The 72,089-nt window shown below is 39.4% G+C and overlaps 1 protein-coding gene across 1 annotated transcript; it reads right to left on the bottom strand.

Annotated features, from left to right (window-relative positions):
• Nucleotides 1–29,708: 29,708 nt before the first annotated feature.
• On the bottom strand, nucleotides 29,709–61,215 carry MTPN (myotrophin). Its single transcript, XM_062491512.1, has 4 exons — nucleotides 61,115–61,215; nucleotides 38,636–38,749; nucleotides 37,449–37,532; nucleotides 29,709–32,925 (listed from the first exon to the last, which is right to left on the bottom strand). The coding sequence occupies exons 1-4, from the start codon at nucleotides 61,184–61,186 to the stop codon at nucleotides 32,839–32,841; spliced, it is 357 nt and encodes a 118-aa protein (XP_062347496.1). The 5' UTR covers nucleotides 61,187–61,215; the 3' UTR covers nucleotides 29,709–32,838.
• Between the last annotated feature and the right edge of the window lie 10,874 nt (nucleotides 61,216–72,089).

Here is a 72,089-nt window from a genome sequence, read left to right as displayed (position 1 = left end):
CCAAAACTTGTTTACTTATTCTACTACTATTCTAGTGAAGATGTGAAGAAAGATGACAAAAAATGTAAACTGGTAAACAATTTAGAAAAACACTTCTAGTCTAAGAGATAGAATTTCTATGGTTTAAAGAGAAAAAAGAAAAGTAAAAGCTGTCATAATATAATCTGTTTCCTGCCATCTCTCTCTTCTGTAACAGTTTTTGCTGAGGCTGATACAAGCACATCCTTACAAAAATCTCTGTGCCCTTGACTTTGGTATCTCTGGTTTACAGGGTATCCACTCCAATCAACAGATAAATCATTCCACTGATGAATCATTCCCATGGTTAGAGCGCTCGTCTCATCAAATTCTGGTTTCCACAATGAAATCCTAATCTGTGGTGTGGCAGTTTGGCAGTATTTGGAGATATTTGCAATACTGTCACAATGACATTAGCTGATACTCACTGTGCTCCTGACTGGAAGAAATCTAAGTGAAAATGAGTGAGTAAGCATTTTCTATAAGTCAGTACGAGCCAAAGCTCAAAAAAGTTTCAGGGGGAAAAAAAAGGAAAATGCTGATGATTAACTAAGAAATCAAAGTGACATTCCAGTTTTATCAGAACAAAGTAACTGATGCTGAGAGGCTGCCTGTGACTCTGGGTGCCCACCATCAGTCTAAGAAGAAAGGTACCTTCCATCCTCAGGAGCAGCAGCTCAAAGCCAAAGGCCACAAGTCTCCTTGCCCTGAAGTCTGGCTGTCCAGGGAATATGCCCTACCTTCCTTGGTATGCTGAATATCTGGATAGCTTTCCACTTACAGCACCTGACCTGGGCTAGAGGGAGTAATGAAATAGTTCCTGTTCTGCTTTCAGAAACGGGTGAAACAAAAGAGCATCTGTCTGTTGAAGTACAAGTAAAGGGCTTTGAGCTACAGTAAAAAAGGCTTAAAGGCAACAGAAGTTGGTATATGTTCATCACTTTTCATGTCAGGTAACCTTGTTCTAAATCTCCAAATTTTAGAATAATTAAAAAACCCCAGTAAGTTATGAAGTAGGTAATCTAATGATCATATCATGAACTGTCCCATAACCATCTCATAAATGGAAATCTTAATTAAAACCCAGGCCATTATATTAAACTTCTGTCTATATTGTGTTGGATTTTGCAGTTCAGGATTAAAAAAAAAAAAACAAAACAAAAAAAAAAACAAAACAAAACAAAAAAAAATAACAACAAAGAAAACCAGAAAAAAACATAGTGAGAGGTTGGAACTAGATGATCTTTAAGATGCCTTCCAACCTACACCATTTTGTGATTTGATTCTATGATGATTCTGTAAAAAACAACAGTTGAAAGCATAATCAAAGTGTATATCAAGACTCAGAACATTAGAGGACAAAATAAAGCCTCAACTTACTGTTACAGAATACATGAAAAAAAAAGAAAAGCGACACAATGCCCTGACTCGTGCCCATCAAGGGTGTGACAGAGCAAACAACATCCCAGAGTGACTATATATTTAATGTGTGAGACAGGGCATACTGCTAAGCTACAAAACAACCTCAGAGATATCCAGAAGCATCTAATGGTCCTAAAAGTATCCATGAATTTCTTACAATGGAGACATTCTTCACCAGGAAGTACTGCCACAGCTTAATAAATTAATACTGGATGACTTGGAGCAATTTGAGAAACTGAGCCAGTGAAAAACTACTCAGGTCGGATGATATTTATTCAGGAGCTTAAAAGCACTTGAGCTATGGAGTTGCCATGACATATCATCTTTAGTTCAGCACCAACAAAGTGCTAGAGGAAGGAAAGGTGGCAGTATGGCATCAACCTTAAACAGGGGCACCCTGCCACTGGTGGAAATCACAGAAAAAAATCCCCACCAAAGAAGAGGGTGAATAGTAACTATTAACTGTATGATCTATGTATCCCCATTCACTTTGTCCAGGGAAGACAACCATGTCATCCATCACATGGACACAATCAATGCTCAAGTGAGGAGTTCGACATCTTCCAAAAAACGGTGCTCAGTGCTACAGTGCTCCTTATTGAAAGTCCTTCAGCCCTCTTGGTTTGGGAGGAAGGATTCCCTCAAGGACTGATAATGGTTTAAGAAGTAGGAAAGAACACTGAACTAAACACAGTGGAAAGGCAGTTATCATGATGCTCCCAGGTTCCACGCTGGGATCTTTATTCTTTAACATATCAATAAATTACACAGAATAGGCTAAAATGTCACATAATGGAGGGTTCAGATGCAACAACAATTTCTGGATACTGAGATCATGTGTGGCCTTCAGCTCTGGCTACTTTGAACTGCCGCAGAAGGATTGATTGCATGATGTCCACTGACCAAATAATAAAATAGACAATAAAACTCAAGAACAACGACTGTAAAGTGATGTTCATGTGCAAAAGCTAAAACAACCCCCCACAACTCCCATACAGATGTTTTCATGAATTGTAAATGAGATATTTTCATTCAGGACAGAGCTCTTCCACCCACTGTACATGCTGCTCTGGGAAGACCAGCTGGATTTTCCAGTAGGTGTCAAACAAGCAAAAATAGAAGGTTTAGCCAAATAAACGTCTTACTGCTGACACAACTTGGAAGCCTTACTCCCCCCTAGTCCCTCCTTCTTAGTTCTTTCCTTCATTCCTATCCAGCCTTCCCTGCTCTTTCCTCCCACGTGCCCTGATCCCAAGTGCGTGACCCGTCCGTCTGGCGCTGCCACCCGACGGATCAGGAGGCGAGCCAGCTCCACTCACCACACACAAAAGCACTTCTTTTTGTTATTATTTAAGTGACCTCCCTGCCACTGCAGTAAATTGGCTTAGTGTGTATTTGGAGGAGCACCAGCAATGCACTGGTGATCTGGGATTTATGAAGCCAGGAGGTGGGGGTGCAGAAGCTGAAAAGAAGGGCAGGACCTTTCCCTCTTGGCAGCAGTGAGCTTTTATCTTGGTTTAAGCTGAATTATGAAATTGTAAGCTGGTGCTCATTTTTAAGCATCTGCTCCTGGCCCTGGACAGCAAATTACCTAAATTAATCTTCATTCTATTCCTACACTGGAACAATTACACTCAATGAATCTGTCTTGGAAAGCAATATGGATAGTTACCTTCGAACAGTGTAGATAATTCTGTGAACAATGTCCCAGAAATTCAATAGCCTTCTCCCATTAAGTCATCATTAAGTTCTCCGAGCAATTCTCCCTGTTCAACAAATAATGAGGAAATTTAACTACAGAAGCCTATTATAAACTTTATATATATGCACAGGTATTTTTGACTCTCACAATTTGTTCCTTGCTTTAAGGTGGAATGCATCCATCTTTATTGGATTTTTCTTTTTCTGAGCATAGAAATAAACATGTTGCTATATTCCCAGCAGAAATGTTATAGCTGAACTCATAGAGACATTTTGGAAATGATTTCACGATTATTGTGGAGTCCCATGTGTTGCAGAACTTGTCAAAGAATGAAATGCTTAAGGGATTAATTACAGGCTCTGAGTCATACTTTTATAAAGCTACCACAAAATGGCATCCAAGGAGCACTCTGAGATGAAACCATTTTAAGTTTTGAAATCTTACAGCCTGAGGTGACTCTACCTGCAGACAGCCTTTGTGCCTCTGCCCTGATGTATCAAATCCAAATTTGGAAATATGGGGCCCAATCAGTCAAAAAGATCCTCAACTTGGGATGAAGACAAGGTCATCCAAAGAATATGTCATTCACAGATGTCACCCGCTCTTTCTTCAGCACATACAAATGCAGCAAAAAGCTGCATTAACTTGAATGTTTAAACTGAAGAAAGCCCAAGAAATAAAGATTCTCTGTTCATTTTTCTAAGAATAAAGCATCTTGCACTACTGTCACTGTGATAGTGAAACTCAGGGGGTCCATGCACAAGGCTAAAGAAGCACAAGAAATGTGAACATATACAACACCAAGACTTTTGAGTGTTTGTTTCTTAAATAAAAATTAAATGTTTAGCAGGTGTGCCAGCTCGTCAGTTGCTAATCGACACATCTTAAAGACAATCAAATTTGGCCCACAATAAAAATATGGGCTTTGGTATGTTTGTGCTTGTGTGGGATTCTTTCTTTTTTCCTCTGGAATTGCTGTAACCATACTGTTTAAAACACCTAGAAGCTTTACATGTATTCTTGCTGGCTTAGCCTGGTATAGAACCGGTCCAAACCATCTCAAGTTGTGCCACACCTCCCTTCCAGCAGCAGGTCTGTACCTGGATTAAGTGCAAGTATAGTCAGTATATATACACTGCTTGACTTTTGTGTGAACAGGAGGCCAGTGAAGCCAGGACACCAGCCCACCCTAGATGGGAAGATCCTGGAATTTAAATGAGCATTACAATCCACTGTGGTAACCCTTAGGAAAATAGCCATAGGCATCTAACAGATTGGTTAAACATGCTTCACCTTCCTGGTCTAAGTGGAACTATGGGAGTGCATTAATATAAACATTTGCATTTAATATATTACCTCATCCTGGAAAAAATGGTCATGAATAAATACAAACCCAAGCACAAATTTTATTAATCTACTTTATAGTGGGAAAAACACGTGATCCTGTATTCTGCTTTTCAAATATTCTCAGCCTGCAGGAGCCCAGATAGCCAGCTTGTGAAGCCATGACAAGTTGCTGCTATAAAACATGAGGGAGGGAGGGAGGGAGCTCTGGAACAGCACCTGGTGCACATCCTAGAGCTGAGATGGTGCAGCTCTGCTCTGGCTTCCACCTTCCCTTTGACCCTGGACAAAATGCTGCCTCTCTCCAGCTTCTGTTTTCTCTCCTGATTTCTGTTTCTCTTCAGTATGTTAGGCATATGATCCAAGGTGCAGAAATTTGGCTGAAATATTCCCCTGAAAGTCCATTTGGGAATGGAGCTAAATGGAACTAAAAAGTAAATTTTAGGTCTGAGATTCACAACCAGACACTACCTAGGGTAAACCCAGCATTAAAAAGTCTTGTCAAAAAAACCAGTTTTCCTAGTCATGTAGCACTGTTTAAGAGAGGCAAATGTTTGAAATCTCACTTTGCAGTTAATTCTGTATTTAATGAGACTTCACAAATTCGAACTTTAAAAAAGGACATCTCTGTAATCTGGTAGTTCAGCATATGAGTGCTAGGGAAAGGAAAGCTATTTTGCATGTCTATAAAAGCTGATGCCAAAAGCTGACAGTTATGAAATGTGTTTCTAAACAGAGTAGAAATTGTTGGTCTGGTGGTAAGTTTTGTGGGGAGCAGGGGGAATATCCAGAAGTGAGTAGGAGGACTCAGCCTGGCTTCAGCACTGAGATAATCACAACTGATGTGAAGCAGGAGTGATCAAAGGCCGACACCACACAAGAGCTGGAGAGAAAGTGTTGTCCATTGATATAAAAAACATTTCTTTTTCATTCCTAACATCTTAAGGGACATACAATAATAACATTTTTTTAATGGCCTATGGAAGGCTGGGGTGAAAGAATGATCCTCTGTGTGGTTTTTGACAGTAGCGTTGTTGTAGCTTTGGTGGCCAGAGAAAGTGAAGCTTGGAGCAGAGCTAACATCATTCATCAGAGCAGATACAAAACATTTTACAGCACTGAGTCACCTGCAGAGTCTCAGAACCTGACAGCATATCTGATTTTTCCAAAAACAGCAGCCAGGCTAGTAAAACACGTTGAGTCTCCCTAGAGATTTTGCTTTTCTGAAAATATTGTTCAATACTTTTCTACTACAACAAGTTACAGCACAATTAAATTGTGCCAGAAATGAGGTCTGGGAAGTCCTTGTACCTGACTGAATAGAACAAGGGAAAGAGAATAACTGCTGGTGGACACATCAGCTCTTTGTTTCTTGGCAATGTTTAAGGGACACATCTTCCAGAGTTTAGGTCCCTCATCTATTACTGGATTTAGTGGATGTGACCCAAGTTAGACAGAAAGAATAGTTATGCTTTGTATAAAGCACACATGAATTTCAGAGGGAAATGCATTCTTAAATGAAGTGAGAGGCCCCAGTCAGTGCTAAGTGAAGAAACTGCTCATTTTGGGTGTCAGTGGAGCTATGGCAGTTGGTCAGACAAATATGACTCTTCTCATTTCTCCAGACACTACCTTACAAAACTGACTCAGGAATCCAGTGATTAATAGTAGCAGCACTCATTTAAACTCTTCTGTGACAGCAGCTACACATTTACCATGCTGGATGAATGATTTCCCACTGGGGCAGGGAGCCTAACGAGTGAGATCACAAAGCAAACCTGGGAACACTAGAAAGCCAACAAGGGGAACAAAAATACTGATGAGAAATAAAAAGTAAATAATCACTAAAATCACAATCAAAATCAATTTGCCTGTTTTATTACCTGCTGATTCCACTACTTTCCAATCAATGCAGGAGGCCACATGCCAAGGCAGTGCAGATGTATTGTACTCAGGACTATGTTTATTCCCTTGATCACAGCCCTCTCTCACTGTTGGAATTCATGCTATGAAGCTGGGCCTGACAAACCTATGAAAAACACTTCCCTAGACAAGCACAATGTGACAAGAAACCAAACTCGGTTCTCCTTTAGGACTGATTTTCCTTTAACCTCTGTCATCTTTGAAGGAAGTATCAGAGGAGCAAAAGTCACTAGCTAATGTCAAGCACCTTCTAAAAGTAGACTCTACAAACTGGCTTTCCAAAATAGTCCTAATCTCTGAAAACTGCTTTCAAAAGCAGCAGTGAAACAGCTAGCCATCCATTCCGAGCCTTGTCACAGGAACTCAGGGAGATACAGAGCCATGTTGACGTGTGGAAAGCCAGTCAGATTCCAGAGAAGGCCATCTGCACGCAAAACTTGCTCTGCTTTTGCTGTCACAAGTAAAGCCTACTTCTATTTTCTTCAATTATTTTTGTGTGTGTGCCCATGTGTGGCTTGCAATAGCACTTGCTTGAAACAGGCACAGAAGAAAAGAAGTCTCAAGCACAAGACTGGAAAAATGCCCCTGAGCACACCCACCCTTTTTGCTCCAAAAGGCAAACTTCTTAACAGTGTGGTCATTGCCAGGAAAAGATATTTTAGGACTTGGTACTTTTTGTACCTTAAAATAAAGAGATTTATGAGCTTTTATATCCTGATTTCATCCAGTTTCTGTTCCCTCTCTCCTGGTTGTGCCTTTTCTGCTGTTCTTATGCCTAGACCTCCTCCTCATTTTCATTCCATTTTGTAACTATTTTCTCTGGATCTCTTAAATGATATCTTCTTCTAAAATATTCTGAAAATAATTTATTCTGAGAATACGATATCTAAATTTTTGTGTTCTATGCTTTAGATTAGTTATTCATGATGGCACAGAAGATCTCCAAATCTCTGGTTTAAAGACATGGGGATAGGTGGAAGAGTTGTCAAAAAATAATGGCAAAACAATCCTAGAGTTCTGTGTCAGGAAGGAGAATGCTCCAGAGAAGCTAGAATTGCCATCATTTTAAGGGACAACTCACACTGTATTTTGGTAAGAAAAGGCTCCACAACTGTCATAGCACGACTCGACTAATTTCAAAGCAAGCCAAAAGCAGAATAATTTTAATTTTGCCCCACAAAAAAAAAAAAAAAAAAGCATTTCAGAATCACACTCACTGTGCACAACCCACATGTATTATGTTCCTTCCCTGAAAAAAATACAAGTGGTCTATTATTAGCAAAGGGCAGCAGCAGAGCTGGGAGAGGAGCCCTGGCAGGACTGGAGAAGGCAGTGCCTGTAGCTGAACACATTTGCTTGCTCTTCAGTGAGCCTGGCCAGGACTTGCAGAGCTTTTGGGACTAGCAGCCTGAAGGGACGGGCTCTACAAAGTTGCAACAGCAAAGCTGTTCTGTGCTTATTTAAGCAAAATTCCTCCTCTGAGGCAGAGTCTGAGAGCTCCCCATGGGAAACTTATTTACACATTTGAGTGATACCTCACTCAGTTATGCGAGCACTCCTCAGGACTGTCAATCCTGTAGCTAGTCTATATCTGTGATCTTGCCATGGTTTCTTAGCTTCTTCCCAGTTACAGGCAGAGAAAAATTCCAACCAATGAACCCTTTCAAATGCAACCCTTTTTTTTTTTTTTTTTTTTGACTGCTGAAGTAGAAAGAGGAGCAATATGAGCCTTAAGTTTTCGTCCATCTGGTGGTGAAGTTTGTGACTGTTTTTAGCTCTTGGACCACAGACCATAGGCTTTGAAGACTAGCAGGCCCACACAACTCTCTCTTTGAAAATTAAAGGGAAAAAACATAAGCTCTTCCTCCTAACTAACAAGGCTGTTTTGGGTCATTGAAGCAGGGCAAATCTCTAAGAGCAAAAATATAGTTGAGTTAAGTTTCGGGAGTCAGTAGAGATACTTTTAATATCGAGTGGTATGGAATGGAAAGCCAGCGAATCCTGTAAAGCACAGGACTCAGATGTTGCAGGAAACGTGAACTGGACATCTGTGGCACACGTACCTTAGGGGACTGACACAAAAGTCTGGGATTTATAGGAGAGGAGAAGTGCGGGGCAAGAGAGCAGTCGTGGGAGTTTATCAGCAGCAGCGTCCTGAGAAACGCGCTTCTGGGATAGGCACGGGACCAAGCTCTTCCCCCCGCACACCCTTTGCAGGAGCAAAGTTCTAACAGAATTCTCTTTTCCTTTAGCAGCTAAAACAGAAGCCTGGACAGCTGTGATTCAGGTGCTGGCTCAGACGCGTTTCACACCACGAGTGCTGCGGGCCCTTCGCATGGTCAAGTTATTCTGTTCAAGGCCAAAATTGCAGCTAAGGCAGAGTGTGTCCCAGGGAATCCATTATTATTGGAGAAAAGAGGAGTTGGCACCAGCTACCTGCAAGCACTTCTGTGAGGGAAGCAAGGGCTGGCTGATGACAGACTTCACCTGGTGACCTGGCTGGAGAGGGGGACAGAGAACGCCAGGGATAGTGTGGAGCAAACCTGAAAAAAAAAAAAAAATAAAGAAAAGAACGAGGAGGGCAAAGAGACCAAAAGGGAGGGGTGGGAAAAGGAGAAGAACGACCTCAAAATCCAAAGTGTACGTTCATCCACAACAGGGGTACACTGCCTCCTGCCTGTACATAGCCAGAGAGGTACAGCGACATAAGGCCCAGCCCTGTCCTTGGCAAATCACTTCATTTTGCTGTGTGCCATCTGCTAGCTGGAGATGTCTGCTGGCTGTTCTTTTATCATGGGTCCTGTTTGCCTTATTGGGCTGTAAACTTTGAGATGCTCATGCACCATGTCTGGAAACAATCATGGTCCCTCTGCCTCCAGATGAGCCCCCAGGAGCTGCTGTGACCCATCAGTGCACATGTTGCATTGAATGTTCTGGTGCCCTTTTGCTGCAGCAGCAGCAAGTCCAGCAGCATCCAGTGGGATGCTGCTGAGGCTGAGAATCCTCTGAAGCTGTTAATACCAATGCAGAGAAAACATGTTTAGGAATAAGTGAATAGTGTTTCATCTTCATGAGTTCTTAGCAGGGAGGGGAGGAAGAAGAATGGACAAGTAGATAAACAGCAAGTGATGTGAACAAGGTACTGTGATCTACTGAGGACATGCAGATCTAGGCACAGAAAACTGGAGCACAAAAAAATCAGCTTTTTGATGCTCCCAGAGCAGATCTCTGAAGTAGGTGCCCACATTTCTTGCACAGGCTTTGGTGAGCTCAGTAGCTCTGTATTTCTTTTCTTTAAGGGACTGTAATGAGGTCAGCATCGTTACTCCCAGTTTACAGATGAGGAAACTGAGGCAAAAGGAGGAGAGGTGAGCGAGCCAAATATGCAGCCTGATCCAGCTACAAGCTTGCTCAAGCCCTTTTTATTACGTCTTCCAAAGAAAAGAGAGTATCATGCCATCCAGGAGTACACACAATCCAAACTTATTTTCTTGGTTCAGCAGCAGCAAACACTGCAATGTCATCAGTTACTGCTAATCTTTTCTGAAAGTTATGGTTTGAAGGGATGGGTAAAATGTTTTCCAAAATCAACGGAGTGCACTAAGAAAGGAAAAAAGAAATAAAAGATCTGCTACGTACAAATTTCACATCAGAGACAGAGCTGATGTTTCCATATGAGCTGAGAGGGGGTGGAGCACGATCCGGCTAAGAGGGTGGAGTACAACCCTGCTAAAGAGAAAGTCTTGTTATGATATTTGGTTTAACAGTTTCAAAGAGAAATGGGAGGTGAGGTGTTTTCACTTAGTCTGTGGTTTTATTCTGAAGCAATGCTGTGGATGTGGCAATTCCCAATCTTGTTCTGATCTCTCTGCAGAGCTGTGGCTTAGTGATGGAGATCTGAGGGGTGAAGCACTGCTGTGCAAACTGTTCTTTCACCAGATTCTGGGTGTTGCTGTTCTCTGTTCTACTGGTTGTTTGGTTTCGCCTGCCTCCTATCAGAAGAGCACAATCTACTCTGGCAGACTGCATAAACAGGATCAGAGCCTTCAAAAGTAGTATTTTTTATTTTTTTTTTCTGGTATGCAAGCTGAAAAATACAGACACATTTCTGAATTGTAGCGCAAGCCAGATGATTCAGAACTGGAGACAGACTTTAACTGGAACATTTAACCTTCAAAACACCATTTAATCACTGTCATATCTTGACCTAGGAAATTTTTCAGAATGGCCTGTGTTTTTGAAGATCGATTGATCTATCTAATCTATATCTATCTATCTGTCTGTCTATCTATCTATCTATCTATCTATCCTTTCTTTTTCTTAGAAGAGGTTCACTATCTACACACTGTATGTATGTCAGGAAAAGCATAGTGAAGATGCATATGCTGAAATGTGTTGAAAATAAGGATGTCACTGCTAGGGCTCCAATGCTTAAAGTGAAGCTGGAAGAGAAATAAAATTTGTTTCTGTGTAAAGCTGCTGGAGCAGTAGAGGGAGTCTCATGTGAAAGGACCCTGGGAAGCAGCAGAAATGGGCAGGGTGTTGGAAAGGCAAACTCTTCTGAAACCTCGCACCCTAAACCTCAGTTGCTTTAATGCCTGTGACAAGCCCTGCATCCAGGGCAGGAACAACCTACTCACTGTTCACATGCCCTGAAGGTGCTGGTGCAAACAGCTCATTTCGAAGTGGTTTGCACCTAAAAATATATAACCTTGAATTAGAATGCTACAAACCCTACATAACTCTGCAGAGGGATGCTGTGATATGGACATGCTGATTCTGGTGTCCCACCGGGGAGCTGCTGAATCCATTCTGTAGCAAAACAAAGGGAGAGGTAACTGCACAATATGCAGAGGCTTTTGTAACTCTCATTAAAGGCTGAAGAATCCCCAGGGTTTTATTTTAGCAGAGAAGCAGTGGGCAAAGCCATTTCAGATGCACAGAGGTACCAGTACAGAATGGGAAATGAACTAACAGTAACGACAGGTCAGTGAAGGTTGCAACATTAAAAAAAAAAAAAAAAGAAAAAAAGAAAAGAAACCAGATAATTCTCCTTTCTTTCCTAATTAACCCTTGTTTTCGGTTTCTGCCTAGCTTTCCAGCCCTGAGGGAGAATGTGTTTGCAAGACAGATGCCAGGTGATCCAGTTCAAGGTGTCTCATCACTTCTGAAGCAGAAGCAAATTACCTGAACTTGAGAATAAGCTGGCAACTACAACAAAATCTGCTGTCACTTGTTATTTTTAGATCAAGAAAACGAGATATGTGGCCACAAAGGAAACCCCACCTGCATGCTTCAATTCTAAGGCTGAGGACATGTTTTTTTTCGTCTTAAAGGGCACCACTCCCTGACTTTAGACAATTTTGACAGGTTTTCAGAAAGTCAAGCTGCCTTCTGCAAGCCTCTGCAAATTCTAGTGAGTAATACTGAAACAAGTTTAGAAGCAGCTCTCCCTGGTCTTTATAAAAGAACCTGTAGAACTGTGCTTTTCTATGCTTTTTAACAGATCTATACTTTTTCTCTTTCCTGTAAATGGTTGTATCTAGCAAGGTCATGTTATGTTTTTTTTTTTTTTTCTGTGGGTTTTTTTTATTATTATTATTTATTTACATGGAAAAGAAATTCTTGCTTGTTATTCTCTACAAAGAAAAAAAAAATTGCTGGAGAAAATGTAACAAGCAAATGTGACTCATAATCTTCCAAATCTATATTAGGGAGAAACCACCTATCCTGCAGGAACAGGGGTAGTCACAGGTTGGTCTAATCCCCACTAATTCCTGACAGTGCATAAAATCTTCCAGCACCACCAGAGGTAGATAATGAATCAAGAGAAAGAGGGGCTTATATGTTGCACCCTGCCCCTGACTTCATAGTATGGAAATAATTCTTACTTGTCACAGAAGATCATAAAGAATAGCTTGAACAGGACATGAAGCAATTACTGCTATGAGCTCTTTACAGCTCTCTGCTTCTCAATCTCTTCTCCCAGCCACAGCCTTCTGGAAAAATTTACATTTCTTTCCCATAGCTCAGACACATATTCTACAGAGCAGGAAGAATGATGGGAAAATTGAATGCACACATTAGACTGAAGTGCTTTCCTGCTCAAGGAAGATGTGCTACATCCACAGAAGAAGAAGAACAAGCAATTGATCACTGTGTCACAGGCCAGGATGGAGCTGCTGAATTAGTATTGAGCTGGAGTGTTCCTTCTCTTAGGAAGCCAAACTGCATTTCACAGATGTCATTTATAATGAAAGATAAGGTTTGTATTCATCTGCAGGTTAGGTCTATAATGAGATCCACTTCCCTGGCCTCTGAGTCACAGTGAAGTGACTCCAGCTCTCCAGCAGGCAGTGCATTAGCCCCAGCCATGGACCTCCCAAACAGCAAATACAAAATGCACAGCTAAGGCTCCCCTTGCTGTCCCTTGCCTTGACATACTCACCCGGGGTATCACACCTCCTGTCACCCCCAGAGCCATGAAAAGTGTCACACTGGAGCGTGGCCAAAAGCAGCTGCTGCCTGAGGGTCTGTCTCTTTGAAAAGTTCTTAGTTCACCTGAAACCTCCCCGAGAGAAATAAATGGTGCTACTCAAAATACTGCCCAAGGGAAGGCCTCTCCTACAAGGAGGCCTTTCTTCTTTGCAAATCAGAGTTTGTTGCAAAATAAAATGAGTTAAAAAAAAAAAGGGGGCAAAAAAAGCCCAACTCTGAACTAGATCATGTGTCTGTGGTTGTAGGACCTAATATAGGACTTGGTGGTAGAGAGATGTTAGTTCTGCTAGTGCTCCAGACCAAGAATTTTAGGCAACACTTCAAATTAATGCAATGGGAAGCTTAATCCAAGTTGCACTTTCTCTTTCCTAATTTTTGAGCAATTTGACAATGTTCCTTAACACTGTGTTTAGGGTCTCTGATTGAGTATCTAGATGTGATGCCTATTTGGTGAATCCAAGTACTGTTTCTAACCCATGTTTAGCTTGCCACCACTTTAATAACAGCACCTGAATAATTCACTGTGCACCTGCACAGAGGCTTCACATGATCTGCCTTGGAGGTGTCACCCAGAGTCACACAGCACAACCCACTCCTTTGCAACAGCCCTGGTGCTCGCCAGCAGGAGCCAGCAGAGTTGGCATCATCCTCAAAATTCAGAAGTTTTCACAGGCTCAGATGCTCAGCAGCTTTACAGTCTTCTCCTCAATCTGTCATACAAACACCAAAGGGAGTAGGACCAGACAGCATGGGGCAGGAGAAGAAGCAGAACTACTGGAGCCCTATTTTGAGGTTTCATCTTCAAAATCTCTGTCTCTTTCCATTTCAGTCTTTCATGATGTATCCCAAAGCTCTTAGGTGTGACTCACAGATAAGAGAGCAGTTAGGTTACCCAGAATGATTTGAAAGTGGCTTTTAAGTTCTCAAATATTTAATATTGCAGCTGGTGACAATGGCTGCCTCCAAGGGAATTTGATCCACTAATCCTAAATGCAAAGCAAGGAGACAGCAAAATGAAACAGGTGGCATTTAAAATATATTTTGTCACAGCTGTTTGCTCCACTGCTTCTAATTGCTGGAATTGACTGAAATAAGGAGTGCTGAAACATATACAAAATAAGCTACACTATTGCTAGCCACCCCAAAAATGCTTGGAAACCAAAGTTCAACATGCAACACTAGTTCTCATTAAATGCAGATGAAGATTAAAGTCAGATTCAGTTTTTGGGAGCTCTCACTGATTCCCAAATGACATTTCTAAACTTAATAAGGCTTGCTCATTGTCAGATATTATACTCCAACCATGGCAGTGGTGAAACTTCATGAAAAGGCAACCCAGGATTCGCCCTGCACAGAATACATGGCACTGCAAATAATACAAAATCCTCTCCAGATCAAAACATGCCCCTTCCAACTCAGAGTATTCTGTGATTCCGCAATTCTGAAAGTTACTGACAAAGCCCATATTTTTTTTTTAATTTTTTTTTTGTTTGGTTTTTTTGGGTTTTTTTGGTGTTTTTTTTTCACATCTGTTATGTAACAGACTTGTAGAAATAAAGTAAGATTTTGAAGCCAGCTTTTACTTTCCTGATTTTGCTAATGTTGGGTATGAGAACACTCTGATATTTTGGGATGTAACCAAGAATTCTTTCATGTACAGAATTCATTAAAAAATAAATTAATAATTAATTCCCAAATAGTTAGGGAAATAAATAACAAAACCAACTTCTTTTTTTTTTCTCAACATTGCACCTTTCTAAAAGCAAGAAATCCTAAAGCTGTGAGGTTTTCTAAGGTTTCCTCTAGTCCTCCCCTCCTCCCCACTTGTTTCTTTTTATCTCAGTTATGTAAAAAATGTCCATTTTAGCAGGAAAGTTTACCTTTCCCTAAAGCCTATTAACCAACTGAGCTTTTTATCCTTGAGCTATAGAAGGTTCCTTCTTCAGTTTCAGTGTATCTGATGTGTTTTAGTGCCCCCACAGAGGCCTTCTGCAAAGGCAAACTAAAAGCATCCAAGTCAACAGGAAGCAAAAAACCTGGCATAAAAAAGGTGCCTGCAGTACCTTTGAACTCTTCTCTGTGTATTTTTAAGAGAGCTCTCTAAAAATGAAAAGGGCAAATCTCATAATAGCTGAAACAGAGCTTCAGAGCCTGAAGACATTTAATTTAATAGCATTAACTATTCATTATGAGCCCATATGGATCTGTTCAATAAATGATGAAATAAGTTATTGAGAAGCCAAACTAAGAATACTGGAAAGAAACATTTTCTTATCCAGATCAACCACAGACTTAACACATCTTTTGTTGAAGACCAAAACACTCTTAGCTCACTCAATGCTCTGTGTGTATATCTAGACTCTCATAACCATTTCTCCCAGGTTGTGGGACACAGGTTTCCTATTTTCTCTCTTTTTCATTCCTTTCTCTTGGCCCTTGCTCTGATGATTGATCCTTATCTCCTTTGTCGGCCTCAGAATGACAAAATCTGTACTAAAAATGACACTGAGAGTTAGATGATTGAGATTGTTCACTAATGATTCAGATCAAACCATGTGTGGCATAGAACGTGTACACAAAAAACCCCTGTATTTTATCACATCAAGAGATTACAGTTGTCACAGGTGAGTACAGCACAGCAGATAACTTTCCTAGAAAGGAATATGTTTTAGCAATGATGCTGTTAGGTGTTGAAACAAGTGTTTTATGCATTATCAGCTGAAAAGCAAGGTGAGAAAATCCTTAAAATCAGGTACAGTTAAAAGCCCTGCAGAGTCAAAGCTTTATCCCACTTCCAGATATTCTTAGAGCTGTAATTATTTGTATTTGTCTCTTGCAACTTAATAAAAACCTAGTAAGTAAAGAAAAAGTATGGATTTGTTTGTAGCACAATAAAATTTCGAATTAACTGATATTCCATTGCAAGTACAGTTGAAATCACCTTTCTGATTATTTACAGCTCATCATTTTCTCCCTAATAATGTAGCACTGTCTCAAGGAAGGCACTTTTCTGGTTGATATACTTTTGTGTGTTGGAGTCCGTTGAGGTTATGATATTTATTTGCAAGCAGAGTTGCTTTTCAGGTTTTTCTATTGCCTCAAATATGGTTCCTGTAGACCCTGGGGTTGTTGATGCCTGCTGTGATGACCAGGATTTCCACCATGAGGCTTCTCCCAGTTACCTGAAGATGGCCTCACCCACTTCCACCTGATCAGAGAGGCTGCACAGACCCCCAGCACTACACTGCCCATGTTGGTCTGAGTGCTGACCTGGCACAAGGGCTTTGGGAAGAAATTGTACAACCCCTCAGACAAATCTCTGGTCACTCTGCAGGATGAGGCAGGGAGCTGCTGCCAGTCAGGCCCCCGTGCTTTGCCAAAGCCCCATTCAATGGCTGAGCTACAAAAACTGCCCACGTGCAGTTGAAAAGTGCTATTAAAAGTCATTGCTAGGGATGTTTCACTTGTAAAAAGGACAACCTAGATCAAAACTGGAAGTATGTGTTTGACTTGCTGAGACTTGGGACATGCCAGCCCATTTACAGAGGATTGCTTGTCAGCTTTAGCAAGGTTGTTCTTTAAATATCTGATTTGAACTTGCACTTGACTTGCAAACCTGGAACTACACCATCCTACACTTTCAGAAGAACAGGGACTATGAGGAAGAATCTTCAGAAATATTTATTTTCCGTGTACATGAATTCAAACTATAACTGAATAAAATATTAACACTCATGCAAGGTGCAACATATAATCCTAATTACGGCATGGTTCTAAGGAACCTCAGGAGATCTAGTCCAACCTCCGTGACAAAGTTTCAACTACAACTCATGCAGATGCAGTTTTGCAAGCAGGAGGCGTGTGATATCTGTGGACATATTTGGCCACTGAAGCTGATGAAGCAGATCTTGCCCTACACCAGAACTTTTGCTGTTTTTATGTGGTTTTAATTTTTTTTTTTTTTTTTTTTTTTTTTTTCTCAGGGTGACACCTGGATCGATTAAAAGCATGGTTTTCCTACTGCAGCTGTGTTCAATCCTGAAGCATTTTTCTAGCATAGCACACTAGTGGTCCTGGTAGTGTAGACGTGGCCTGCAGTTAAAATTGTCATCTGGTCAGAAACTTTCAAAGCTCAAAGTCTGCATGCAGACCACGGTGCTTTCCTTTCATTTGCACACCATTCGCTACTAATGAAAAGACAACAATAACATCAGATTTGTACCTTAAGCACAAATGAATAACAGAAGATAAATTATCCTGGAATATTTTTCAAAACTCAGGGAATAGTAGCCTCATAGCAGAACAGAAAAAGTCTTTTACAGCCCCAAGTGTGTTTAATAAGGGGTAAAACAATACCCCAGGCCATGTTATTTCAAATTAACGGGGCCTTTTAACACACATTTCTTGATATATCTTATTTGCATATGCTGAAGTAATATAGAGCTGTGAAGCATGGCCAGAAGTGGTACTCTGCAGAGAAATCTCTGCTGGAGAAGCTGCAGAATTTTTATAATTTCAATTAACTAAAATGAATGGGGGAAATCTCCAAAGGATGTTAGCAAATGTTTTTTTTTTTTTATAAATCCCATTTTCCTGGAAGTAAAGATCCAGAAATCAGCAATGCTACATCATGAAGGAAACTAAACCCATTAAAAAACAAGCAAACAAACAAATCCTGCCTAGACTTGTAGACCTGTACAACTAGAGAAGCTAAACCTTAGCACTGTGGGTGCAGCTGAGTATGGCATGAGTGAAGAGAGGCCAGCGATGGCAGACATCACATCTGAGTGGGAACAGAAATAAATTTACTGCTAGAAGCTGTTTTCACACTAGACTACTAACACAGACAGTGTGAACACATACACTCACAACAATAAAGTATTACACTTTGAAATTAATTAATTAATTACACTAGCACATAGCTTGTGCCTATGTAAGGGATCAGAACTGAACTTTGATCAATTGAAGAGCTTTGTGTTTTTAACACTGTTCAACATCCAGCATGGCTCTCAGAGCCATTTTTAAAATATTTTTCAGGTGGTTTGCAATCTGTTTTTCAGAGACCGAGCTGCCACAGTGACTCAGTAGGATTCTGCAGAGTAGTCAGTGTTAGAATAAATACAAAGAGCTGTAAGGGATGTATCCTTGGAAGAAAGAAGAAAAAAAAAACCCAAGATTTATAATTTTCTTTTTAAAATTCCAAGCCAATTTTCTTTTTCCATATTTAAAATTTATTTTAAAATGTATTAAAATTTTCTAATGCAAAATTCCAGTTTTCTTTTTCCATAAGGTCTACACAGAGGTTACCTTCAACAAGCACAATATCTGAAATCATCTGAAAGTATCTATATAGTACTCTCAATTACTTAGTTTCAGAGGATACCAAATCCAAAGTAAACCTTTAAAAAGCCCAGAAAGGCAGCTGAACTTATAATTTTCTATATGACTTTAAAATATGATAATCCATATAAATTGCATAAATATGCATCCCTTGTATGCATTTTTTGTCGGGCATGTATTTTAATGCTTTTTTTAAAAGTATATTTAGCTGCATTAAATGTATATACATCCCTCAAGAAGATGAAACTTCACAAAATTGCTGGTCTAGGAGGCGTTTGGAAAAAGCACATTGTTGCAAAGGTACACATGAGTAACTCCTTTAAAAAAAAAAAATGATCCCTCCTATCTGTTTTTAAAAGCATTTAGTGGTGGAGACTCCATAGCCTTTCTCAGAAATTCACTATTTCTTGATACCAGTTTCCTCACTGTAGTTTATACCCATTTTTACTTCATCTGCCACAGCCATGGAGAAAGACAGCTTCCCTTCCTCTTTTCAAGAGTGTTTTACATATCACAAGGTCTGTTATTGCACATTTCCAGGACCTTTGATCATTCTTGCTGCTTTCCTCTGTGTGAGGAGCATTCAGAGTTTATCCCACTGAAATGGAGGACTTTTGATCTCGCAGAAGTATTTGAAGTGGCAGCTGATGTCAAACATTGGCTTGCTCTAAGCTGTTTATCTGTGTGCATGGTATCACAGAACAGAGACGCCAGTATTTGGCCAGGACTTCTGGACACCACTATAACGCCCTAAATAGATTTAGTAGCAGCAAGCCCCTGAGGAACTTGACTTGAGAAGTTGGAGACACTGAATTTTCTTTCTATTTCTGTCCTTGGCCATGGTGCTTTTATCTCCAAGTACCTGCTTCCTCTGTCAAACCTCCCACATGCAAATGGTGCGTAAGAATCAGGCATTATTAATTTTATTTTTCATGCCCATTGTAGTGGGGAACTCCAGCAAAGTTGATACACTTCCATTCAAAAAATTTCTTCAAATCATAAAGGATTGTCTTCTGTATTCACAGTCTAATGATAAGTAATTGAAACAGAAAACAGTCTGATGGCTTGTCACAGGCTGTTTGAAATGTCAGCTTGCTGGAAAACCCTGTCTTGGGTTTTCAGATGCAATGCATTTCTGGAAAATATTGCAGAGATACAAGTTCACTCCTTTCCAGGGACTGTGATATTAATGGTCTGTCCAATCTTAGTTTAGATGGAGATGAAGTCGTGCACTGAGGTTGCTTTAACAGCCACTGGTAATTCGTTGTTTGCTAGAAGAGGCAGGGGCAGGGAATCCATTAATTCACTCAGGAAAGGAATCGATTGCTCCCCAAAGCATAAGTTTACCCTTATAAAGAGCAGTTTATGGAGTAGGAGGCTTCTCAAGGACTCTGGGGAAAATGAGAACTTTTAATTGCCTGACCATTTACATGTTTGCAATGAACACAATTTCTTGCTTCCTTTGAATTCAGAGTCCACAGCCTCCAAGGACTGTAAAATTGCAGGGGAATTACTGATTGTTAAGGAAATACGCTTTGTAAAATAATTGTCCATATAATTTCTTCTCTATTGCCCCTCACTCCTGGTAGCCAATTGATTTTAAATAGAAAAACTTCTAGATAGAAAATGTTTAAGTTTTCCAAAGACTTTTGATGAAAAAAAGTCTCCCTTCACAAGAAGCTATTGAAGAAATCTGGCAATCAGCACAGATAAAAACTGAAGCACAGTTTAAAACTGGAGACAGAATGAATTGGACATCAGTAGCTATTTCTCACTGTTGACAGAGGTTAATACTGGAGTGACCTAGGGACCAGCCTCAGGAATGGACTGAAGACATTCAACCCATGAATTAATGAATTAAAAGGGAAGGTGAACAGCAAGGTGACTATGTCCCCTTGATTACTCTAGATTCTTGTGGCCATTACAGATTACAAGAAACTTTAGAAGCACCTAGAGAATGTGCCAGATGCGATGAATCCACAGACAGCTACAATTTTTGTCAGTACTGTAAATTAAGAATGAAAAATTTGCTTTGTCTCCCTAACAGCAGTTAAAATATATTCTCAGGGTTACCATAGTTTTGTTGTTGCTGTTAAGCTGCATTTTCTGCTATTTCAGCTCTCTTTAGGACCAGGTGAGAAGCAGTGCTAACGCAGGAAAAGAGGTTGGGGCTCAAACCACAGAGGGGGGGAGGTGTGGAATTCTGTTTTTTTCTGCAGCATTTGTTATTTTAACTGTTTCATCAAACTGCAGCACAAATGATTTGTCTGAAGATCAAACAAAATAACAAGGAAATCGGCTCTCCTGAAACCAGAGACGGCCACTTAATCATTTGGAACATCATTCTTCTCAGCAGGGAAAAGTATTGAACAGCAATATTCTCCTGGCTGCCCACTGTATTTTTCTGTGGGTATCTGTAACTCTCCCACCACTGCTGCAGTGACAGCAACACATTTGTAGAAGCCAGGACAGCTCATGCCACCGCACTTCACACCAGCTGTGAAAGGATCCTTCCCACCAGACCCCAATATGTTACCCTTTAAACAGATTTTCCTCTCCCTCTGGTGTGGCTCGTGGAAGCTCATCAACCAAGGCCTGCAAGATCATGGGCCAAAAAAAAAAGGTGTTTAGCAGAGCTTAAAGCAACCCTAGGGGTGACAGCTGTGAAAAATGAAGTTATTTGCAGCCACCCTATCCCTGCCAGTGCGAGGCAGGGAGCTGCCTCAAGGACAGGAGAACCCACAGCTCTGCCACAGTGGATGAGCTCACCTTCAGCCAGATAGATTTGTACTTCCCAGCCTCCACCAGGATTGCTTATTCCAGAATGGAAAGAGTTTAGTGCTTGTTTATTTCACTGAAATACGCATTGATCTTTGTTATTTCTGTATTAAGGATTACTGGCTTGAGTGAGTGTTTCTCAAACTTTTCTGTATAATCGAACCTGCAGAAAGTTTCACAACTACAAGCCAGCTGTAGATAAATTAACAGAATGTGGTCATTCTCAAAAAGAGTCTGAAAGTACAGAAAGCCTGTGGAAAGTAGTGCTTGGTAATTATTGTTCACTTATAAACTGCCAATTTTAAATAGGCTTTTGCATTTTAGAAGGGCTGCTTGCCTGTTTCAGGAAGAAACATTACAACTGCTTTCCTGTGCATTTTGCAATACTATATTTCACAATGTGCTTTCAACTCAGCAGAATATAGTGATTTTACCACTCAAGATTAAATAATAGCACCATTTAGAAAGCGAGTATTGAGCCAAAGAACTTCAAAGCTGCAACATTCACTCATTCAGCTTCCATGTATTTAAAACTGTAACTACAATAACAGAAAAAAAGCTGAATGAAAAAGCACAATTACTTGGAAAATATTATAATTAATATCTCAAGTTCAGACTTACTTCTTTTGCTCTCCCCCAAACTGCAGCACAAAAAGTCACCTGAACTTTATCAACTTTTGTCTTACTATACAGAGTCAAAGCCCTCTGCAGCAGAAACTATTGGACTGTGTAAACCTGAAATTTATTAGTGAATGCATTGCAACAGACACTCCTTGCTTTCCTTTCAGGTTAAAACTCTTTCTCTTGCCCCAGCCACAAAGACAACTTTGCTGCAGGAATCATTTTGCCACTTGTATTTTTTACCAAACTTTTGCAATGCACACTCAATTATTTTCCTTTTTATTATGTTACCTGATAATTTTCCAGTTTCCCTAATAACACTAAAAATATCCTGCTTTGCCCATCTTATGTAATACCTCTAGAGATGTTTTCTTTCCAATGCAATTTCCTCCAAAACTCATCAATTCATAATAAAAAGGGACCAATGGCTTGGACCCAGTTGCTTTAGCAGCACAGCCACATGAATTGCACATGACCCTGCACACTTAAGCTTCTTGCTTTGTGTTTATTAAAAAGCCCTCCCCACCACTGTCTCCACCTTTTAACCACATTTTATTTTCCAGCCAAGTGTTATTTCTTGACATGCAAGCAGGACAAATTCTGAGTCCTTCAACTTGGCAGTAATATCCTGGGTAGCTGCACTGCACAGGTTAGCAGTGCTTAAACTCGTGAGGATTTCCTCCTTTTGACCATATCTTTCCAGAGGGAAATCATAACTGGCAAGGTCAAACCAAACCTTTTCAAGGAGGGACTTGCTAAATAACAGTGAAACTAAGGGAGCCACAGATTTGCTGGGGCCTGAGTTTATTTATATATTGGAGAACCAGAAATAAAAAAAAAATCCTTTTTTTCCTCTCCTGACATACTTCTTATGATATATCATACTCATACTATGAGTCTGAATTCCTCTGCTGCAAAAATAACTTGTTGCAGGAACAAAACTCGTAGTTCACCTTTATCTTTGCGAGAGCTAAACATCACAGATTAAAACAGTGAAACTATTTAAAACCCTCCCCTAATATTTTCCCCTAGTACTTCTCAAGTGAGGGAAGCACTACATCTCACAGAAGTAGAAAAGATCAAAGTTTCTGAGAAGAGCTGGCCTCGTGTAGACGCTTGGCCTGGATATCAATGAAAACAACACCACACAGAAACATTTGCCTCCTGACATGGTGGAAAATACAGCAGATTGCTAACACACAAACCTTCGAGGCTGACTGTCTCATATTCCTCTGATGTAGTCATACAGCCTTGGGGAAAACTGCTCTAAGATGCTATCAGTATTGGCACAGATATCAAAACACCAAAAAGAACCACAGAACTTGAGTAAGTGGCAATTTCTCAGGGAGAAACACAGAGTATTTTTTTTTCTGTTGTTTTTGTTTGTTGGTTGGTGTTCCTTTTTTTTCCTATTTTCTCTTTTTCTTAGTAGTTAGGGGTTTTTTGGTTTCTGTTTTTGGTTTGGGTTTTTTTGTTGTTGTTTTTTTCTTTTTTTGAGAGCGAGGGTAGGAGGTTGTTTGTGTGTTTTGCATTTGGAAAGGAAGTGGCAGAATACCAAGGTTAATTTCATATCAGCTTTTCAGATTTCTTACCAGCTGCCTCTCAAACCCAAGTACAACTAATTAAGTCCTCATTACGAAGAAAGTGCTTGGATTAAATAGCTCTAAATTCTTCAGTTCTCAAGAGGAAATTCTTATATGTTAGGTACCAATTGTGATACGAATGATGTCTGATGTGATCCATTTGTGTAGCAGCTGCTACAAAAACTTCATCAGTTCTTATTCTTAAATTAAACCTGCTAAAGATATAAAGGATCAATTTTGAACTCCAAAATTTCATCAATGTCCAGGAATCAGGGAAATTCCTGCCTCTTATTACCTGGTGATCAATGGTCCGTGAGTAAGATGAATTACCCTCTCTCTTTCTTCCTAAAATGAAAGAACAGTAATTAAAGGGGGGGGAAAAATCTGCTTCTGTGCTAGATGCTACTCTGACTGTTTACACATACAGAAGTTTCCCTCAGGCAACAAGGGATTATTCTATTTTAATCAAAGAATATACACAACATAACGTCCAGCTTTCAAAGAGCCAAAGGACACAGAATAATTAATTCATCTACCATTACAGGCAGATGAATTTTTGAATACAAGGGGAAAACCTGAATTCCTCATTATAACAAAAGAAACCCTGAAAAATAATCCCAACTGCTGATAATATATTAAAAAATGACATTTCTTACTATTAATCTGTCAGAAAAGTAGATATAAGTTCAAAGCCTCTGCAAGACAAGGTTTGTATTTCCTCTCAGTCAAATCCTTTCCGAAGTTGAATCCCTGACTAGATATTTGCCTTTATCATTGCTGCACTTAAACTAAATAAAATTTTAAAAGAAATTTGCTACCCACTCAGGGTGCATCCACAGTGATTTCTTAACGGGGCAGCTGGCAGGAGTGACAAAACTTTACACTGGAGATTTTGGCCACAGGCTCCTTAGCAGTGGGACACAGAACCTTTGAACAAACACTGCAAACCCTCAGACAATCACTGAGAAGTGACCCATCCGTAGGTGCATCCTTGCACGTGTACCTACTACCTGGCAAAGGTTTGATCCTTTCCTTGGGAGAGATGCCAGTAGGATGCACTTTTATAGCCACAGGAAGTTTTCAACAGACAGGTCCAACTCACATAAGCTCTTGCAAATCAGTGTTTCCTCGCTTTGCTAGGCTAGCACTGGATAAAAAGAGCAACAATCTGGTCAAAACCTTTTTTTTTTTTTTTTTTTTGAAAGGTAACAGCTTTCTGCCTAGGTGGCCATGCAATCATTGATTAGTTTTCCCAGTTACCAGTGCATTTGGAGGTCTACAGCGTGGGGCAGATGTTCTCCAGAGTGAAAAGTGCTTGTGTGTGCAGCAGGCAGCTCTGCACTGACGTGGTCCTCTGCTTCACAACTCAGCTCCAGAGACAAATGGCTCAGGAGCAAGGGACACCTAAGATCTTCTGGAAAAGAAAAAAGTAATAAAACCCAATTCAGAGAGAACATGTTTCATCTATCATTTTGAAGCAGGAAGGCAATAAAAAATGTGTTCAGCACGAAAACACACAAGTATTACCAACACTTAAACTCCAAACACTGATAAAAAAAGCCTACAATTTTAATTAATTATATCTCACAGATGCACAAAAAAATCTTGTTCGTTAAATTACCAGGTGCTCAGGGAAACAGGCTGATTTGTCAAACACAAAACCTGAATGCAATACAGCTTTCTTTGCCTTACCTCAACATATACTGCCCCCCAACCCCCTAGTGTGCAGCTCAGATTTTTATAAACTTGTCTTTGAAAAGCATTTAGTTTCCAATAGAAACTGTGAAGAAATCAGCCTGAAATAGAAACTGGTCTGTGAAAAACTATCCAGTCGCTATGGGATGTTATTTTTTTTTATCCTTCACTTGCCTGCCTTGTTCATTGGTGCAGTATTTTAAAATCCTGCAAAGCCCAACTCTAGCTCTTCTTGGGCTCCTATGTTTGTCTTTTTACTCTTCTACACTGCAGATGGTCTTTTAAATCCTGATCTTTAATCAAAAATGTCTGCTTCAGAGTCATCCTTCTACCAAAAAAATGCCAAATCTTTGAGGCATGCACTTGCCCAGGTGCATTCTGCATTGAATTATATCAACATGAACAAGGCCAACAGCATAAAGAGCTGCAGGATACTAACATGTGATGTCTTCTATTTCTACCAGCAGTATGATGAATTAACCATTTACAGTTCAGTATGATAAATTCAGTAGCTTGCAGGTTTCAGAAAATTATCTCGCTGCAAAGGTTGAAACAAAATACAGTCATTTTACAGTCAATTATTCCCACCATTACCAACAACTTGGGTTGGAATGAACCTTAGAGATCCTCCAGTTCCAACCCTCTGCCAAGGGCAGAGACACCTTTCACTAGAAATTAGCAGAGAGGCAGTCAAAAGGGCCTCAAGACCTCAAACAACAGGCAAGTTAAACCACGTCTGTCACATCCACATTACTGCAGGGTAGCACCAAGGATCTCTGTGGCATCACTGACATTACAGTATCTTGCAACTACTTTGTCTCCTAGCAGCTTTCAGGAAACGAAAGCAAAAAAGCCCCAAAGGAACAAACAAGGAGAAAGTAAATTACGGTATTCCAAATCTGCAACTACTCTGAGCGCTTCGATGTGAAAAAAAGAAGTAAGAAGATAAAACATGTGATCTTTTTTAAAAATATTAAAAATATATAAACTATTATTTATATAGTTTATTATTATCTTTATTATTATCTTTATTATTTTAAAGAATATGCCTATAGTAAAAATGAGGTAAGATGGAGAAAACCTTTAATTTACTTAATTGTTCTTCAGTCCTTCCTCCTCTGGTTTTAATTCTTCCTTTCCTGTTCCAGATGACAGATAGCCTTAGATGGAGTTTTTTCTAGTGACATCTACTAAGAATTCCCTGCCTACTTTCAAGGTACCCATTAAAAAGGGAAAACTCTGGTGGAGCTGAAGCTTTGGGAAGCTGTGCATTCAGGATGGGATGTAAGGATGAGTGAGAACAGGAGCAGGTGTCACAGGCCAGCTCTGGCACACAGAGCTTTGGACAGAATGTGATTTTTCAAAATCACTCGGGGAGGTTTGGGCAGTAATTCATAGCACACTTCACTCTCTGTGTGTCTCTCTCAGCCTCACCTCTCAAAAAAAAAAAAAAAAAAAATCAATCTCAGCTTCTGAGCTTTTTAAATTGGAAACAAGGGAATTCTTGTAAAAAGGGAATTCTTTTTTTCCCCAAAGTAACTTTCTGTTAAGTAACTGCCAGTTTAAAAAAAAATAAAATTAAAGCCTAAAGAAAGAATGGCCAATATATATTCAGCTCTTCATAGTGAGAACACAGCTTCAGAAGCACCTCATTAAGTGTACAGGTTATATACACCCTCAGCTTTGTAGGCTGGGTCTATTTTCTTTCAAGTTACTGTTTAATACAGCTTTGTAAATATTAATATGTATTTAAACTGTCAGCAATTTTGTTAATTTATAATTTTACGTCTTGTTTGAAGCCTCTGACACTAGAAATCAGTGTGTGGTTCCTGTCCCCTCTCTCTCTAAATGTTCTTTTCCTGCTTCTCAGAACATTAATGACATTGACTGCAAATTGCACTAAGAAAACCCTTTTAGGTGTATCAAGACCTACAGATCATCCTCCCATCAGCTTACAGCTTAAGTGAACTAAAGAGAAGGAAAGAAATTGGTAAGTATGGAGAAGTTTGTGCATAGTCACAAAAACAAACAAATCTGTTGCTGCTGTATTGATCCCAGTTCTAGTGGCAGCTCACCAGTATTCAAAAACTGTTCAAGACTTATCTACATCTAGATATTGGTAGGAGGTGCTGCACTACTATTCCATAGCAATTTGTCAAAAGTATAGATGTGAGGCATCCTTCAGCACAAATGTTCTTATATAACAGATACACACAAATACAGGCTAAATTTTTTGGGGGGCCAAAATATTGTAGAAGAAATATGTCTGTTGTAAAAGGTAAAATTACTGCTTTATGCAAAAGAGCGATGAAAAAAAAAAATCCTCCAAAAGTAGTGTTGCAAGACAAAGCCCACCAAAATGCTTGTAACTAACAAGAACAGACTTTTGGAGAGCTCTGGAATGCAAAATCAAAATTCATTTGCAACAGACCTGGTTTGGTGGCTGCACTGAGAACCTGGCAATAACCAACCAACAAAACACTTTGTGTCAATCAAACAGATCTGTTGGTTTTCTGCTGAAAATAATACAAGAATAAAAAAAATAATAATAAAAGAAAAAAATAGATGGCTAGACATGGTCACAAGATGCTGCTACTCAAAAGGCTACAAATCTTAATTCAAAGTGTATTTCAAAAGCAAAGAGAAAGCATAATTTATCTTCCATGAAGAGTTGCATACTTTTCAAGACTTTCCATCTCCAAATACTTTTCAGACAAAAGAGTTAAAACATTAATCCAAACTAGATCTTGTTTATTTTGAGACAAAAGCTTTACTTAAACGAACTGAATGTTCTTCCAAATGTAATGAGGAAATACTTTCAATTCAAGGAAAAATAGTAAGAAACACATAGAAAGAAACATTTCAGAGGTGAATTGTTTAACATATGCATCAAACTTGAGCTCATTGGCCAAGAAACTATTTTTGAGACTGGGTTTTGGACCCTTCAAATTTATGTTCAGTTTGAGGCAACTGAAATAAATTTTCATTATTTTTTATAAATGGATTGAAACATGCAGTCTGTTGTGGTTTTGGCACACTGTCCTGCCTCTTAACTGGAATGGTGGTCATGAGATGAACCTCAGTGCATGAAAGCCTCTATTCTTAATTTTGAAATGCTGCAAAATGATGTAGTAAACAAGAAGTGACTGAAAAGCACAAAAGAATCCTGTGTTCTGTGGCAGCCTGAAGTGCACCCAACCCTGAGACATTTAGGAGGTGGGAGAATGGAGAGCTGCAATGAGGTGCTCTCCAAGCACCACCTGAAGAGTGAAGACTCTTGATTCCCAGATTTCTATTTAAAACAAGGCTCTCCAAAACAACATCAGATCACAATAGCAAACAATGGCATTTAAATGCAACATTTCCAAGTTTAAAATTTGAAAACACTGTTTTGACTGCAAAGGTGGGGAGACAGGAGTCCTGATCCTAAGAACAAAAAATGTTCCTTCACCTTCCAAGCAGACAAAAATTCCATGGGTTTGAAGACTCTGGAGGCACTGCATGTAACCAAGTGCTTTTCAAACACTCATCTTGGAAGTTTATGCCATTGCTTAGAGTTGCAAGCTGCTCCCAGATGTCAGATCATGAGCAAAAAAAATATTTTGAGGAGAGCTCTGAGAGCATAGTTTTCTCCAACCCGAGAGAAACAATCAAGTGGTGCAATTGAAAAAATTCTTTTCTTGGGCCAACATCCTTTTGGAAGGGAGCTGGGAAACCATTCTCTTTCAAAAGCTCAGTCACAGATAGATACATATGAGAGACTATTTACCTGCACAGATGAATTTCGTTTGTCAGTCACTGAGGAATGTGAGTGAAAGAAATCTGCATTTTGAACAGAGAATATTTCCTCCTGTAGAAAAACTGCCCGTTGGAAAAAAAACCCCACAGTCACACCAAAAACCCCCAGAAAACAAAGAATCAGTAATATGAACACAGGGACTGAAGCCCACACACATCAGCTGCCACTGGCCATTGCACCATTTGAACTGCTTTGGCATTTATAGTGAACACACACTTGAGTTCTCTTCTCCAGTATTTGACTGAAAGGTTGTGCATACAGCAAGAGAAGTTCTGTAAACTTTTCCAAGTTTAGCAGAGAAAACCAGGAAAATTTAATTTAGTTTGAAATTTTGTTTTGGTATTTATAGTTTTACTTTCACACATCTTCCTGTACTCTTCTTTATAAGTGCATACTTTAAAATAAATCATATCAAACACTTCAGGCTATTAAATTCAAATCTCTACTGACAAGCAAAGATATAAAAGTTTATAAAAAGAAGTTCTGACAGCCACTGTAAGGTTGTCACAAGAATAATGAATAAACATTTCTATACAACTTCATTCATACTTCAGCTGCGATTTCTGTTAAGAATTGTTTTCAATTCCTTTGATGAAGAAGAAAGCAAATTGCTTCAGTCTTCACAGGTAATAGGAGAAACATTCCTCTCTCTACAGATTGTCTCTTAGAATTTAACATTAATAGAAGATTTTCAACCTTATGCATTACCATTTAAGCAGGAAAAGAAGACTACAAGACTACAAAAGTTATCAAAATCCCCTTTAAATTGATGTACTTTAAAACCCCCCAAAACAACCACGAAACATTATATATTTAGCTTTCATAGCAGCTTCTATTCCACGTTTCAGTCTTATAAACAGCTAAACAGTTTAATCACTGTACATGTGAACTGGAACTTAGATGCCCTCCAGGCAAGTAAGAAGTTGTAGCCCAAGGTTAATAAGACACAGGAGCAGAAAGGGAAATGAAACTCCAAATTCTCATATCGCACAATTCAAGTTTATTCCATTCATTCTTGCAACACAAACTTAAAAATACAGTATCATTTAGCATTCTGGTGTCTATGAACCATGATAACGATGAACCTAACTGTGTCAAAACAGTTACCAATGGTGAAAAGAGAAAGTCAAATATCAAAATGCACAGAGCACTAATTTTATTTCTGTCACTGCGTAGAAAGATGATTGTTTATCCATTTACAAAATATAATTAAGACAAGTTCATTTTGAAATTTTGCATGCAACACTGCAATTGCTTGACCTAGGACTCTCTATTCTTACCAGCCTCTTCTGCAAATGTTATGTTCAGTTCCATTTAACTATTGTACTCCTTTTCTTATTTGCTCCCTGTAAGAAAAACGGAGCAGAGGGCACAAAATCCAAAATATACTTAACTTACTCAGCACAAAATTCAAATGAAAAGGTTTAAGAACATAGTGGATTTCCAAGTATATGCAATTCCAGTCTGACAAAGTATTTAAATTCTGTTTATAGAATGAAAAATAATTTACAGTTTGGTATTTTTATCTAGTTAGGACCTACTCAAAGATAGAGGAAGCCATCCATTACTTTTACCACAAAATAGCTAACAAGAAAGAAACAAATGAACAAGCCCAGTCTCTAGACAATTATAAATGCATAAGCTTTTATTTTTACTTTTTTCTTTTTCTTTTAAATCCTGGGCAAAATGATTAAACACCTGTTATGTAGTGCAAAAAGCAGAGAAGTATTTCTTCTTTATAAGCCAAAACATTAAATTCCATCTTTTAAACTATCTCAAAAGGCAGCTTGGGTATATATTACAGCCAAATTAACACTTGACTCACTGAAGTCTGTTTGCTTCTTTCCTCCCCGCCACCCCCAGGATGAAATAAGAAAAAGTAACATGTCCCCATAATTGTAGAAAAAGGGAGGCAAAATTGCCTCAGTGAATCTCCAGAAGGGTTAGTAAAAAGATGATTTTTCTTTGCTCACTTAAAGGGAAGGGCAGGAAGGAAGAATGCAGAAGAAAAAAGAATAAAATAAAAACAACCAACAAAAATACAAAACCACTATGGCCAGACAACTTGACACTAATCAACACAAAAAACTTGAATAATCAAGTTATCCACATAAAAACAGATTGCAGCTTTCTAGACTAGTATTTGAATAGCTAAGTATTTAATAGCATAATATGGAGACAAATTGATGCCAAAGATGGCTACTTTCATAGCTGAATAAAGAGTTAAACCTGCAGTCTGTGTTCACTCTGTTACAATGACATGACAATCCAGCACTGACCAGAATAAGATTCAAGAGCTCTATTATAAATAGTTATTAACAGCACTGTTCACCAAATGTTCTTGTTCTTTTATCAGCAGTTCACCAATTGATTTATCACCAATTTCCAGCCCTTCCTTGCCACCCATCTCCAAGAAATAGAGTAACTGCACCATAGTTTGTGGCCAGAGTTGATTGTTTTCGCCATTGCTTTTCTCATAGTATGTGTAGATGTAAATCAGTTCCTGCTCTTGTTTTACAGTCTGAGACATTCAATCCTAATATGCAACATTATTCCAGTAAAACTAAGTCTCCATTAAATACAAGTGGTAGTCACCAGTCTACTTCTATATATCCTTTCAATTTCAACAGTGATCTCAAAATAGTATCAGCTACTTTCGTTTAAGAATTCAGCATGAGACATTTTATACATCTCTTTTTCTGTACTGTGTTTGTTACCAGGAAGTTTGATATCTGTATTCCAAAAGACAGGAAGATGTAAAGTTTGTGGTATAGAACTTGTTACTCAGTTCTAGGTGAAGCAGGAGTCTAATGAAAATGTTCAGGACGAAAGCAAGAAGCTCACGCATTCCTGAGGACCATAAGATGTGACAGGAGTGCCTACAACATCATTAAATACCTTCCCATGAATGATCCAAGACTGTCATACTTACTGGTACAGTAAATCTGACCTAAAAGTCCATGGTTAATGGGGTATGGTCACACTGGGAACTTCCAGAGCAAGCCTCATGCCTTAATGGAATTTAAGAGGTTCATCCATTTGACAGTGAAACACCGATTTGAAGATACACACAATTTACAAAATTCTGCAGTAGTTAGAGCAAGTTAAGACTTCTGCTTGCACATCTTCCTGCTTTTACATCTGAATTTAGAAAGGTTCCATGTTTACCCGAAAAGTTTAGCAACAATATTCACCTGGCATGAATGTCTAAATAACTACTGTCTGTTTTCCACATTTGCCTTGATTATTCTCATGTATCAAACAGCCTGGAGCTTTCACACGTGTTTAGGAATTTTATGCTGATGTGGTGAGTAAAGAAATTTCACCTTACATGCCTTTTGGAAAAAAAACTACAGTGAAATTCTGATCTCTCTCTCAAAAGCAGTTACGTAAAATGTCTGTCCTGGACTAGAACAAACATGGGATAGAAAGACTTCAAATTCAAGCATCCAAAAGTACCTTGGCAGATATTATGGAGTGTAACACCACCATGCCTCAACCAGTCTTTCTTGGTTTGCTCAACAGCCAGAAAACATTAGTGTGACATCCAATTAATCAATATAAAGAACAGATCCAATAACTAGTATCAAAAGTCCTCAAAATTGCAACAGAAGCTTTAGGCAGAAGAAGAATTTAAGCTACCCACTGAGAGAGAAGAGAGAAGAGCAACCCAGCCACTTACATTACTACACTTCAGATTACAGCAGACACTAAGAGCATGGGACTATTGTCTCCTTCACAATTAGTTTCAAGTACATAGCACAGTACTTCCATCTAAAGGAAGTACTTCCATCCAACTAAAAAAATCTTAGTACTAATCTAGGAGGCTTACATGCCAAAAATTCAGCACGGTCTGTCTTCCTTCTTCCACTTTCACTAGAAATGGGAAGAGATTGTGCACTGGAAAGAAGTCCTAAAGGGACACTGTTCATAATCGTTTTCAACCCTCTCCAACCAGATTATCTTTGATACAAGCCCCTAACTACTCTGACTCATAAAGAATTTCCCTCCCCCCAAAGTATTTAGCTGAAGAAGCTGGAAGATGCAAAGAGTGACAGACAGGCAGCAGTGTGAGGCCACAGGAGAGACATTTAAGATATCAGTCCATCTGTCTGTCACTGAAGAAGAGTCTTGATTGCCTGGTTGTCAGTGGCTTCAAAGGCAGTTAGTCCATCTGGGCCTTTCACAGTCTTATCAGCACCCTGGAAAGACAATGAGAAGGACTGTCAGTTCATACAGCTTGCTGCATCAGTACAAAGTGTCAGAAGTTACATACCTTGCATAATTATATTGATTACATACAGCTTTTTACTGCAGTGCCCTGTTTTCCTTCAGAAACCAACCAGACAAGATTTATGTACAGAACTTTCTAGCATGCAGCTAATCAGAGCTTCCAACTTTGTCATTTAAAGAAAAAACCTACATAATTTTTGTTACACAGCAAGTTGCAAGTCCAACAAATTATCAGTTATTAACAAATTATTAATCCTAGAAACAGATGGATTTTTTGTTTCCAGCAAATAATACTCTTACAAAGGCAAAAATTCAGTGTTACACAGTTCTATAAAATCTATGGTGCAAGAAGCTCTCGTGTGCTAAATTAAACAGATAATACCTGGAAGGGCTGATTTACTAACAGATCATACTATATTCATTCTACATCATAAAACAGCCACACTCATCAAGGACTGTGCTCCTTTTCCAATTCTGAAAAAAAGTCCCTATTGATAAATCAGAAAAACAACCCCACAAAATCATTCCAAGTCCAAAACTGCTCGGGTTTGTTCTGAAAGAGTTATGTGTACACCTAAAAGGCAACAAAACAGAACAGTGAGGCACCTGGATAAATTGGAGGATAATGCACCAACTGGATAAACTGAAGGATAACACACCAATTGGATAAATCAAAGAACTAGAATCAACTGCTGCAAATAAGCACAAGCACAGTGCCAGATTTATGAGAGCAGAATAAAAAGAAGGGAAACAGAGTGATTAACTAGTCATGTTTGCTTTGAGCACTGCGTAATCACATTCATGAAGGGGAAAACAGATTAAACTGTAAACAGGGTAGCTAAATAAGGGGGCAAAAGTTATTAGAGATCACTGGACTGATTTCAGAACAACTCTGCAAGACTATATGCAACTGTCTCTTGAAAATATGTGTATTTGCTCTATCAAATGACAGGAAAAAACACTTTGGGTATAAGCACATTTTGTCAAAACTGTACAGCAGAGGGTTGTCTTCAGTTTTTGCATAAGCTCTCCACAGAATAAGTACAAATCCCTTCTCAATTACAAGGAAGACTGTTAGTTACTATTAAGGACACTGAATAGTTTAAGAACATAATGGAACTAGAATTGCCACAGCCTCTTTACTGATTAAACACACAAAGCCCCACTGAACTTCCAAGTGAGACAACTCTCACTTCCCTAAACATTTCTAACAGTCTAATAAACTGGATCTGATACCACTGTGGTGTGCTACCAATAGTACTTTTCACAATGTAGGATATTTCCCTCTCTGAGTCTTGTACACTTTTTACTTGCATGTACTCAACCTGTCATTTGAAAAAGATGGTTTTGCAGTGGTTTTTAAGGCAGCACAGCCAGTCCTGCGGCCCACTGGCCAAACTGATCCTCTCGGAGCTGTTCATCTTCTCTGTGGTCCCTAGAGAATCCTAGTGCAAGAGATACACTGAGTTTACTCCAGTGACAGGAGCAATTGGAGAATTTCCTCTCTCCAACCACTGTGCAACATCCTTGGCCTAAATGGTACAAGGATGTTGCAGTTCTTTGGGATATGAATATGAGCTGAATTAGCCTGCTCCCATCAAGTGACAATATGGTTACTGCAAACATACACTTGGGTTGAAACCATGGGAACACTACTTGCAAAACATTTATTTTTCCCCTAAAAACCCCCAAGAGATTTAGCAGGTATTCAACACTTACAATCCTAGTTGTCCAGGGAAAAGAAAAGAAAAGCAACTAAGAGTACAAACAGCTTCTTTTGCAGGAGTTAATTATTTCTACCTGCTTAGATATCACTCAGATTAGAATCTATGTGGAAATCAAGAAGGTTTCACAGCTGTTCCTTGATGTTAAGATCAGAAAATCTTGCTTTGAAGAAAAATGGAACTGTGGTGTAACTGACCTGACAGAATTTAAAGAACTTTAATTCATAAAACTCCCCTCCTATGTACCAGCATTTAGGGCACCAAAGATAACAGTTAACTGAGGCAACTTCGAAGTATAAAGAGAGGTTTTAATTTTATCAGTGGACTGCTCTCCCCCCTCAGAAAAATACTTCAGAAAAGTTACTGGTGTGTCAGACCTGGGTTTCTAAAAGAGCTTTACTGAATGAAGGATAAGAGGGTCATGACTACCTAAGGAGGACACAGTCTGTTAAACTCAGTACTAATAAATTTAGAAAATGGCCCATTAGCTAGACAGAAAGAGCCTGCCTACATTCAGTAAAAAGAGAAGGAAACAATAAAGGTCAGGTCAATAGGACTTTCATTTGCAGAAGTGCAACACTGCCTGGAAGCAACTTTAATAAAAGAATCATGAAAGTACAATGATTCCATAGTATTCTCTACTTCCCCAAAGTAAAAAGTTACTAATATTTGTCTTATGTTTAACTCTAAAAATACACACACACAAACAAATACAACCCCTCTCTCCTTGGTAGGGTAGTAACAAACAAGAATGCCTGCCCAGGTAAGCCACCAGACAAAGCACAAAAAAGCTCCGAGATCCACGCAGGAGCTACTTGGCTCCAGCTGCAGTTCTGGAAAAAAACCCAAAGCAACAAACACAGAACCCATGATGGGAGCTGAGCTCCCACCAAACTGTGAAACCAGAACTCGGGGCACTTAAAGTCGGGAGAAGACTGATTTACACAGCAAGCAGCAAACTGCTAAAAAGAGCTGCCAGATGACACAACAGAGGCAGATGTCTTCTTGTTCAAAAAGTACATGGATGAATTCATGGACAACAGATTTGCCAACACTTCTGAACAGGGGACAGGTATGTGCTCCTCTGAAATCCCCAGTACAGAAACCATGAATGAGGGCAATGAGTGAGCAGATGTGGTCACACTCACAAAACTTCCTTTTGCCACCGTTAGAGAAGAAAAAAGGTGCTAAGCTGCCCAAGCTAACAGGATATTTCTTGCAACACAAAAGCAGAACTATTTTGAAAGTTGAACAAATGGAAGAAGCTTGTTGCATCCTATGCAACAACCCTCACTCTCCACTTGAACTTTCAAACTATTACTTGTCTGTTTTAACATACTGGTTTCTCTGACACTAAAAACCCACAACTTTTTACATTACATATCAAACACCAGATTATTAAAGAAAAACACGGATCAGTGTTTGAAATATTTCTTAAAATAATCTTCCTTCTCCTCCCTCTCAATAGTTCAAGAGTCTCACATAAAAGCTTTACAAACATCCCCACAGTACATCCACCACAGAAAGCAATGGAGAATGTTGGCTTCGTAACCAGGTAGAACATTAAACAGTCAGGAATTTTTCAGTAAGGGTTGAATCCTGATTCCCAGATATCTGCTACCAAAGAACATGTGACTGTGGTACAAACAAGGCATGGTATGTTTAAACTAATATTTTAACAAGGGTCATAAAAGTACTGTGTTAAGAGACACAACAACCTCTTCATATAAGCCCTGCTTCAAACAGCCAGAGCTGATAAGCCAACTTTCAGTTTACAAATATTTAATCAGATAGCCCATGTAAATGGAAGCAATCAACATTTAACTCTGCATGAAGAAATCTGAAAGTAATTTATTATTTGAGCACCTTATCTAGGATGCAAAACCCTCCAAACCAGAAATAGAAATAAATCAACATGAGATAAAGGGTACCTTATTTTTGGATGATCCTAAATGAAGGATCAACCCTCACAATAAATTTAAGCAAGTTGGATATACCATTTGAATCCCAAATAAACAGTCACTGCATTTGTTTACAAAAAAAGCATAAGTAATATCAGACAAGAGCAAAGAAGTTAAGTGAAATTCATGCTGCATTAAGGCAGTTCAGGAAAACTTTACCCTGGAAGTGGCATATGAAAGTATTACATAGCAAGAAATCCTTTGGCCAAATGATGTAAGTGTAATCAAGGAGTGCATATGAATGGAGACAAAAGACTGTGTGAATTAACTACTGGCTCTGTAAAATTGATCACCTCTGGAATATAAACCAAAGTGCAAACAGAGACAGATTAAGCTTACTCTCCCCAGGACAAAATTTACAAGCTGTAGGACAGAGAAAGCTTGGCTTCCTACTTTTGTTTCCCCTCCTTCTGCCAACCCAGATGGGTTCTCAGTCATCTGGCAAAAGCTGAGGGAAACAACACCTCCGAGCAACTTCACAGCAGAGATTCTATCACATGAAATACTTAAACAGTTGCCAAAGCCAAATCCACTGAGGGAATGCCTTCCTCCCCTCCCGTTACTGACCTGCTCTCTAGTTGGAGCCCACAATACTCTTATGGTCACTGTTACACCACAGAAGTCCTGCAATTTTGTCCTTCAGCTATCTTTCACCATGATCAGAGTAGCCTCTCTTTTAGCAACACAAATGGCATTTCTTTCATGTTCTGAACATATCATCTGGAGCATCATAATCTCATTGAAAAAAAATAATCACAGTAATATGCTTTGCTAATGGGCAACTTGCTTGAAACATTTGTAGCTCACCTTTGACAGAAGCAATTTCACACAGGAAACGTGGCCCTCATAAACTGCTGATAGGAGTGGTGTGATATTGTGTTTGTCTGGAGCCTGTAAATTGAGATACAATTATCTGAAGGACAATTTCACACAGCATTGTTAGGTATCACAGAACTTTTTAATTTTCTATAACCAATGGTAGAAGAAGTGGAAATTTAAGAATATCAGCCAGAAATGCATTCTACTGGATTTTTTAATCTCTCTTTTTAGAACAGTCACCATTTTAAAAAGAGGTAATAGCAAGACATTTCTTCCACAAGACTTCTAGGTATCCCAAAGCTTGTCCATAATTTTAGGCAAATGATGGAAATCATGCCATTTCAGCTGACAAATTTTGCCCAATTTAAATCTCCTAATTTTCCCATTTCACAGCCAACACTGCTTTGGAAAACCGTTTTGGCTGAAACATTGTTTTGTCAGTCTCCTCTCTAAACTACAGTCCTGGAAAGAGTAAGAAATGGAGCACCTGAAATACTATGTTTAACTCTTCCCCAGCTAGAAAAATTCCCAAGGAAGAGATAATCTTTCCAGACACCCAGGAGAAAAATCCAAGCATTTCTGTTACAAACTAAAGCTAAGATGTTAACTTTTGGGCAAACATTCCAAGGCACAACATTTGGGGTGTATGGTTAAAGTATTTAGGAACTTAAATTCCAGAGCTGATACAGCTTAGTTAAGTCTTTTCAAAACAAGAAGCCATGCGTGTCAAGCTACAGCAAAATGTCTTAAACAAGAAAGAATGTCTCCAAAGAATAAAAAAAGCACACTAATTTAAACAGCTGATCCTGCCCTGGCTAAGGACATCTTCTGAAAGCCCTTCCAACAAATGCAAATATGCACTGCAAACCTTATTCTAATGTGATTACTGGGATCATTTTTCTAACTGCGGTAATATTGAAATTTAATTTTTTATAGCTACAAGGAACTTTTTGCAGTGTGTCCAAAGAGACACTTAAAACATTTAATAAACGTAACTGTAAGCTTCTAACATCTAGATTCCCACCTCTCAAATATTTTAAATGCATTGAATCGTTAGATTAATTTAATAAATCGTTTGATTTATGTCTTTCAGCGACCCTTTAGGCATTTACACCAATCCCTTCAGTGCATGTGGGAAGACTTTAAGACGTGTTTGCATATACATTTATACATACATTAATGTCAGCTCCTTTCAAGAGCAGGAATTCCAGAATCTCAAGCTGTCCACAGTCTGCTGCATAGTGAAGAGGTTTCCTTCCACCTTCAAGTGTCCGGTTGACATCTTCACCCTTCAATATGAACATAATCCAATCAGCAAAATTTTAGAACTAACACACAAGGAAGAGCTTGAAAGAAATCCAACACCTTCAAACATGCTGAAGAATGTTCCACCCATATATTTCAGTCACTGCCCAAGAAAAATGAAAATTAAGTCACTCAGTTTCTATTCCCTCACATCTGCATTTACGACTGTAAGACAACCTTGATCCCTTGTTCTGTACTGCACCTCACGTGTAATAAGTACCCTGAGGTAATAAGGTAAGTCACGATTTAAAAAACACCCAATCAAACAAACAAAAAGAAATCATTAGAGTTTGTACAAAATGCTCCCCTTGGCTCATTTTGCTTCTCTTTCCCCACACCTGGGATCCCAGTTATCTGGCTAAGTTCCTTTAACTGCTTCCAAGAACACTGAAGTTTTACATAATGACAAACCAGCTGCATACAAGTAAGTCAGCGTCACAACCACCAGCAAGGAGTCCAGGCCATCTGTAATTTACAGCCCAATTATGAAACTGTCCACCCTGTTTTATAAAATAGCACTTGCCAATTCTACATGATATAAACAAATCTGAAGAGTGAACCAAATCAGGGCACAAGAGGTTGTACTCTAATGCCTCTCGTATGAGTGGATTCAGACACCTCTTAAGGTGTAAACAAAATTTAATTTACTGAGTACCTAATCAGCTTTGTTTCCTCACCTTAGGTTGTGCAACTAAGGATAACCTGATTTACTGCCCTTCATTAGTGACAAGAAGTTATTGGAAACCAACTAGAGACAAGCTGTGTGGTAAGTGGCTTCTTGTTCCTATGTGCAAGGAATCTTAGTATTTTAGGAAGTGGCTAAATTTGGCATCATACCTCAAGCCCTGTATCTCCACAGAAAAACAAGTAAAATAATTTCAGCTGCAGCACCAATTCATACTTCCATATAGAGCCCCTGCAGTTCCTTCACTCCTGTGTCCCCAAGTTCTAGAAATTGCACAGAATAGAGGGATTGACACATATCTTCCAGACATTACTTCCCTTCTAAGAATGGAAGAGAAGACTGCCAGACAGAAATCTTATTCTGCTTTTGATGTTCTATATAATCAGAGTTTTACGCTACTAGTCAAGTAACAAGATGACCTTGTTATTCTCGTCTCTTCTCAATAGGATATTCAATTATTCATCATATACCCTTGTAGCAGATAGTATTGTGATTTAGCTTCTCATTTGCTGAATTTCACTGACAATTAAGATCCAATTATAAAAAAAAAAAAAAAACACCCATATTAAAGTATGCTAATAGCACATAAATAGTCCTGGAGAGCATGTAAAGAAGCAGCATATACTTATGTCGAACATTAAACTCTACCCATACATTTATTTGCATACACTTGCCAAAAACCAACTTTTTAAAACAACTGGCAATTCCATAACCCATCATGTTTCCTGACACATCAGAGATTGCTTACACAAGTTTGAGAAGCAAACCACATGAAAGCCACCTAATAACCAACACAAAAGAGTCTCCAAACTCTGACACGTGCCAAGACACCTTAAGTAAAGGAGCACAGGAGAAGGGCAGGCAAGCTAAGTCCTGGGACAGCACACAGTCAAGCCACAAAGTGCACAGCCAAAGGAATGTTAGAGCCATCACTTCTCTAGATTAGGACAGTCCAAAAAAGCTCTCACTTCCTTAACATTATAAATATTATTTGGCTCACTGGCTTATACAAGAGTTATTTTCCTTTGTTTTTAAAATAAAAAAACAAAGGTCCTCTGTTCTCTCCTATGCTGGCTGTGGAATAAATTCCTGGTGGACGATGAACTTTCAGAAGGAAAAAAAAAAAAACCCACCCAAACTCCTAGTTTTTTAAGGTTCCCATAAAGATGATGAAAACTTATTTACAGGAGAGTACCTGGGAAAAGGTCTGCAAATAAACCTGTCCCAAACACATTGTATGGTATTGAATACTGGTAATGAGAACACATTGACATTTAAATCTAATCATGAGAACATTTTAGTCTGAATTAATAGAACAAAGACATCAAGTAAGTTACAAAAATTAAAAAAAAAAACAAAACAAGTTCTCCTATATTCTTCAATAAACCAAGTCAAATATGCAGTTGCTTCATACGTATGAGAAGCCACTGTAAAACAGACCACTGAATGTTGTAAAGTTTTACCTGGCCTTTCTTACTGCCAGTCCAAGAAATACACAAGTAGGAAGGAAAGATAAACTGGGATAAAACTCTGCCAGAACCACTTGCTTCAAATGCAGTCACTAACACATATACATTAAAAAACTTGCAGAACTTTTCACAGATAATTTCTCTCTGAGCTTTAGATCTTCTATTTTTACTGCCTAAGGCACCTCTCTGTAGGAGAAGCAGTGGTTTCCAAAGCGAGGTGTGAAAACCCAGAGAGGCGTCCAAGACAAGCCACTGGGGTGTGAGAAGAAAATACATATCACACTATTAATAAAATGGAAAAATAGCATTTATTGCATCTTTAGTTCATCTTTAATTTCCATTTTTGGGGTATATTTTATAACGTGCACGTTACACAGTACAGGAGTACTTACTGAAGTTGCCTTAAACATCAAGTTCCAACCTCCCTGCCCAGGGCCAGGCTGGATGGGGTTTTGAGCAACCTGGTCTAGTGGAAGGTACCCCAGTCCATGCAGTGGGGTTGGAAATAAATCTTTTAAGATAAAGACTTGAGCCCCTGTCTCACAAATGGGACAGCACTGGTGAAGGTGTGGCTAATTATGCCAACACAATGAGACAACGTGGTCTCTCGAGCCCTGTCACAGGTTGGTAGAGGAAATAGCACATAAGTAAAGATTCGAAGAAAAATGTTACCTCTGCATAAAGTTTTCCAAATTTACTGTGGCTTTACGCAATACTGGCCAAACATGCCATAATGAATGTTATGAATTTAGGTATCGGCAATCTTATGAGGTGATGATTCTCCATACAGAACTCTGAGACAGCAAATTAACCAATATATTGGTGGGCTGAAACTAAGCTGCTGAAGGTTTACATGAAAAATCACCATCCTCTGCAGAAGCACATGGTCAGAAGCCACGAACTGACAAAGTGGAGCACAGTTCTTCCTTTACACTCACAGGAGCAAAATCTGTGCATTAGACCAATATTGACAGCACAGTTCTTCAAGAAGTTTTATGGGACTTCTGTCATCTTCTAGAGTCTAATAGAGCAGCAAGGATGTCAGCTTGTGTATTTGGAAGAGACACAATTAAGCCAGGATCAAGGAATAGTATCACCCTCAAAATAAAACAAAGCTTCAGTCATAGGTCATGCTTCTCCTGAAAGATTATTTATTTTCACTTTCTAGACTAGACCCACAAATCCACTAACAATGGCTCAAAATACATGTGCACAGCTTTAAAAATTTAATTTGCCCATGCAAAAGAAAAGACATGATCACCTCTTTAATGACCTTCCAGAATACACTGAGTTTACTCAGTCAGCCATTTAAGGCTAAATCGGGCATAAACCACATTAGTAACATTTTTCTTTTCAGAACAAAGACCCAGGGCACCAGGTATGCAGTAGCATTAAAAACTTGCTCAACTCATGAAACATCAGAAACAGCAGTTCCCAAGTAACTGCTTTAATCCTCTATTAAAATCTGATTATAGGTAAAGAAAAGCCTCTGTGACTCTCCAATTACTAAACAAGGTGACGTAAAGGAAGACTTTTATGACCTATTTCAAAAAGTCACGTAAAATGGCTAACAGAAGAACATTCAATTAGGTCATGAAGCATCAATGTCAGCTGAAACGTGGCTATCAACTTTTTCCTGAAGGACAGGAAAAAAAAAACTGGAAACTCACTTCCAAATACTTTTAAGAACTTTGCTTTTTACGTAACTAAGAGTAGGATTCATTATAGCGTCCTATGAATGTAACTATCACCCACTTTCTGTAATGGAGCAATTTAATGCATAAAAATATCTGTTCTAACTAATTTCTTAAGTGAATACTATCAAAAGTAGCTACTCTTAAACTTAATTCTTTCATTACCATCTCTCACACATTTTCCTTGCTTTACCTTCGCTTGCTAATATACCTACAAAAAATCCCTCATTTTATCTCATGTCCTTTTCCAGTTTAGCTCTATTCAGGGCTTTGGCTTTTTTATGTCCATCCCTGCACATGCTGGGAAAGTGCCCATATTCTTCTTGGGTATCCATCCCCAATTCCTATTTTTATGCTCCCCCTCTTTCTTCCTGAGCTTAGAGAGGAGACCCTGACAGCCAAGCCCACCTCTACACCTGGATGGATGTCCCAGAGTAATCTGGAAGGATCTGCACCTTAACAGCTACCCTGAATAAGCTGTGCCAAATTTAATTCCTTTTTCTTTTGCAGCCCTTATTAAAAGAATGAACCAGAGTTTGCCGACTTTGTCCCTAATGCATGTCATGACATCAGTTCCATGAAAATGTTGGATGAACAAGTTTAGTCATAAAGTACAAGTTCTAAAGCTCATTATTATAATATCTTCCAGGGAGATTATTTAACCACACCAAACTGACTCCATCCTTCAACAGCCCATGCCTTTCTATAGCCTTTGTTACACAAGGATGTATTCCACACCTGCCTTGGTCTCCCTTTATCCTAACTCCCTCTTTTCCCAGCTCCTGCCAGTTACAGAAGCATCAACACTTAAAGCCAAACGAGCTAAACTCAAATTTAACGTCACCTAGCACCATTCTAGCACCCCTACAGCACGCTCCAGGTGCTTCAAGCACAGGCTTATTTTGCAGTGGCACAGGAACTGAAACCAAACCTGAGCCAGGTGTTCACGTGAGCACTGTGGTTTGTCACAAGTGTTGTTCTAGAACATTACTGCCAGGCTACAAAGTCCACAGCTCACCCTTCACTTGAACACCAACTTTTCTCCTGTGTGGCAGGAACAGCTTTGCAACTTCTAGCAAAGTTTGACCCTTCCCACCCCTGCACCAGAATTAGTGGCTGAATGATGAATCCAATGAAGGAACTAATCAGTGTGAGAATTTATTTGATCATTCCTTTAATCTGTTCCATGACTTGGCACCTGAACACAGCAGCAATTAGTAGCTGGGATTTACACTGCAGTTCTACCACAGGAATAGAAACTAACTATTGTGGCCTCATTAAATCCTATTGCATAGGTTAACTGTATTAGTAGAGCAGTGCCTCTAATTCTAGTGGCATTAAAATGCTCTTTCAGATTTAGAAGCCACTCCATATCCCCATCTGTACTTGTGCTGTCATGCAAAATAACTGCATCTCCCCTTTTCATGTATTGCATGCAGCCAGGTGTCCTTAGAGTGCAGGGAAGCAATCTTGCAGGAGCTCCTGTGCAATTCCTGTCTTCATTATTCTAGGAAAGACAATAACTCACTGCACTGTCTGTTGCATTACTTCCATCTCTTTGCATATAAGGGATGACCACCCTTACAGTGCATTAGATAACTCTGACATTTTACATACCACAACAACTTGATCATTGCTGTCTCAGTGGGAAAGAGAAAGACTAAAAAATCCTCTTTCTATAAAGAAAAGTTTAAATCCCATGGATGTGCTATTTTCACTAGTTTGCTGCACACTAAAAATACAACTTCCAAAAAACTTCATATTTACTATTTTCCCCACAGGCTTTGTTTATGCTGGCTGTAATATCTGCTTTTAAAAATTCAAAAATATTATCAAAACATGTTTTGCCATAACAGAAATTATATTGGTATCCACTGAATGATCCTCCTTCCTGCCAATGTAACTAAGTTTTAGTTTTTAAATCAAACAAAATGCCTGAAATATTAAGTTCTATGTTTTGAAGTGGAACATATATAAACTGAGACCACTTAAGAATAATATATTCCTTAGTCTTCTGAAGGAAGAGCAAGCTTGGATCAGTCACACCTGTAGAAAAAAAATTATTAGCCATATACTCAAACAGCTTAAAAAACAATCTTGCACTTCCACAGCAGGTATGTGGGGGACATGGATGAACTGATTCTGTCCTCATCTTCCCTAAACACCCTGTTTCATTTTCTCAGAGTTTGAGTCTGCTCACACCCTTTCTTTCAATCCTTCTCCACTATAACTCTCTCCAGCTTCAGTCATCACTGGAAAGACTTTAAAAAACACAAAACACGAGCCCACTCCCCCACGCCTCAAAAATCAACAAACACCAGGTTAGTACTCTGAAGATGAAAATACATTAGTTATTTTTGCCATTCTACTTAAATTCTCAAAATGGTTGTATTTTAAGTACCTAGGCCAAAATACTTTACTGCTTAGCCTGTGTTTGTTTCAGTTCTATGTTCATAGAGTTTTCAAGTGTTTCTTGCTGTCACATGTCAGCCCTGGGGCTCATCTAACCAAAAGTTACCTCTCCAGCACTGAAGATGTAAACACCTTGACTGAGAATCTCTAAAAACAATACAGCAGAAACAACTGAAAAAACCCACCCATTTTCTACACACAAGGTAAATCATTCTACAATTTCTAAAAACTGTGAGCTTAAAAATATTGTAAGCCAAGCACAAACTTCAGTTCTTACTCAAACAGTAAAAACAAGCTGGTGTTTTTTTATATAGCTAATCCATGGGTCATAAACACTGGTGGCAATAAGGGAAAACTCAAATACCATACTTCCTGAAATCTGACTAATAATCTAAAAATATAAGGAGAGTTTAATTCTACAAGCTTGTCAGTCTAGTGACTCATGCCATTACAGACTATTTAAGGCTGAAAGGGAACTCTGGAGGTTATGCAGTCTAACATTTGCTCAAATTAGGTCCAATCAGATCAGGCTGCTCAGCTGAGTTCCACAGACCTCCAAGGACCGAGGATTACAAAAGTTCTCCAGGCATAAGCCCTTCCCAGGATTTGATCATCCTCACAGGGAAGTATTTTTTTCTCTTACACCTAATCAGAATTTCTTGCATTTCAACTGGAACTGTTGTCTCTTTCACTGTGCATAATTAAGCAAACTCCTCTATATCCTGCCCTTTGTACAGAAAGATAATTATAAAATATTTCCTTTATCTTCCTAAAGGGGAAAAAAAAAAATCAAAAACCCAAACAAAACCCCAAAAACAAGCTACCACAATTCTAACAGCATCAACTCGAATACATCCTTCACCTACCAATAAAAATAGAGGTAAAAAAGCTTTTGTAATTTTTTCAATAGGTCCTTTGCTCCATAAAGCAGTTGGTACAAATCTTCCTATACCTTCCAGATTCCTAACTACAACTGATCTTCAGCTGTCATAGCTCCTCCATCTCTGCATATTTGTACAACATTTCTAGATTCCTTCCAGTGGACCATTTTGCTTTCCCCTTCTCAGTAACTCTGAATATTATAGATTCCTCAAAATATGTGACCAGGGATACGAGCTGAAGCACTGAAAAAACACTCAGCATTTCTCCTGCTCTCATGTAACAGAGTTCCAGGTTCTAAAGAAAGGCCCCTGAAGGATCTTGAGCTTCTTTCACTTCAGAGAGGCTGCAGTAACATCTTACTTGTATTCAAACAGCATGAGTACAGCTGAGCACAGGTACAGTCTAGGCAGAGAATGGATTGAGAGCTGCCCTGGGGAGAAGGACTTGGGGGTGTGGGTGGATGAGAAGCTCTGATATGCCTCAGCAAAGGGTGCTTGCAGCCCAGAGAGCCAAAAGAACCACGGACTGGACCTAAAGCCATGGGGTCAGCAAGTCAATCCTACCCCTCTTCACTCATCTGGAGCACTGTGTTCAGTCCTGGGAAACATTTAGATGAAGTATTAGGAAGAAATTCTTTACTGAGAGGGTGGTGAGGCATTGGAATGGGCTGCCCAGAGAGGCTGTGGGTGCCCCATCTCTGTAAGTTTTCAGGGCCAGGAAGGATGGAGCTCTGAGCAACCTGGAACAGTGGAAGGTGTCTGCATCCACAGCAGGGAGGTTGGAACTAAATGATGTTTTAAGTTCTTTCCGACCCAAACCATTATATGATTCTATGAAATAGCACAAAAACAAGGGCAATCTCATCTTTCATCATAGAAACAGAACTTAATTATACAGCTTTCCTCCTCTGAATTCTTCTACAAATCAGTTGTTTGAGCACACAACTGGAACCTCAAATTCTCTGTGTTTCAATTAACTTTGAAGACTTGAGAAGAACTAAAATTGAATATCATGAGTTCAAACTCATAATATCCAAAGCCAACACAGAAGGCTGAGTTTTACTAATAAAAACTCAACTACCCCAGTTTTCTTACTATTAGAATTGTATCACTATTGAAACAATCCTTGGGCTTATGTGCAGAAGTACTAGATTTCCTATATGATCTGAACAAGAGTGCTTTCCTACTCCTCAGTCTGCCTCTGGAGTGCTTCTGTAAGGATTCCATTCTGTAAACCTTGCTCTCACCTAAAGCACTGATTCACACACTGCCATCCTTAATTGCAAACTGGAATGAAACATACCTACAAACCCAAGAGATGCATTTTTATAAAATATGTTGATGATATCTGACAGCATTGTAGAACACCAGGTCTTAACAACTCAGCTTGCTACACAAGAATAGTCACCCAGACTGCCCTTTAGGCCTTGACATCAGTGATCCCATAATACTTCACCTGGTCTTTTGAGTGGTGCTGCAGTTCAACTTTTGCCCCCACCCCACAGAAGAGTCTCAGAGCCTAAAAAGCATCACTGCTTTTAAGACAAATTGATTTAGCCAACCAAAATCCATGCTAGCATTTTCACAGGTCCCTGGAGATTACCAATAGGAAAAGACGTGAGGCATGAATTACCAAATCCATTTCACGGTGTTTCTAAAAAATTATTTATTGTTTTCAAGTGTAAAATTAACATTACTCTGAAAACCTTTGACTAACAGAGATAATAAATTCATTTCTTCTTCCAAGCTGGTTATAAAATTTCCTTTAAATGCTTTGTTATGGTAACTGAAATGCTGAAGCAGTTTTTGCTGGGTAGAGAGGTTAAATATTTGTGTCTATGGCAGGAACTGACACAGCTTTACACTGATACAGCAGACAGACCCTCACATCATCTGCCTTAATACAAACCACCAGTCCAGTATTTTAGCCAAGGAAATAATTTATGTAAGCTTTTGTGTATTTCATCATAACACCAGTCCAATGTGCTGTTTTCACATTACCATCTGTTTTAAATAAGAGCAAGAACAATTCGAATGACCAGCTCAAAACAAGTCAGTGCAAAGTATCATTTAAACTTCCGCACATTTTTTTTCCCTATAAATGGAAAAAAACTGTTGACATATGATACCTCAGGGACTGCAGACCTAAGAATGGGGCAGAGCAGATAGAAAAGGTAAATTTCACATTTCCACTCAACCTGTTTTACTGAAAAACTACTGAAACAATGCAGGCGGCCTAAGAAGCAGCACCAGTATTTTATCATTTCTGCTCAGCAAGTTTATTGAGTCTCAAGTTTTCTTGTCCCTATCTTCTGATTCACAAGAAAAATGACCATGTTTCACTAATAATCACTAATATTCAAACCAAGAGAAAGAGTGGAACCTGGTGAAATTATAGTATCTCAAAGTCTGGGTTAAACTCAAAGAGCAGAAAGGGAAGTAAAAAGATTAATGTTGCAAACTGTGAATTTTTTTATCATTTTGATGCAAATTTCTTTAGTTAAAAACTTCAGTAAGATCCTGCCAGAGCCAAGGAAATCAACTCTTGGTAACTGCAAGTAGGCAGTTTCCAACAACAACTGCAAAAGTTTTGTGCCAGACCCAAAGTTTCACGTGAATCACCTGCATTTTCAAAAATTACTTTCAGTCCACCCAAAAAAATTAGTGTAATCCAGCCTCATTCAGCCTGCACAGAGACAACTGCTACTGCTGCTCAGTGGTTCAGAATATTCTGACCATTCTAGGGGTTTTCCAACTGCAGCCTGAGAGGACTACAGCTGTCTGCAGACAACTGAACTGAAGCAAATGACCTTCCTTTATTATGTAGGATAACCACTTTTCACTAGGAGAACTTCAGAATAGCTAGAAATGTGGGGTTTTTTTGTGTAACAGCTAGGAGTGACTGCATTAGCTAAGCCTTCCTACCAATTATTCTTTGTTTATCCACACAGGTATTTAATAACATCTTTTCAACTCTTCTGGGTGTTTTATTCCCTGTCCTCTAAATTTGATAACTTGACGCAAAAAGGAATTTTCTCCCACATGTCTTCTTTCCACCCTGTATACTTTGGGAAATATATGGGACGAGCTGATTTTACACCTCCCCCTTATCACATCTTACTGAAACAAACAGAAATGGCAAAAACAACCACAGTAAATCCCTGTAGAGATAGCGATCAAAAACCAAATCCAAATTAACAGATGTTGACAAGGGAAACTGAACACAGAAAGTTAAATCCCTGTGGAAGAGGCTGCAGACAGTATCAAATTTTCATTATTCACTTCTAGTATTTGCTATTAGTTTAACCTGCAACATCCAACTGAGCTTCCACTTTTAAAAATATGAAAAAAAAAAGGCTACTCAAAGAATTTCAGCACAGCATTCCCCCTAAAAGACCCTCACCATTTTATCAAACAGGGGTTTCTGTTCTGAGGATAGCCTGTGTCCCTCCAGCTGGCATTTTGCAGCAAGTTCTACAACCAGAGCAGATAGATGTAGATATCCACGTAAAAAAATGACAATCTACTTCGCAATTCTCTACTTCAGGAGAAGCCTTAACTGCTAACAATAACACCAATACTTGGTCTGTAAAATTTAAGAAAATTAATTATGAACCTGATGATGAATTTTGCCTGTCTTGATATGGTATCTAAAGTACTTTGCAAAGCTTTTAAAGCACTGCTACACTTCTGGCTTAAGCCAACAAAGACATGCTTAACAAGCATAGTTTTCAGGTTTTGTTGGTGTAAACAAGTATCTAGCTTATCCACCATAATCAAATGCAATCTGAAGTCCTTTGCCTCAGTCAAACAAATACAATTCCAGAAACAACTGCTAAATAAACTGAACTACTAAGCCACCTGTGCTTCAGTTGTATCAGCGTTTTGTGAGACAAATAAACCTGATACACGAGTTGTTCTGCAGAACAGTAATGAACCTACTGTTCCCTAGCTACAGCTTCTAGAAGCTCGTGCTACAATCCCAGTTTCAAGGATGTGCCAAACACATGTGCTATTGTGAACAGTTCTTCTCCACTCCCCAGAATCCTTAATCTGTGCAAGACTTGAGTGAGAAATAATGTAACCCACTCACAACTTGCACTACGAAGGGATGAAACAGGAATGAAGGGCCCAGCCGTGCCGCTTCTCTTAGCTCCTATGAATTTCTGTTTAAAAGTTTGGTCCAAAATTTCCATTTATAAGTTTGTTTCTTAGTTTGGCAACAGCTCAGAGTAATGGCATCAACTAGTTCTGACAGAATAAGATGTTGCAGACAAAGGTGTCATTACTCTCTGTTCAGATTACCTCTTTAACTGATGAATGTTAGTGCATGAAATATTCTGGATCACAAACTGAAACAGCCAATGATCAGACACTTTCCAAACTGTCTCTGCTTAGAAAGATTGTTAGAATTTGGAAATGCTTTAGCTGTAGCATCAGGACTCACCTGTCAGCCCTGATATGGGGTGCACAAACATCAATAAAAGCCTTTAACCACTAATTCTAAAGAACTGCAGACCAATGTAATGACTTTATACCTTAAGTTGACATAAACTAATGTTCACTCTAAAAAGATGTGTTAAGCACTGCATCTACTGAACACAGTGCAGTGCCCATTCTCACAGGCAACCCTGAGCTGGCCTGAAAGGGTTGATTTGATATTCCAGAAGTGACTGGCCAGATTCCGTGTTTTCCCACTGCATTTTGGACTGTGTGATTTGGAAGATGCCTACTTTAAGGGTACATTAAGCACAAGATATTCCAGCTCACATGGGTGCCAGATAATTATCAAACAGGAGCCATCAACCATACATAAACCAGGAATCAGAGCAGTAATTCCACCTCAATAGTTCAGTACCAGACCTGAGCAAACTGACAACAGATGACACAAGGAAAACAAAGATCTACAAAACAACGCCTGTTCCTGCAAGAAAACTTTTTTCTCAAGCTTAACAGGTCAGAAATTGCTCCAAAGAAGCTGAGCAAAGGATCCCAGCCATTACCACACATTCTGCACTGAGTTATTAAATCCCAATTAAAACACTTTCAGTTTCTGGAAGAAGCCCACATCAAGTTCTGTATCAAACTGCTCAGCACATGTTTGTCCAAAGAATGAACAGGAAGTGGATGTTTTCCTCTGAGGCAAACACACGGTGCCAGCTACTGGGTTTCAGTTTCAATAGATGCCAGCTTGGTATTTTGAATTCTTTGCATAGTATTGTTATAAATGAGAAAAAGTCTTGATATTCAGCAAAATGTAGATTGCTTTACCTGATCTAGATGGAGCAAGCAGCTCTGGGGAACGTGAGGGGTCACTGCCCACTCCAAGCTCCATCCAACCTGGGTTTGCAGCCTCTTCTTACAGTATGGGCTCTTGTTGTAATCAATAATTTTGGGGGTATTTTTGCTGTCATAACTTCACCAGGTAAGCAGTGGTGGTCAAATAAACACCCACAAAGTCTCTGGGTGATAGTCAGTCTCAGAGATAACCATCTGGTCTTGGCAGATAAAAACCAGCAAAAGTCAGGAAGTCTGGCCTTTGTAGATAGGCAGCATTGATCAAACAAAGGCAGGAAATCTGATTTTGCAAAATCTATTGGAAATTCTGATTTTGCAAACTGGTATTAGATACAACTTATTTAGAAAACATAATATTCATGACAGGGGGATTTAAAGCAGAATGATTTAATCATGTATTTTCCTCTATCTAGTGTTCATGCATCACTTCAGACCTTGTTATTCTGGTTTATACAAACCCCAATACTTCTGTGGTTAACACGAATCTTGTATCAATTATTGCACTCTAAAGACACGATAAGTAAAAAAAAACCCACAATAATAATAAATGTGAATTCTCAAAGCTCACGTTGTACTGTATCAGGAAGGTATGAGAGAATAAACAGGAAGATGAGTGAGTGCATCTCCCAAAGATTATTACTATGGTTAAGAAACCCCTGAATTTAAGTGCTTTAATTGGGGCTTAATAAGGACCCTAAGCAGAAATTACTTCTCCAGAATTTGAACAAAAGATCTGTCCAAGGCAAAACCAAATGTTCTACCAAAACCAAAGCATGGAAGCTTAGCTTCTAAACAGGTTTTCCTATAGTATTAACAGCAATTATTTTCCAGTGCACACCGAATTTACAACATCTTCATTCAGCAATACATAAAAAGATATGACAGGCCAAAAGCAGTATTAATGAGTTCTAGAAGTTTTTGCACCTTAACACAGAGTTTTGTTGACATGATGAAGCACTTGGTGATTGGAATTATGCAAAAAACAAAACACAGAAGCAAAAAAACTCAATCAGAAAAGCTTATTTTTACATTCTCAAAATAAACACTGCTTTCTAAGCAGTATACACTTGAAAACATATGCATTAACAAGTACAGAATGTCTCCCTATACACACTTGGAATATTCAGCTTCACTGTAATACTTTAATTAAAACTTATAAATATTGATATTGTACATTTAAGTTTGAACTAACCCACCTACAAAAGTTAAGCTATTTTCTCCAGATTTCCAGGAATTACTGTTGAAATGCTTTAGTAAATACAGTCTACTGAACTGTCACAGAAATGGAACTAAAGACTGTATTTCATGTTATACTCTAATTAGAGGACCCTATTTTGAAAGCAATTATATACTACTGTCATTATGCCCAAGACAAATTTAAATAACACTTAGTGTTTTTATCACAAGCCAAGTTCAAGTTTTTTAAACCATACTAAATATCCACGACTTTAGCCAAGAAACAGTTAACAGCATTACTGAAGTTATTGAAAAGTCAGCAATACAAGAAATAAAGATTCTTACAAATGCCTCACTTGAGCACAAAGGATTCTGTTAAGGTTTTTTGTTGGTCTGTTTGTTTTTTCTTAATACAGGGCATATACAGAAACACAGACCTCACCTCACAGGAACTCTCCTGACCTCCTCCTTATTTGACTTGAAATCTTCTACTTTCAGTTGCATTACCTGAATCAAGCACTGGAAGTATTTTTTGAACAAACAGAAAAATACTTTTTAAACATTTATTGCCTACGGTATTTGCTTTCATAGTGTCATTAACAAATCAGTTTGAATGAGAGATGCTGATGGTAACTCTTCTATGGACAGCTCTCTATCTATTGTCTCAAATGGCCCAAGAGCTCATGTTTCCTGCTTGAAGCTAATCACTAATTTATAGGTCACAAGTGTGTTAAAAAGCAAGTTCATAAATGACCTCCAAATGGAGTTTGGGAAACGAAAGTATCAGTGATTCAACAGTAATTATCAAGACTTGATAATTATTAGCCCATCAGAAACTTTGAGCATGTAATGTTGTATGAACTGACTCTGAACATTCTCTGAACTTTGGCTGAAAGAGTGACAGGGGAGTCTCCAGAACCCCTATCTAGTGATGTTTTGGTCTGCTCAGCTTATTAGTCACAGCCTGCAATTGTTCTCTTTGATTTGCTTAGCTGAAGGCTAAGTAAAAGGATTTCACCATTTCCCTTCTGGCCTGTAACCACTGAGGAAGGCAGCAATGTCTGTAAGCAAAGACAAAACTGCAGACCATAGTTGGATTTTTGGTCCATCAAGAGGCACAAAAAAATTCTTTCTTTGAAGAAACCAATGCCCTTGGCAGATAATGTATCTGAACTGAGCTACAGAATTACACTGTGTAAGAAATAGTAGTAAAGACTTAAAAATGGGCAGAAGTGCTAAAACTACCAAATCCCTAATCTCCCAAACAACTTCAAAGCCATATTCATGTGCATTATGACTTTTCAAGATCATATCGTTCTCTCTTCCTACTTGCTCTCATCAGGTTTTCAGTTGCTTTTGGGAAAACAAATTATTTGCTACCCTAGTATTTATTAAAAAGAGGAAAAAAAAAACTGACCAAAAAAAAAAAAAAAAAAAAACACAACAAAAAACCCCACACAAAACATACACAAGTACATTCAAATCAAACAGAGAATTAAGACAAGAAGAAGCAGCTTGTTCAATACAACTTATTAGTACTGATTGTATTCCAAGTCAAAATAGCAACCCTACAGATAGCAGTTCCTTCACCATTTCAACAAATGTATTGTATCCCTCCCTATCTGTGGCCCATAATTGTAGAATTTGCCATCACTGGTCACAATCAAACACAGGCTTTAACACCAGTATATTATACAAAGAAGTTGATCTCATATCCATCATCCAATACAAGTTTTAGACTCATTGTAATATGAGCAGTGCTGATTTATACCTATCCCTCCTCATAATGAGCTAAGGCAGAAAAACATCTAATTGTTCAAAACTGCTGAAACTGCAACTTGTAAGAAAAACAACTGTTGTATAACCAACTGGTCGGTTATTGGCACTTACTAATTCCAGCTCATGCTTTTGTCCTAGCAATAGATCTATCTATGGAAATGACAACTGCTTCTTCCCACAGAATTGTACTGGGAAATTCAACATTCATTTTGCTACGGAGGGGAAGAAAAATGAGCAATAATTTAACATAAACCCTCAACTTGAGAAATGGGCAAATTAGGTAGACAGAAGTAACTGCTCACACTTTTGTGTGGACACATATTCAGAAGTTCAAACAAGCATAAACATAAAGCCATAAAAAAGATGCTAAACTCAACTGATGGCTCACATAAAACTGTATCCCCATGACTTCAGCAATACAGTCATATACAGCCCCTGATTCTCTGCATCTTTCCTAAATTTTCTCTTCTGACCTTTGATCAGACATAAAAATTCTTGGAAATGAGAACCCTGAGTTCACAATGTTCTCCTTGAACTCAAGTAGAATATTTGACCTTCAAGTCCAGATATCTTGCCAGCTAAGCCTAGGGTCCTTCAGAAAAGGCACATGGAAGTTGTTTGGTCTGTTGAGAACTACTCAGAGGAATCCTTATTTATGCATTTTGACACTACTGCAAGGTTCACTCATTCAGTATTTTTTACTTATGTGGCCTGCATGAGTCACCAATGCCATGGTACCCAAGTCAACATCCACTGCACGATCTTCACATCTAACACAACTTTTAACATATTATTCCAAATGGATACAGATCCATATCACTGCAAAAATGTTCTCTTGGAGTTTTAGAAAGCTTAGCTCATCTCCTGTAAGCCCTCTTGTTGAAGTTCAAGTTAACTAACTGAGCTAGGCTTGAAAAACAGGGATTTATTAAAGATAAAACTGATTGATACAAGAGGGAAAACTGTGGTTAGAATAAGGGTGGGCAAAGAAAGAAGAGCAGTAGTAGAAGTAAATATTTTCCTCAAATCACTGTATTCTCTGCTTGTTATTCAGAACATATTCCCACCTTTGACTGTCATACTTAGAAATGCATATGCTGTACACCACAAACTTGGACAAAACAGGATATATTTCAGAGATAAAATTTGCTTTCAATTTAGGAAATGGAATACATTAGCACATCAGCCCAAAAAAAATTAAATCCAATGTTTGATTACAATCTGATCTTAACAACTCTCTCTCCTTTCTATAGCAAACACACATTAGACACAGGACAAGTCAGCATGGTAAGAACAGCCCAGACAGAATCAAGTAAGGAAGGAACTGACTTGGGATTTTAGGCATAGAAAGGTCCATTACGAATCACTTAGACAATATGTTAAAGCTACCAAGATTTTCAGAGCACAGAAGCAAACTCGATGAACAAAATCACCATAGCCTGACATCAACATCTCAAAGAAAATGTTACATTTAGCAGTTCCAGATTCATGATCATTCAAAGGATCGCAGCTGGAATGAGCTCTATTTACATTTCAAATTGAAATGGCTGAAAAATCAGTTCTATCTGTACCTTCACAGGAAAAAAAAAAATAGAGACCTGAGAATCCTGGAATATTCATTCAATCACTAAGTCACATATTCCACTGCAATGCCAGGTTTGTAGACAAGTTTGTTACTCCATGCTGCTCCTATAAACTACTTAAGAATTGATGCACAAGCTATTAATACCTGTGAATAATTCTTTGCCACATGTCCTCAGACTCTCTTGGCTCAGACTGGGAAAATTAATTAGACATCCTGAAGAGGTGGTTTTCAACAACCTCATTTCATTTTATTGTACACATGACTAAGAAGTGGCAGTCATGCTGTGTTTTTCTCTAAGTTTTTCTAATACTCTTAACCAAAATATCAGGAATGTAAGTCCACTGTGAAAATGGAACCTGCTACGGGCAGGTTACACTAGCAAATAATTCTCTTGTTGCATAAAAGGAAGGATTTAGGTCATCATGTTCAAATTTGCAAAGCGTAAATTGAACACCAAGTTTAATTAGAACTATGCAGTAAAACAAAATTATCTTTAGCAATCACACTTCAGCAGATTCAACAGCAATCAAGTGGAAAATAACAACTCCTAGATTCTGCAGATAAAGACAAACCCACATAGTGAAAGTGCTGGCATAACACTGGGGAGTTACAATCCAAGAGGCCCCACAGGGAATAAGATCAGTCCAGCAGATCCCAGGTCAGGGTTAGCTCTGATATGCTCCTGGACAAATGAGTGATATATAGCCACCCTGCACTGTGATCCAGACAGGCTTCCAGGCTGTCACTCAAGAGCAGGAAAGCTGTTACCTGACCAGAGGCAATTCAGGTATCAGTGGAGCCATAATAATGATGTGCACTTCAGCATTCAGCATGATGACACAGGGGAATTTCAACGTACCCACGGTATGCTTTATCTGTAAATACTACATACCTATACTTAGAGCTATATATATTATAACATTTATATATAAATATTTATATATATATAAATACTTTATCTGCAAATCTCCTCATATACAGCAACCATTTCAGTACTCATTTGCATTTAGTTTGTAACTAAGGTATAGAAGTCATTGGAATGGACAATGAAAAGACCAGAGATTACCTCAATAATTAAAAGTTATTTATTAGTATTCATTACCATGTTAATCTTTCCTCCTGCAGATGTATTTAAGTTGCTTCTCTTTTTCACTGCTCTTAACTATACCCCTGACTGCTGCTTCTATTCCAAAAAGGTACTTCTAAACAGTTTACTTTAGGCTTCATAGTTAGTTCAGCAGTAGTCAAGTTTTATGCATTTCTCAAGACATGTATTCAAACTTCACTATATCCCAAAGAACTGCAAGACCACAGCATCACAGCTTTGTCAAGAACACACAGGTAGTCACTGTTGTCTAGATAATTTACTGGAAGTCCTCCAAGAATTTGGTTTTATTTCGTTTTTTTTTTTAAAAAAAAAACAAGACGCTGCACCAGAAATGCCTATTAGGTCACTTTCTACAAACATCCATTTCACAGCTGGGAGGGAATCAACACTTCAACCTCCCAGTCCTCTGAGCAGTAAAAGTCTGGTGCTTCCAGTTTGGTTGCCTGTCCTATCTTCTTATTAGGTTAGGTATTAGGTTAGTTGATTTATCAAACTTAAGTGTAAGCAGTGATAGGTTTAGGAAACGATGTAAGGGATTAAAGTTGCTCATGGAAGTGGGGAATTCTCAGTTAAGCTAAGAGAGATGAAATTACTTCAGAACAAACGTTTAGTGAAGCCTTTCCTACAAATCTAAGTTTATCTTGTCAAAAACTTTATGCCTAGTGAATAAAAGAAATTGTACCTTGCCTCAAAAATCTACTGCTGACTGGAAATGCTATGTGCACATGCTGATAGGTAAGTCCTTTCTAAGCAACTGCACAGTTTATCTAATTCCACTGGGTAAAAAGGCTAAAGAAAAGAAAAAAGAGCAAACACCATTCAGTTTAAGAAATTCTGTAGGCTTAATATAACTTGCTCTTCTTCTAACTTGTACTTTTTAACACACTCCCTACCTTGAGTGAGGTAAATTTCTTTCAGCTGCGTGGGTCCTCCTCACCCATTAAACTGCATATCTGATTCAGCTGTTCCCATGGAAGTTTCTGCTTTCTTGAGGAATTTTAAAAATTTGAGTGGATGTATGTGGGAAGAGCGCAGAATTCCTTCAATCCCTTAGAATCCTGTAGGCATCTCTGAAGCCAACATATGCTGGTTATATTAAAAAGGAAGACACCAAAGATAGCAAACAGTAAAAACTACTTTTCAATCTAGTCATCATAGAAATAGCTGACACTGTACTTAACTGCTGGCATAACACACTAGATACAGTATTCCAGGAGAAATTTATATTTACCATAAAGAAAAACTTGACACTGTCACAAGCTGAGAAATGCAGATGCTAATATGATGTCTCTCACAAAAAGAGAAAGAAGTCTTACAAGATTATTCAAACTATAAAAATAATCTTTCATATTTTCATTAAATAGAAGCAACCAGTGTCTTTCAAATGCAGACTGGCAACACCGAGATCTCTTTTGCTAAGCAACAAAGCAGTACCATTTGGCACTGCCCATTTCACTGCCACCACTCAGATCTACTCTTCCTGTGAAAAGTTTTTATTCCTGAAGAAAGTACCTTCAGGAGAATGCAAGATCCCTAGGCAGAAAAACATATAATGCAAAAGGAGACCCTTGCCTCTGTTTCTGTATCCTTTCCTTGTCCAGGAACAACTGAAGTGGCAGAAACATTCTCTTTCTTCTTGGTATTTACCAGCCAAACCTTATTACACACAAGTGAAGGAAAGCCCTGTCTGATTAAGAGAGTGCAATTGCTACAGTCCCACTGATAACACCCATTTATATTATTATTTTTAAAGCACTCAGAGTCACCTAGTTAGCATTTCAAGCACTGCCATTCACATATGAAACAAAATCAGGGGTTAAACTCTTGATGTGGTAATTGGTGGCAAAACTGCAAGATTATAGTTAAAGGCTGTATTGTTTCCAAACAAATAATGAGGAAACAAGACTAGAACAAGAAGCAAAACAAACAAGAAATTGGGAAACAAAAGTTTCAGCAAGACAGACATGGAAGAATTTTATGAAGATGCAGGCTGCAAGATATATGACTGCCTCCCCCATTACAGGGAGAGGAAACTTCTGCCACTGCAAAGTTTATATAAGTAAAATTCCTGAACATTAAATCATACTTAGAGCAGGAAAGCAGCAGTGAGCATAAGCCATATAACTGATAAGGAAGAAGGTCAGAAAGAACATACAGATACTTTCTTGAGAACTCCAACTACCAAAGCATGATTTGCCTTCACATATTTCATTAATCTCAGAGCTGAGAATGTGAAATTCCAGCTGAGGCTTCTCCTACAATCAGATGTTTTATGGAGTTCTCTTGCCCCTACTCAACGTACATTTCCTGTTGTAGAGTAAAACTCATTCTTGTACACCCTTCTTCACTGATGGCACCCCCTCCGTTTTGTTCGCCTGCCCCAAACCCCCACCTACCTGCACCACTACAAAACTTATAAAAATCAGACAAAAAAAATTTACAAACCACTAGGAAAGATGAGGATCAGTCAAAACTTGCGTATGTAAGCTTTGTTTCCACAGGAAACCAGCCTAAGAGTTTACTAGTCCACAGTCTGTCAAGGAAACAAAAAGGACTGAAAACATTTGACTTCTTGTAGGTTGTTTAACAACTGAAGAGAACACATACTTCCAAGCAGGAGAAAAAAGTATGAATAAGATTAGATCACAAACCAACAGAAAACACCCAGAGTTGATTCAACTTCTACATTAGAAGCAGTTCTACAATGTAAGAGTGCTCCAGGATTGCAGGCTCCTTTTACACTAATCACCTAACCCCAGTGAGTAACTCTTTTAAGGATTTCTGCCTCATTAGTGCAGCTAGATGATAACCTTCAGCCTCTTTACTACAGCAACACCCAGGCTGGCTCAAGCCTCTTTCAGCAGCAGATGGAACCAAGTACTTGACTAGGCACTGAAGCAGATGAAGAGTGATCACATAAATCCATTTGCTACACGAGTTGCAGTGGTGCCACTCAGGAGGAGTGAGAATAAAAAAAAAAAAAAAGAAAAAAGCTTTCTAATTAGTACTGCAATTAATTTGTAGACATAAACTCAACCAAGACAAGTTACTGCCAAAGCTTTAAAGCTTCTGCCTCAGCAAAAGATAGGCAAGGATCTAACAATTACTAGTGTGCAGTGAATTTTCTAGGCATGGAAATCCTTTAAAAGCGGTAGGAAAAACCCAAGTATGCAGCTGACACACTCTGCAAGTCCCCAAATCTGAGAAGATATTAGACATACCAATGTATTACCCAACTTTATTACACAGACAAAGGTACACAACCTTTAGCAAACAACTGAAGTAGGATAATTACATTATTCCCAGCTATTTTCTCTAGAACTTTATAGGCAGAGCATGTGAGTGCACAGCCACTTTGATGCAAAGTCCAGCAGCTTAGCTGGAACTGTCAGAGAAGACTATTCAGGCTAAGCTGCTGGACTTTGTGCTAAAGCAGCTGGAAGTACTTACACACTTTCCTTTTTGCCAGGAGAGCTATAAGTTTGAAAGTGGACAACTGGAGTAGAAAGAACTTAAATCATCACGACAAGTTGTGTCAGCATGTGTCAAGCTCCCAAAGACAATCATTAACTCGTTTGGAAATCTAAATAATTACAGGTAAATTAGATATACGCCTCTGCTATGATGTAACAGCTCCCAGACGATACTCCTGAACAGCAAGGATTCACTGAAGCAGAATGTTGCCCTTATGCACTTTTCCCACAAACCTCAGTGACAACAGAAGGCAAACGAGGGCGGAATGCAGCCTTCACATACTGCTCAGCCATCACACAGGTGTCTGCTGTTCCTGCAGCGCTCGCCCTAACTAGGTGTCAGCACACTTTCCTCAAGGTTAATGAATTAAGCCTCAGCACACCCGGTAGCTTAGCATCATCCTATTAAGGATGAGCCCCGAGGCACAAAGTGGAAGGATAACCAAACCGAGGCCACAAATCCACACAAGATCCGCGAGGCAGGGCCGGGACCTTGGCTGTCAATCCACCAAGTTTCACGTAGTGACACGGAATAACTCCGCCGGCATGCGCGAGGGGCGGTCGGGGGCAGGGAAGGAGGAGGAAGCCGAGGAACCGAGAGGCCCCGAGGAGGGGGAGGGGGCCCTCAGCTCCGCACGGAGCTCAGCGAGCGCCGGTGCTCGCCCAGGCCGCGGCTCCCGCCGCCCCGGCCCCATCCCAAGGGCTGCACGCACACACGTCCGTCCGTCCGTCCATCCATCCCTCCATCCCTCCCTCCTTCCCTCCTCCGCCCGCGCCGCCTCCTTCTACCTTGGCCACGTAGTCCTTCACCTCATCCAAGTCCCCGTTTTTGAGGGCCCACATGAACTCCTTGTCGGACATCGCGGCCGCCGGGCTCGGAGACGCGGGCGGGCGGGCGAGGCGGCAGGGGGCCGGCGGCAGCTGCCGGGATGGCGGGCGGCGGCGCGGGCGGCGGGAGCCCCTCCCCGGCTGCCGGGCGGGGCGGGGCGGGGCCGGGCTCGGAGCAGCGCGGGAAGGCGCGCGGGGCGGGGCGGGGCCGGGCACGAGGCAGCGCGGGCGGTCCCGCCGGGCCCGGCAGCGGCTGCACTCGCGCGCCGCCGCGCTTCCGCTTCCGGTTGCCGCGTTCGGCCCCCGCTCCGCCGCGACGACCGCGCGGGACGGCGGCACACGGGGCGCAGGGCGCACGCGCGCTTCCGGCGTTCTCGCGGAAACCGCGGGAGCGAAGGGGGGGCTGGGGGAAAGGACGGAGGGCTGCGCATGCGCCCTGAGCCCCGCCGCCCCGCCCGGTCCCCGCGGTTGCCATGGAGACGCGGCCTAGGCCGGGCCCGCCGCGACCGAGCGGTGCCGAGCTCTAACCGGACCGGCCGGGCCGCGGCATCCGGCCTCACGGTCCGTTCCCGTTCCCGTTCCCGTGGGGGAAACCCCCAGTCTGAATAGCTGTTCTGCAAACCCCGAGGCTCTGAGCTGCGGATAATTATCATAATGCTTCCAAAGCAGCAGCGGGGAGACATGAAAGGAAGGATGCGGTGGTTAATTAATATGTTGGCACTCAGCGGTTACATCTGTTTTCCGAAGCCATGTGTTTTGCGTATGGAGCATGCAGCCTGTTGTGTGACTTAGGCTTGTCTGCCAACGGGCAGCCTCTATTCCTAATCCCCCCTGGCAAACAGCGTCCCAAACACCCTTGGAGGTGGAGCTGCTCTGCAGTGACTGTGGCCAGTGTGAATCACAGAATCATTTGGAAAAGGTCTGAGCTCATCCAGTGTGACCTGTGACCCAGCACAGGTCTGCATGTCTGACAGACCATGGCACTGAGTGCCACATCTAGTCTTTCCTTGAACTCCTCCAGGTGACTGGAGAGAGTATGAAAATGCACAGATTAGGAAGAATTTCCTTGCTGTGAGGGTCATGAAGCCCTGGAACCGGTTGCTCAAGGAAGTTAACAGATGCCCCAGATGGGCGAACCTGATGGGGTTTGGAGCAATGTGGTCTAGTGTAAATTGTCTCTGTTCATGGAACAGGGCTTTAACGACCTTCCAACCCAAACCTGTGAACCTGTCATTCTATGATAACGAGTTAAAGTGTAGGAAGACTCTAGAGCAATGAACTTTGGCTCTTATAGCCCAGTTACTACCTTTGAGATAAAATGCAACTTTCTGCTTACTGGTTAAACTCTGTTTTGAAGTCCTACGTTACTGGTAAAGTGTTCCAATGTTTCAAGAAATAAATTGGAATTCATTGCTGCAGTCAGTTATGCACTGTTAGTATTCTATAATGTATCTACTTGTATAAATCATAAATACAGTGCACAGTCTAGAGTAAAAGATAGTCTAATCAATTCGGTTATCCAGATTAAAAAAAAGACAAACAAAAAAAAAAAAAAGCAAACAAAAAAAAAATCAACAAAATCCAAAGAACAAACACAACATAAAAATCCAAGAAAGAGACTTGAATGCATATTGGTCCCATTGCAGGTTTTATTTAGAAACACAAGTTTGATCTCGTATTTGCTGTATTACCTTTGTGTAATCCTGAACAATTAGTACAAAACAGCTGTTAGTTCAGCAACAACAGCCAAGCAGTAATATAAAATACTATCATATAGAACTCAGTCTATTGAGGAGAGGAAAATAAAGGTGACAGATTGCAGCCTAGATAAAGCTATGGAACTGACATACTGACACAAGATCTGGGAGTAACAGGTGAAAAATCGAACAATTGATTTTCTTTCTGTTTATTAGTTTGTTATATTTATACTGAAGGAAGAGGGAGTGGAAAGGAAAAAGAAAGAGGAGTTATTTTTTTCTTTCCCAAGGTCAAGTGAGGCTTTCAAACAAGGAAACTCAACAATTACTGACTGTATTCATTGTTGGACTTGAAGCAGGAGGGGAAGCAGACAGTCAGACACACACTGCCTGTTTTTTGGTGCCTGTTCATGAATCTCAGTGAAGTTGGACCTCGGAAAGACACTTGAGGGCCAGCCTTTGGTGGTGAGGAAGAGTGTCATTCTGTGGAAATGCATCTTCCTGCATTGGGAGTGGAAATGCCTTTTTCCTTGGACACTGTGAAGTAAACACAATTAGCAATTGCTAAACACGAGGCTGGCTCTGAAAACTGAACCAAGGGATGATTCAGTGTTGTCAAATACTCTCAGCCAAATCAGAAAGTGAATAGTGGTTTGTAAGCTTGACCCATAATACATAACCAGGCTGGACAGAGTACAAATCTCCTCTTGGCTGTAAGTTTCCTTTATTTCATTATTACAGTTTTCACCATTTATTTCACATCTAAGTACTGCACTTTGTTTTACTTACAAGAGTATGCGTGTAAGTCACTATTACATTATTCTATTCTCCATAACTAAAGCAAACTAAAATGTTTGTGCCTTCACACCAGAGAAGCTACCTTTTATTTCTATAACATTATCTCTCTTTTCAGGAGCAGGTAAGAGAAAATGGAAGTTCAAGGAATTCTCTTTTGATAATCTCTGTTATTTCTTTAAATCAAAGTAATAAAATTCTAGAAATAGAATAATTTAGGTTGGGAGGTTATAGCTGATCTAGTCACTGCTCAAAGCAGGGCAAATTTAGATGAGGCTGTTCAGGGCAACCAGTCAAGTCCTTAATATCTCAAAGTGTGATGGAACCACAACTTTTTCTGGCAGTTTATCCTGATGTTTGACTTATTCCACAAAACAAACAGAAAGTTCTTCTTTCTAAATTTCACTGCTGAAACTTTTTATTTGTCACTTCTTATTCTATACCTACATTCAATAATGTTTGGCTCTATCTGAGTATTCTGATGAGATGGGTGAAGATAGCAATAAGATCCCGGTACCTTACCCTTGTCATCTCAGGGCTGAACAAAGCCATTTCCTTTGAGCTTTTTGTCACATGTCAATTGTTTAAGTCAGCTTATCATCTTGGTCATCTTCCAATGGACTCAGTTCAGTATGTCCCTGTCTTTTTTTGCCCTAGGAAGTGCAAACCTGTAATCAGTACTCCATCTGCAGCCTGGAAAGGGATGACTAAAAAGGGTCAGTCCCTGATTTTCCTTTGGAATCGCCTTCAGGCAAACCTTTGCAATGAAGGGTTAAGAACCAGGGTATTTTACAGTGCCACGCTGGCAGTGATGTGTGAACACATCTCTGTTCCAAAGCAGGGGCTGTTCAGGACAGCCCAGCATCACAATCGGGAGAACTCAGCCCAAAGCTCTGCTGATGGGGCCAGAGGCTGAATAGGTTGCAGTTAGTTGTTTTTCCCCACAACAGCTCCGGCTTTGCAGTGCTGACAAAGGTGAAATCTGCGAGTAAGCAAATGAGAGCTGGATGCATTAGGGACTGATTCTAACAAAGAGGAAATGTAACAACATCATTTCCCTCACAGTACTCGTTATTAAAGCAATAAACAGCTGACTACTAAAAGTGATACCAATGTGATTTATTTTTAGCTCAATGAAAATAAATTGTTATTACTATTATTGCATCTTCTCAGCTGCCTAGAGCAATACTGTAAGTGACTTTCTAGAATTTTACAAGCACTTAGAAAACTGAAAATTCCCAGCTCTTTATGGAAGAATTGGATAGCAAAATTCTGCCTTTTGTGGAAATGATGGCCATTGAGAAAAAAATTACACCTATGCATATAATTTTAACCTAATTCAGAAAAGGTGTGAAAGTTGGTGTGAAAGTTGCATTTGGAAAGTGAGCATAAAATATGTCTATTTTATATGTTGGGTGAAGGGAGGACTGGAGAGGTTGGGTATTACCAGAAGTAGGACAAATAAACAAACAATATCTAAAAGTTTAAAGGTAGCTGCCTCAGGATCTCTTGCTTGCTAGATCTGCAATTTTCCACTCATGGACTACATACTTTATTGTGTTTTAGGGTTTTCTTACCCTTAATAGGAATTTCCTGAGCCTTCTTTTTTCATGGTGGCAAGATTTTGTAAATGGGAGAAACATTGACTCCTGGCTTCCAAATCACTGTTTTTGAAAGAGTTTCTTATGTGAAGTGTATTAAGCACCATCTGAAACTCTGCAGTGTGTGTAGCCTGCATGTGTACTGTAAGCTGTCATTGTTCTAGAAAACAGGTTTTGATTACTAGATATGGAATGAATCTTCTTTAATCAAACCTACAGTTTTCAAGTTCAGAATGTCCAAATTAATCATACAGATTATACACAGGGGATTTAATATTTGAGCATTTGAAAACAGTGATGAATAATTTATGCTCATAGTCCACTCGATATCATAATGAAATGGGGACCACTGAGGTACCACTCAGGTACACCCCGAGATGTACATTTTCAGAGCAGTATAGTCCTGGCTTTGTGTAGACTGGTCACAGCTATACTGGTTGTCCTACACTGGTTGTCCTTTATTTTCCGAAGATAAAAAAAAAAACCAAAATCCAAAAACTCCCCCAAACCAACCAAAAAAATTAAAAATCCCCCAAACCACCCCCGCCCCCCCAATTTGGTTATGTATGTTTGTGCTAATTTATTTAGTCTAATACTTTGAGAAATATTTTGAATATACCAATGTGTTTAATAAGCCAAATACCTCTTTATAGGTATAAGGGCAAGGACAGTAAATTCCTTATTTTCTGTGCTTTTGCCTTATTCACTAGTGGTGTTTAACAAACAACAAGCAATAAAGCAATAACAGTCACACTCACAGTGCCACAGGGTGACTCCATTGTCCCAGACATCATTTTCTATGTGTTCATTTTCCCATCCATAATCCAATACCTTTCTACAATTGTGGAGAGTTTAAGAATCTCAGATGAAGAATGTTATATCAATGGAAAATATTGCAAATATTGATGCTGTTTTTTCCAGACAATCATATGCTGAGATGCAGAGTAGACAAGTGTAAGGAATCAGTTGCAGTTGTTATTACATGGCTTTGGAGAACTGGGAAAATAACAAAAAAAAAGTTAGGATGCTTTGTTGACAAGTAGATTTTTTTCACAAATTGGAACATATCCTGTTTTTTGCAACTCTTTGTTTCAAAAAATAAATATGTTTGGAACCAGATGCAAGAAAGATGATAGCCACACTACAAATTCTTTTTTGTGGTACAACAGTGAAAATGCTTTGTTTTCTTCATTAATGCAAATGTTCTTATTTCACAGTAACTACCCATATTCTTACGTCATTTATATTTCAGTCGTATCTCCAGTTGTGTTTTTTCTGTAAAAATCAGACAGGTTATATAAAATAAAAATGCTGTGCTTGAGAACTCTCCAGTGTTTTTCAGCTAACCATAATGGCTTAGTGTCCATTTTTAATCAGCCACCTTTTCCTTACTTTGAAGGAGCAGCTGGGTATTTTAATCTTTTTCCTTTCCTTTCCTTTCCTTTCCTTTCCTTTCCTTTCCTTTCCTTTCCTTTCCTTTCCTTTCCTTTCCTTTCCTTTCCTTTCCTTTCCTTTCCTTTCCTTTCCTTTCCTTTCCTTTCCTTTCCTTTCCTTTCCTTTCCTTTCCTTTCCTTTCCTTTCCTTTCCTTTCCTTTCCTTTCCGTTTCTTTCTCCCTCTCTTCTTCCTTCCTTTCTTCCTTTCTCTCTTTCTTTCTCTCTTTCTTTCTCTCTTTCTTTCTCTCTCTCTTTATTTCTCTCTTTATTTCTCTCTTTCAATATTTTTCTCTTTCCCCTGTCCATTTCCTATTTAATACATGGGCTATCCCTTTATACTAACAGAGGCAGAGCTGTGATAATGCTCTTACCATAATCTATTTATGTAAGAGTTTGTGTCTTGTTTTGCAGAAGGGAATAGCTTCTTTGAGTGGGTGTATATTTCATCTTGCTACATGGACTGTATGGATTATGAAACATTTTCTCTCAGTTTGGAGTGCATCTCCGGTTCAGTACAGTCTGGAGCAACGTTATGTCACAATGTTGCTCCTTCTGTCCTCCCAAGGAATGGTTTTGTTGCATTCTCCACAGCCTGAGCAGGCAGTGGAAGAAATAAAAGCCATCCTAAATGGAAATGGCTTAAAATTTTATCTTTCACCTTAATGGCGCATTACTGAAGGCCCTGGCAAACCTCTAGCATTCATCATTCCAACACTGTATGTGGGAATACTGCAGGAGTCTCTCAAGAGAACAGCTAAGTAACGCTCAGTGTGTTCTGTCAGGTTGCTCCTGTTGTGTGTATGGCACTCTCCAGAAGCACAGCCTCTGATGTTTGTGGTGAGGGGCACAGTGACAGGGTACAGCCATCACCTCTGTTACCACACTGCAGCTCTCCATCACCGTGTGCCCTTTGCACAAGAACATCTGCGTTGTTCTTTCTTGTCCTGGAAGATGCCTGGCTAGAGCAGTGGAGCCAGCTCAGGTGCCTCTGCACTGTGCTCTCCTGTGCCTCCCAAAGTGCCTGCAGTACCCTCAGTAATGGAAAAGACTGGCTGTGGTAGCCCCTCCTGATTCTCAGTTTATTTGTATTTTCAGTTAACCAACCATGTGCTGGTATTTCTGTTTATTTCTTTAGCAGATTAATGAAGTTAGGAAGTCTCAATAAGGAAAAGGAGAAGGAGAGTCCCATGCCCAGAATATTTCTGCAGCTATAGATAATCTTAAAGCTTCGTGCTCATCCCCCATGAATTGGCAGAGCCACTTTTTGTCCACGCTTTGCTCCATCCAGTCAATATGTCCAGGAGCTCTGTCACTATTCTTGTGGAGGTACCTACTCTGTCTCTGCCAGAGGGGATGGAGTATAGGAGCAGTGTGTTAATACAGCCTCTCTGGATAAACCAACACATGCTGTGTGTGCCTCATCCCATATCTGTTCCCTCTTTCTGGCATGGTCTTCCTTATCTTGCAGAATCACTAATGGCACCTGGTTGAGTATTGAGAGTGTTTTCTCACAGTTCCCATTTGAAAGGCAATTGCAGATCACATAATGTACATGGTAATGATAAAGCCCATGCATGGAGATGTGACATTTATTTCTTTATCCGTCCACCAGGTGTTACACTCCGATTTCCAGCTGCTGTGCAATGTGAAATTCAGGACCTAGCAGTGGAGGTGAGATACAAACAAGAGAAAAACAATGACTCTTCCTATGTCTGTGTATTCCCTTGTTCCTCTTCTCCATGGAAACTGATGAACAGTTGGTCCTCTGTTTCATTAGGTTGGGGCTTTTTGTTTGTGGGTTTTTATTTTTGTTTGTTTGTTTGTTTGTTTTTTGAGGGGTGCTTTTTTAATTTGAATTCGAGGAAACTGAAGTATACAGGGATTTTGGCTATGCATATTACTTACAAGTATTAGAACATCAGTGCCACATACATATAATATATGGGGACACAGGAACCAGACTCAACTTCTGTAGCACTTTTCAATTTGCCTCTGTAGGCCCTGTTCATAGTGATAAGAGACAAATAAACAAGTCGCTATGAGCCACAGTTTCAGAAACAAATTTACACTATTGCAGGCAGCAATTAGACATTAATTTTTGTGTGTCTATTCAGACATAAATCAGAGCAGGAGGGTTCCCAGCTTTTCCTGCTTTCTGTAATGTCAGTTCTGACATTGAAGCAGATAAATAGAAGATGTAGGACTTATTTTTTATTATCTGATAAAGATGACATGAGCTGTCAGAAATCAGTAAGTATTGAAAGATTAACAGATTCTCTTTTAATAACATGTTTTCATGTTTTCCCTTTTTTATTTCTCATCATATTGTGGCAAGCAGGTGTAAATTTTTTGTGTTTCTGTTTTTGCCTAATACAATTAAGGACTTACACACTTCAGACAGCTATCTCACAGTCTAGTAGATGGCAAGTACCTATATAGATTTTGGCTAACTTGAATTAAGTTATATTTCTGCTGGATGTGCTGTTTTTGACAGAGCTATCAGATACAGATACTAATTACAAATATACAGATCTGTACTGAATTAGGAATGTAGGAGATACAGTTAGATGTGAAGTTTAATAAATGTTACTAAGTTTTCAATATTTTTTTCTGTTCACTGGTGGTATGGTAGGTAAAATAAATATGGTAAAATAAATAAAATAAATATGGCTATTTGCATGGGAGTAAACAAACCAAAGCTATTGTAACCTTCTTTGTGATGACTCACCTTAATGTCAGTGTTGGTGGAATTATTTAAAATGCTTCCTGGGAAATAAGCTTCCAGGAAATATATAAATGCTGTTAGAGCACTCAGCTGTAAATCAGGCAGGATGATGAGTGCACCAAATAGAATAAGAAAAAGAAACATGTTTGTTTGAGGAAATTCTCTGAATTATACTCTGAAGTACAAAATGCCACCTAGCCTTTGAGCATACAGCCTTGTAGAGGATGCAGGGGAAAGTGAGTATCATTTTTTATACATATATATCTATATATCTATATATCTATATATATATCCCAGTATCAGAGGGGAAGGATAGTTTCATCAGAAGTAGCACTTTTCCTGTGGCCAGGAACACCTATGAGGTTAAAGCAGGCTGTGACAGCTGCAGATCAGCTCTCCCACTGAGTGGTGCCACCGGTTTTGTGACAGGGAGTGGTCACCCATGAGCCTGTGGGCTTGACTGATCCATTTCCACTGAAGGAATAGATGTCCCTGAGGAGATCACCAGAACAGTGACAGCCGAGTGGGAGATTCAAGGAGCAGCTGCTGAGCAATTGTGCTCATCTCAGGATGATATTCTACATGAGTTCTCAGACTGGGACTGCGTTTCTCATTCAGAGGAGAAAAATAGTAGTGTTACAGTGTTTTTCTACATATTGTCCTGCCCAGACATACCTTTGTATAATGAGAGCAATATGGAAAACCTGTTTCAGTAAACAAGTAAACTTTGGGTAGATTTGAGCACTTTCTGAGGGTTTGTTCAACAGCTTTGCTTCCTGTGAACAACTTCAGTTTATATAGAAGGCCCATATTGACCTGCACACCTGTTTCCTATGTAATAAAACTATTTCCTGTCTGATAATGTCATACCCAGTGCATGTGATCTGTTTTCAGTTTTCAAGAGCACAGTTTTGCTACCTGACATGAAAAGTAGCCAATATTTAATTTTTTTTTTTTCCAATGTAAGTGTCACTCTGGTCCCTCATTTCTCTGGCTAATGGCACTCTGAACAATCTCCCTTCTCACTGTGGCCATGATTATATCCCGCCTGACCTCTAGTGGTTTCTTCCCGAAGTGAATCAATCTCCTGTGTGCAGAGAGTGCAATGCGGAGAAGCTAAATGGGATTTCAGGCGTGTATCAGCCGGGGTGTGACCAGGAGGACCAGGGAACTGATTGTCCCCTTGTGTTGGGCACTGGTCAGGCCACACCTCGAGTGCTGTGTCCAGTTTTGAGCCCTTCACTACAGGAAACCCATGGAGGTGCTGGAGCGTGTCCAGAGAAGGGCACTGGAGCTGGGGAAGGGTCTGGAGCACAGGTCCTGTAAGGAGCTGTTGAGGGAGCTGGGGGGGTTTAGGCTGGAGAAAAGGAGGCTCTGGGGAGACCTTGTCACTCTCTACAACTCCCTGAGAGGAATTTATAGCAAGGTGGGAGCCATGCTCTTCTCCCAGGTAACAAGCAATAGGAGAAGAGGAAATGGGCTCAAGTTGCGCCAGCAGGCTTTAGGTTGGATATTATAAAAAATTTCCATACTGAAAGGGTAGACAAGTGTTGGAACAGGTTGTCCAGGGAAGTGGTGGAATCACCATTCCTGGAGGTATGTAAAAGTCATGGAAATGTGGCTCTTAAGAACATGGTTAAGTAGTAGACTTTGCAGTATTAAGTCAATGGTTGGACTAGATTTTAGAGGTGTTTTCCAACCAAAATTATTTTATGATTCTATGATTCTTTCTCAGTTAGGGCTGTTGCATGAAGGGTTGCATGACTAGTTGCATGTGATGAAAGACTGGAAGCCCCCTGCATGAGTTTAGGCCTATCTTCTACACAACTGTTGAGTTGAAATAATACCTATCCATCTTTATAAAGTGCTTTAAGATCTATGGACAAGTTTTCACGGGTTTATGTTGACTTGATCCAGCAGAGATAAAGAGGTTGGACACCAAATAGAATCTATGCTGACCTAATGTTACAAAGCAGGAATGACCTTCTAGATCTGTGTAAGGGTGTGTGTAGCCTCAGTGTGGCACGTCCATATTTATCACACACCAGTGCCTGGGTACTAAAAGGTTGTCTCTATTGCTTGTAAAATCAAATGAAGCCATCCTTGTAATTATAGGTCTTACCTCTTTGCAGGTAAGCCTGTGTGTTTGCATGCACGTTCATGTAGATTATGCAGAGACGTATTAGAACATACCTGTATGCAGATTTCTGCTTGCTTTAATCCCATTCCAGTGGGTGCACAACCAGTCTGATGTCCTCAAACCTAGTTTGCTTATGAGGATTATGTTCCATTTCTGTGAATTTAAATCTTTAATAACTGTCTGCTTACTTAAAAATTGCTATAACAAACTATGGATGAAGCATAAATAATTCATATTCACCAGAACAGGCATGTTCATAACCAACTCACCTGAGAAAGGAATGGGCAAGTATTCACAGTGCTGTTCCAGTCTTTCTTATCCCAGCAGCTCAGCTCTGCAAATTCTCAGATGCTTTTCTATCCAGAATCTTGCTGGCTACATTTGCCATGCTAATTAAAAAAAAAAAACAGTTTTGCTTTTCAGTATGCACCTAATTCTAAAAAATTATCACTATATATAGGTTTTTCTCCCAGAAGAATGAATGTGGCTTTAGAATGGTTAATGTCAGTGCCTACACCAATTTCTCTTGGTAATGATTTTAACA

The sequence above is a fragment of the Cinclus cinclus genome, chromosome 4, assembly GCF_963662255.1.
Source record: "Cinclus cinclus chromosome 4, bCinCin1.1, whole genome shotgun sequence".
In the NCBI taxonomy this organism is placed as follows: Eukaryota; Metazoa; Chordata; class Aves; order Passeriformes; family Cinclidae; genus Cinclus; species Cinclus cinclus.
Note: the sequence above shows the minus strand (reverse complement) of the source record. Positions and strands in the feature narration are given on the sequence as shown.

What these genes read in the sequence shown, in the direction of transcription:
- MTPN (XM_062491512.1), bottom strand. Translation starts at nt 61,186, where the DNA reads ATGTCCGACAAGGAGTTCATGTGGGCCCTCAAAAACGGGGACTTGGAT. An exon ending in TGAAAGGAGCTGACATTAAT is followed by an intron (nt 37,533 to 38,635) that starts GTATGTATAAAT and finishes CTCAATTTACAG; the next exon opens with GCTCCAGACAAACACAATAT. An exon ending in TGAAATTGCTTCTGTCAAAG is followed by an intron (nt 32,926 to 37,448) that starts GTGAGCTACAAA and finishes TTGTCTTTCCAG; the next exon opens with GGTGCTGATAAGACTGTGAA.